Raw genomic sequence first — 72,089 nt, 5'->3', positions numbered from 1 at the left:
AGTAAATGATTCAGGACCCCCATTACGAGCAACTTCTAGAGTGGCGATAGCTAAGGTTTACAATGCGTTTTCAGTTTACAAAGGGCTTTTATGCTCATCACCCACGTTAGTCCCTGCAACAACCTCGAAAGGAATACGTACAGCACAGACAGGGCAAGGGAAGCCAAGGGATTGTTAGGTAATCCATCCAAGGTTACTGCGGGGAAGTGCAGAACTGAGATTAAAAGCTGGGTTTGCTGACCTCCAATCCCATGCCCCTTCCTCAACAGGAACCCTAATGAGGCATTCAGGAATCCAGCCTCTCCAACACCTACCCAGGGCCCCGAAGTGCTGGGTATGCTGAACTCCTCCATCTGATTTCTCTAGATTTTCTGCCCACATTCTTATTGTCAGGATATCATGAAAGCAATTGCCTTGTGGAAATCAAGAGGGTCTCGTGACCAACAACCCAGTGAAAACATGAAGTCAAGTCTAACAAGTCATGACTGATCCACCACTGCTGAATCCTCGTGATCAGCCCCATTCCTAAATGCTCACTGTCTACCTATTCCATCATCTGCAAAATTCCACAGAATTCCACCAGAATTTGTCCACAAAATCCCATTCAGAATTCTGTGAAGGAGTCAAGTCAGAAGAATTCTAAGTTCACTTTTTCCAGGATCTCCTGTTTTCCTCCTTTTTGAAAACTGGGCCAGTTAGTGACCTCCATTCTTATTTCACTATTAGATCCCCAACGCCTGGTACATGGCAGGTATGGAACAAACTATACTTGGGGTATTACCCCATCTCCACGGTTTCTCAAAAGTAACTAACTGTTGCTGTGCCAATAAGGTCTCCCCGCTTTCTCTTCCTTCAAAATATTAGGAAATAATTTTTCCAGTCTGAAAATCTAAACACATTTCATGTGCCTGGGTACCCTCATACATCTTGGGATTTCTACACTCCCTTCCGAGTTTCAAGGGACTGGACTGTATCTCTAAGGTTCTCTCCAGATTTCCAGGATACCTGATTAAGCTGGATGCCAAGGACTGTCTTTTGCCCTGTGTTTGTTAACACGACACCACGTTCCAGAAGTCGTGGACACTTGGCTCCCTTTCTGTAAAACGGTGACCGAGTTCTATGAGCCCCACACTGGGGTGGGCTTGTTCTCATACACTTTCATTTAATTCTCATAACCCTGTGAGGTTGGGATGTCATCTCCTTGTTATGTATGAAGAACTGAAGTCCAAAGAGAAGGTCATTCAAGGTTACAGGTCTAGGAATTGGCAGAGCTGGGATTTAACCCAAGACTTTGGATTCCAGGTCCAAGACACTAAAGTTGCCTCACATAACTATTGTATACTTGCTATTTGATTTACAGCGGTGTTTTTAAGTTTGGTCGAAAGAACTGCGGCATTGGACACCCCTGGGCAGCTTGTTGAAAGTGATGATTCCTGGACCTACCCCAGGCTGATATAATACTAATTGCTGAGAGCGAGCCCAGGTATTGCATTTTATAGAAGCCCCGGTGTTTCTGATGCAGGCTGAAAGCTGAGACCACCGCTTTCTTCTTTCCTGTGTGCTCTTCCACTTGATTCCACTCTACCCTCACACAAACCCTGAGAAGCAGGCAGCACAAATCACTAGCATCCCCTTGTTACAAATGAGGAAATGACTGCAAGGCAGCTTGTTCATCTTCTTATTCTGGATGCAGCTTAAGTACAGAAATGTTTGGTGGTTGACATTCTGTACAGCCTTGGCTCACTGGGGACTTCCACCCTCCTGGCGCTGTTCTTACTCACATGTAACACACAGTGGCTGCCTCTGTCTTTTCCTCACTGACACCGCAGTGTTGCTCAAGGTACAGTGGGAAAAGGTGACTCCAGAATATAGGGTCTTCTCATGAAAAGGCAGCCTTTGGAACTGAAACAAGTTAACAAAACAAAACGCAAGGGCTGACAAAAACAAAAACAGCCGGTGCTGCTGCAAGAGTCAGTGCTACTGATGGGAGTGGAGTGGGGCACCCCCTGTTCTAACCAGGATCACCACCAGGCCGCCTCAGCGAGGCAGGACCAGAAGGTGACTGACACGTAGAAGAAAACCACCCTAATTCAAACCTGGCTTGAGGTACTGGGAGGTTTTCCCTGGTAATAGGGAGGAGTGTGGAGACAGAGAGCTTGTTAGCACCCTTCCAGCACTGCCCAAGCGAGGAGGGATTCTAGCCCTTGCGGGAAAACTACAAGGCAAATTAGCACAGTGGGCTGGTCAGTGCATAAGGCATGCCATCCCTCAAGGCTGCAGCATTGCTGGTTTTAGACTCCAGAATGACATTTATAGACAGAGGTCTTATTCTATGCCCCCATTTCAGAAGAAGAGCTCTTGCCTGAGAGGATACTGCAGAACAAAGATATGGGGATGATGTGCACTGGAAGGGCTTTATCCAAGTGTCAAAAGAGAAAGATGGTTGTTCGATAAAAACATGATTCGCCCAACAAGCACTGAGTGCCCGCTGCGTTCTTGGCACTCTGCCGAGCTCTGGGAAACAAAGATGAACTGGATGTGGCTCCGGACTCAGAGAATTTCATACTCCGAGTGTGATGTTAGACGTGTAAACAGATACTGACAGGGCCACGACTGAGGTTATACAAGGAGAGTAACAAAGAGAGAGAAAAAGGCTCCTCTGATTGGTGGGGAGGAGTGTGGGTGTATTTGGGGAGGCTCCTCCACAGAGGACTGGCTGCATCGGCTGAGTCTAACAGGCTGATCGCCAGGCAGACAAGAGGCATTCCACCTGAAGGAACAACATGTGCAAAAGCACTGAGGCGGAACAGGGGAAGGTCCATCCACCGCAGCCCAGGGTGCATGTGAAGAGCGAGCAGAGAGGAGGCTGGGATGGGGGAAGAGGGCACGGCAGACCACCAAGAGCCAGGTCACCCACAGGTGGTGAGGAGTTATCAGAGGTATTTAAGCAAGCAGAGGCTCCCAATGAAGAAAACACAAAGTCTGAAACACCAAAGAGAGCACTGGTCCTTAGCTGCCAGTTCCTCTCCCTGAACAGACATTTGTCTCAAGTCCACAGCTGGCTGTGTGTACGTCCACTGAAGCCTGCTGGCCAACCAGTGTTCACTAACAGCAGACCACGGCTTCATCCTCAGGCCACGTCTCCACCGAGGTGGTCCTTTTAACACCTGAGATTTGCCTGCATGAGGTGTAAAAGAACAGGGTCGCAACGCCTTGTAGATAATTATCCACTGTTGCTCTGTAACACTAATATTAGAAAACTGAATGTTTAACATTCAGTGTCAAATGCTGTGTTTACACATTCTTCCCCTGACTGCGCGGGGAAAGAGTGTTTTCGATACCTTGACAAATCTCTGGGAAATGTCTGGCAGAGAAGACCTGAAAATCTAACCTGGCTGACAACAAACTTGCTGTGTGATCTAAGGCAAGCCATTAAACATCTCTGGGCTTCCATTTCTTCCTCTGTAGGAGGAGGAGGGAGTTAGAGGTGAGCAAAGAGGAAGGAGTTAGGTGAGCAAGGAGTTAGGTGAGCAAAACATTCTACACCAGTAGGTCAATGCTGAAGGGCTGTGGTCAGAGAAATGCTGACTGGCTGAACACCCAGAGACCTCTCCAAGGCTAGGGTCACCTTGGTGAATCCAGGACCCTAATTCAGGCCTCATTTTTGACCTTTTAGGTCCCGGAACAGGACTTCATAGTATCCAGAGAGGTGCAGACATTCTAGGATGTTTCTATCCTAACCATTTATTAACCTCTGTCCATTTATGAATTGGCACTTGAAATCAGAACATCACATCCCCTGCACAGGTGCTGCTCCCTGATCATTCCTGTCATCAAGAATCCCAGGAAGCTGAGTTAGGCATCAGAAGGCTGCACTGTGAGCATGGACTTAAAATACAGGGAAATGAGGAGCCATGGAGAGAAATTTCGTTCTGGCAGCCATGAGCTAGCCAAACCAGCCCCGCCTACAACAAAGAACGTCCTTCTGGTGACTAAACCCAGATTCAGTATCTCTATGTGGACATACTTCTAGTTTTGCATACTTCTAGTTTTGCCTGACTTTTCACTTACTGTTTCACTGTTGGCCACTCATTATTCTACTGGTTTTTAAACTAATTTTTAATTGAAAAAAAAATCATTACTTCTTTAGATATGTAACAATCACCAATTCATGTACTACTCAGCCCTGGCAGACACTGGGCTCCCTGGGAGCTACTAACAAATGGCTAACAGTCATGGGCACTCACTCTGCAAGCCCTGGTCCCACCAGGGCCACGCATGGCTTCACTCACTCACCCTTCACAATAACATGACGAGGCAGGCACTAGGCTACTTTCTCCATTTCATAGATGAGGAAACAAAGCACAGAAAGGGTAAGTAACCTGCCCAAGGTGCACAGCTAATAAACGGCAGGACCAGGATTCTAACCCAAGCAATCTGCTTCTAGAGTCTTTCTTAACTACCACAGAATACTGCTCTTGTTACACACAGATCCAACTAGTTTAACTCCCAGAGGACAAACTTCATTTCCAAGTTCTTGGGGAATCACCAAACCATCCACCGCCTCCCTGCCATAAATCACCCACAAGTAACAGATACTTTTTTTCCCCCACTTTATACTCAATGGGCATCTTTAGCTAATGCCATCCTTCAAAGATTTCTAAAAATTTGAAAAACAAATAAATTTAAAAACTTGGGATTATAATTGGGATTTGTCAGATTTCAGGACAGTTCATAACTAGTTTGGGCCATAGTTGAACATTTCTCTTTCTCCAGGGCTTGCTCCTGTCTGGACTGTACCTACAGAGTACAGCTCAAGACCTGCTGCTGGACAGGAGGACCCCTGGGTCAGCCTCTTTGGCTCCTTTGGGGGCAGAAGACAAATCTTTCACTTTTCACTCGACACTTGTAGGCAATTGTCCCAAATAACCCAATGTCCGGAACCAATTTCTCCCTGCCATTTACAGTAACTGCAGCCACGGTGGCTGCTAAAGGGAAGGATGTGGGGAAGGGGAAGGGCAGGGAAAGGCCTCACTTTCATCACATCTCTTGGCCACCCCAGGCAATTCATTCAACAAATATGCCTCCCATGCCAACATGTGCTCAGTGGTGACACATAAGGGGCAAAAAACCCTGTGGTCCCTGACCAAGTTATGCTAGCATATTAGAGACCTCAGGATGTCACTAAGGAGATGAGCAAATGAATAAATGTGAGATTAAACCCACAAAAAAAGCTTCAAGGGAAGGTCTATGAAAGCATAAAACAGGGGCCACAACCTATTCTGTAACCATTTCCCTGAGACATCATTTCCTCATTCAGGTAAAGACCTGAAGGATGAGCAGGTGTTAACTAGGCGAAAGGAGGGTGAGAGAGCATTCCAGGCAGAGGCAGCAGGATCAAAGGCCTTGTCAAAAGGAAGAAGGGCGAGTTTTGGACCTGTGAAGAGCAGCAAGGCTGAAGTAGAGGAAACAGGAGGCTATGGGGTGAGGTCAGACCATGGGGAACTCTACAGGCCACAGAAAGGACTTTGGCCTTTATCCAAGAATGCTGGAGAGTCGTTGAAGTGTATGAGGACAGAGAGATGACAGAGTGGTCAGATTTTTTTTTTTTTTTTTTTTGTGGTACGCGGGCCTCTCACTGTTGTGGCCTCTCCCGTTGTGGAGCACAGGCTCCGGACACGCAGGCTCAGTGGCCATGGCTCATGGGCCCAGCCACTCCGCGGCATGTGGGATCTTCCCAGACCCGGACACAAAACCGTGCCCCCTGCATCGGCAGGCGGACTCTCAACCACTGCGCCACCAGGGAAGCCCAGATTTTTTTTCTTTTTAAAGATCACTCACTCTGGCAGCTCTGTGGAGAATGTATTGGGTGTCCAGAGTGACCATGGACAGTTAGAAGGCTACTGTGGTCATCAGGTGAGGGATGATGGTAACCTGGAACATGGTGGTGATAGGAGAAATGGAAAGACGTGGACGCATTCAAAGTATAATCTGGAGATAAAACTGACAGGCTTGGATATAAGGATGAGAAAGAAGAGGTATCGTGAAGGACACCTGGGTTCTGGCTTGGGCAGCGGGTGGATGGTGACGCCATTCAACGGGACAGGTTACAATGGAAAAGGAGCCAGTTCTGGGGGGAAGACTGAAGGCCCAGCTGGGTCTGAGATGCCTGCAAGACCTCCGAATGGACATGTGAAGTTGACAGCAGGATAGCTAGTCTAGAACTCAGTGGAGAGGTCTGGATTGCACACCGATTCCATCAGTATGTGGAGTACGTGGTCATCAGCGTGTGGAGGACAGGAGCCATGGGGGTGGGTAAGACTGCCCAGGGAGGGAACAGTGAGCCCACCTGGAGGAATGGCAATGTTTCAGAGCTGGATAGAGGGGGGTAAGCAAATTGGAATGACCAGAGAAGTGGGAGGAAACGAGGGGGGCATGGAATGTCAGGGAAGCCAAGGGAAGGGAACGTTTCAAGAGTGACCGAGGGCTTCCCTGGTGGCGCAGTGGTTGAGAGTCCGCCTGCTGATGCAGGGGACGTGGGTTCGTGCCCCGGTCTGGGAAGATCCCACATGCCGCGGAGCGGCTGGGCCTGTGAGCCATGGCCGCTGGGCCTGCGAGCCATGGCCGCTGGGCCTGAGTGTCCGGAGCCTGTGCTCCGCAACGGGAGAGGCCACAACAGTGAGAGGCCCGCGTAACGCAAAAAAAAAAGAAAGAGTGACCGAGACACTAATAATAAACGCTAACATACATTAAGTCTTAATTACGGCCAGGCACTCTGCTGAGGGCTTCGAATACATGTTCAAATTTAGTCTGCACAACAACCTTTTGAGGTGGGAACCATTTCACTCTTTTATAGATGAGGAAACTGTGGCAAAGAAAGTTTAAGGCGGTGACTCATGAGGAGCTGGGATGGAAACTCAAGCAGCCTGACTGCAAATTCTGATTCACCTGACTACCTCCAGGGCAGCTCAGGAGGCCATACAAGATGAGGACTGAAGAGTGGCCAGTGGACGGACCGCTGAGTCTATCCTCTGGGACACCCCCAAGGGAATGTTCCAAGGGAGAGACAGAATGGAAGCCAGACTACAGCCCATTATTAGGAACGCTCCAAGTTTTGACCTGTTTTTCAGCTGTCTGAGGGAGCCAACTGGGAGATATGACCAGTAGGTCCAATCTGTGTCCCCGACAGCAGCTAACTGGGTGCTTTAAAACAGTAGATGATGCTCAAAATGAAATGAGAACGGCTCAGGAGCACAGTGTTGCTACGTGCTGCTGCTGACCCTTTACATCACCCCATCCTAATGTTTTCAGAGTGCTCTCTGATCTGTTACCTCTGTGATCCTCACAACGACTTCATGAGGTGGGTTACTTTCACCACATCTTACAGATAGGAAACTGAGGCTCATCACAGCTAAGGAACTTACCCACAGTTACACAGCTGGCCTGGCTCAGCTAAGGCTCAAATCCAGGTCTTCTGACTCCAGGTCTATTGTTCTTTCGTGGGAGTCACAGTGGAAAGAAGACCCTTCTTTGGAGCCAGAGAGACCTACTTCGAGTGTCAGCTCTGTGTGACCCTGGGCAAGTTACTCTACCTTTCTGGGCCTTCCTGTATAAAATGGGGTTGTAGGGTTACCATGAGGGTTGAATCAGATAATCTAAGTGAAATTCCCAATACAATGCTTAGTAAATTATCAGTCGTCCATCCCTGGCCTCACCCCCACGCCCTCCATCTCTGCCCTGGACAGCCAATGTGGGGCTTCTACGGGGTCTTAGTTTTCTTTTTCCAAAGAACAGAGCAGGATTAAGGCACATTGAAGGCCACAAGCTGCTGCTACATATTAGAAGTCCCACTCTGTTCATGCTGGAGTCCCTTGTGGGGGCAGAAGAAGGCCCAGGTGTTTGTCCTTCCCCTTCTCTGAGGGGCAGGCCCCAGGACCCAGGCCCCTGTCCAGAAGCCAGCCTTAATGACCTGCTGGCTGGCTGTTTCCTTAGAGATAAACTAGACAAACTAGAATCAAAGGCTTTTGGGTCAATAAATGGGACAGCAACACCAACAGTACAACAGCAGAGGGCAGGGTTGCTCCACTGACTCCCACGCCAGGAGCCAGAGACCCAGGAGAAATTTAACAGCACTTTTATTGACACTAGAGAGTTCATGAAGCCTTTGAACCAATGTCCTTCAGTGCTATCTGATACCACCAGTGTGTGGAGGGTGATTTCTTTTCACCCTGAAGGTACAGAAGAGGAAACCGAGCCTCAGGGAGGGTAAATGACTGCCCTAGTCAGGAATGAAAAGACCCTGGTAAGCAAGGAGTCAGGACGCCTGGGTTCAAATCCCAACTATGCCAGTTACTAGCTCTGTGACTGTAGCAAGTAACCTCCATCTCCCTATATTTGTAAAATAAGTAAGACCAGTACCACCATTATTAGGTTGTTGTAGGAATTAAATGAGATAATGTACATGACATATGCTTAGGACAGTGTCTGGTGCAGAGTAAGCACTCAATAAATGGTACCTGTTACTGTAATTATCATTTTACTGAGCTTGTTTGGATGGGGGTGTGGATGAGAAAATGAGCACAGCTTTCAGCACCGCAGAAAACACTGTCGTCAGCCAGCCCATTATACCACAGTCTCGGTCGCTACGTGTGTGATTTCTTCACCGGCCTTTCCTGGAGTCACAAATTTAGAGGAAATGGTCTGTAGCTTGATGAAGTGACAACAGCTTTCTATCTGCATCATCCCTTTTCCAGAGCATCGCCATTAGGAAACACTTCTCCAAAGAGAAAGCTGTTCGCGATCCTGAGAAAGGAGGCCCTGAAAGTTCCCAGGAGCCTTAAGAATGGTGGAGTTTCCCCTGTGATAATGCTGTCAGGAATTGGGTCAAACAACAGAGTTCCAGGTAGGGGCCATGAAGACTAATAGAGGCAGTTTTTCCCTCCTCCCACAATCTCTCCTCCTTGGCCAAACACCTCTGACTAGGGGGAAAGGACAATCAAGGACAGTCGTCAGAAAACTCATCAAGTTTCCCTGGTTTGCCAACATGCCAAGGGACCAGGTCACCATTCATAGCTTCTCATTTTAACCTCAACTACAAACAATGTGCAGTCCGGCTGCTTTCCTGGCCTCCCCCAGAGAGAGGGAGCCAGTTCCTGAGAGCTTCAGAGAGAATGGCCCCAGCTCTAGAACCAATGGCACTGATCAAGAAGGAAGGTCAGAGGTACGGAGTCCAAACAGGCCCGCTGCGAAGGCTGAGGAGAGGAAGCGGGAGGGCTGGTCAGCCAAGCATCCAGAGATCAGAGAGATCCTGGCTGGGCGCCCAACTGCACTAGCACAATTACGGACTTCCAGGAGGTACGTTAGCTGGCCTCCAAAGTACAGCCCCAGGTCCCAGCCTTAAGTGGCTTCCTATTGTCTGGGCACCTGAGAATCTGGCGGAAGGCTATCGGAGGCAAGAGGCAAGATTACGGATGTGGCTGCAGACAGGGGATGGGCTAGTGTAAGGAGAAGGCGAGGGGAGGAGTTTGAGCCAAACCCCAGCAACTTCTCCATTCAATATCCAGCCCCACCCTGTGACTAGGAAAACAAAGGTATGGGGGAAGGGGAGAAGAAAAGTCATTTCCTTTATTGTAACTGGAGCCCAGCTGGGTAAGAGCGAGGCTGGAATGGAGTCAGGAAGAATGAATTACTTTGGGTAGCACAGAAGGAGGGTCCTGCTTCTAGCAGGCCTGCACCCAGACACTCTGAATTCATCAGAGAGTCACAGATAAGCTGGGGTGGAAGAGACCTTAAAAGACTATTCAGGCTAATGCCTCAGGCTCCTCAGAACCCAGGTCGTTTCTGAGGCCAGACAAGTACAATACTTCCCAGCCCTGAAGATATTCCTCCAATTTGGGAAAAAGTCAAATTGGCTCCAAAGCAGCCAGCCTCCCCAGGGCAAATCACCAGGCTCCATCCGAGGGCTCCATGCCATCCAGTTTTCATGGGAAAGCTCAGGAGTCAGGAGATGCATCCTTTCAGTAGAGCTGGATCAGAAAAACTCCATCCTTGAGGCAAAGCTGCAAATAAGAGACTGAACCGAGATGCTCTGCTTCCCCCACAGGCATGATCTTTGATTTAACTGTGCCAGGGTGGTTCAAAGTTAACCTTAATCCCCAAGGCTCCACATCAGATGACCAATGAGTGTGGTAAGAGAAATACACGTATGCGTGTAGGTGTATGTAGACACACATTCACAATATAACATAAAGTGACAACTGCTTATTATTAAAGGTTTTCTATGTGTCAGATGCTATGCTAGGGACTTTACATAGGTTATCACATTTAATCCTCCTGAACAACCTTGTGGGATGAGTACTATTCTTATCCCTATTTTACAGATGAGGTACCTGAAGTTCAGGGAAGTCACCTACGGTCAGTTAATAAACTGCAAAGGCAGGATTTGAAACCAGTCTCTTCCATAGCCTGAACTCTTTCCCACCAGGATAACGTGCCTTACTTCTTTATGAGCATGTATTTGTGTGTCTGTCTCTTTTATACACACACACAGTGCACTCTAAGAAGCTAGCATCTTCAGTTCTAGGGCCAGCTCTTTTCATCCACGGCCTAACTTTTTGACTTTTTGGTTTCAGGCCTCGCATCTGTGATGTGAAGGAGTTGTATCATAGAGTAGGCGGTTCTTCTAGTTATAGGAGAATCCAGAAATCCCAAAGATTAGCTTGTTCTACCCATTCCTGCTTATTTTGGTTAGAAAATATTCATACCAATGGGAAAACGGCAGGAACAAATACGACCGTACGGGTTGGAGGCCAAGGAGAGCCTCAGTCTGGGAACTCTTTGGGTTCTGATGCTGCTCGTTTGCCTCAGTTGTGAAATGAAAAGACTAGCCAGAGGCCCCTGCAGCTCTGACACTCTGCTCCTATCTTACTAAAAGGCAAAGTAAAAGTAGAATCAAATTCCCTGAGGGTAACCAAGGAGGAGTAACCAAAGCAATCAGATCCACAGAGAAGACTGGAGAGCTCTGAGTTAGAGCTGAAAGGGCAGAAAAATGCTCCAACTCTTCCAGAGGCCAGAGCTCTCCAGGCCAACCCCCCACGTAATTCCCTGGGTGGAGACAAGTGCTTAAAGGTCAATTAAATTTCTTGATATCAGCACAGGGGATGCTTTCCAACGTGAGCTGTGTGTGGGAGCTGGAGTTTACAGCACATGGTGCCCATCTACAGTCTGTCTCATTCTCAGATCTCAGCACAGCCCTGCCACTTCAGACCACGGGGGGCCACAAATGCCCACCCAGCCTCCGACAAGGAATGACTGCAGACCAGGCGCTGTGTTATGCTCTAGAGAATACAAAGACAAGCTCCCACTCTCAAGGATTCCAACCATTCAGTGGGTGCCTACCATGAGCTGGACCCTTGGCATATATAACTTCATTCAATTTCAACAAGTCTGTGACAGAGATGATTAACACCTTTATTTTCCTGATGAGGAAACAGAGTCTCAGAGAAGAGGAACAAATCTGACATTAAAGTCTGTGTTATTTTCAAGAAACCGAGCTGCCTCCAAACAATAATCTAAGAGCTATAATAAAGTTAATAACAAAAAGCAGGAAACTAGGGAGGCATCCCGTGGTGAAGAGGAGCTGGCTCTGCCAGCTGCACTACAAACAACCCTTGAGGCAACTGCGTAATCAGCAGTGCAGGCGTGGGAAAGTCGCTCTTTCTCGGCCTCAGTCTCCTCACCTATAAAGTGAGGGTGCTGGGACATCCCGGAAAGGTCTCCTCCCATCCCAAACCCCCCACCTCTAGCTGCACCTGGCCTGTGTGTGGCTCTTCTACTTCCACCTGGTGTTTGCTCACGTGCTCTTCCTGGGCATATCCCTTTGCTCCCTGAGCTCCCCCAAAATGGAAACTCTCTAGTAGGAAGCTCGTTTTTTATTTTCCAGAAGATGAAATAGTGACTGGCCCGCAGTGCACTGGCAAAGACAGGGGTGTGGACCCACTTACCGGAAGCAGGAGCTGTGCCAGGCTTCGCTGACAGTCCTGTACAACCTCTGGTTCAGAGCGACATGGTCTCCACAGCCCCGACACCTCCAGGCATCTTCACCTGCACACAAAACCAAGGGGGGTTCAGAGGCCGAAGCAGCAGGGGTGCAGGGATGGGATTCCTACCATGTAGAAGAAGACCAAGTTAACAGGACTCTCATACTGAAAGGGCTGGGCGATGCTCTGCTGGATGCACAGTGCCCTCCTCCACAAGATCCCTGGTGAGCGCTCATCCAGCTGTTCATCTCCCCACCACAGGGAATTCCTGGCCTCAAAAGTAGCCTCATTTTTTAAAATGAGACTTCTTAAAAAACGGTTCTGGTTGTTCCTTTTTCTACTGAAACAAAACCTGCCTTTTCCTTTCCTTCAGCCCTTGCTTATAGGTCTGAGTAGATGAAATGAACAAAGTCTTTCTTTTCAGGTCAGCCTTTCCTACAATGGTCCCCAGCCAGCACCCAGAAATTTCTCCTCTCTAGGTCACACGTGTTGCTGCCTTTCCCTACTCTTCAAAAGCCCTGGTTGTGCAGATTTTCCATCACCCCAATGGGTCCATCATTCATTCAACCAACATCATGGGTCCTCTTGTTGGACCCATGGGTCCAAGCTCTACATTGGAGGCTGTTGGATAAATTACCCCTGCTCCTCAAAGAGGAAATCCACTGGAAAAGAAACATTCTTCCATATTGTACTTTTTCACTGAGATGTTATTTCAGGGGTAGAAGCAAAGTGCTATCTTAGTTCAGAGAAAGAAATTACAAGGGTAGAAGGGAAAGAACAAACATTTAATCCCTCCTATATGCCAAGAACTGTGCTAGATGCTTTCACAGACCCAATCTCATTTAATTCTCAAAACAATCCTGTGAGACAGGTATTATTATATTCATTTAACGGCTGAGGGAACTGAAGCTTGGGGCCGGGGGTGAAAGGCCAAGTGGCAGAGTTAGCATCCCAACTCAGGTCTGCCCCATTCTAAAGCCTGTGCTCTTTCTAGTTCCTGCTCATTCCACTCAGGGGAGCCAGGAAAGTCTTTGCAGGGAAAGCTGAGCCTTGAAAGATGGACAAGATTTACTACAGGCTGAAAAAGGATGGGGAAGAGCTGTGTAGGCTGAGAGATTAGCATGGGCAGTAGCACAGAGTCAGTCCACATCCCTCCAAAAGGGACAGAGCACAATACTCCTGGTGTGGCTCAGATGTTAACTTGTTGAAATGAAAGGGCAGCTGAGATCAAGTTGTGGTACCTGACTCAGCCCTAGAAAGCGGGACAAGGTTGTTACAAGACTCCCTTGTGCGCCCCGTGTGTGCGGCTTTGTTCTCTCTGGGTAACTCCAGACTGCCACAGGCACAGTGACAGTCACCGGACCCTGTTTTACAGGCACAGGGGCCATGAATAGACAATGCACGGCTTCGGGCACTTCAGGATTGCTTGGCGGCATTCTGGGGCAGCCAGGACACAGACAGCTGTCCTCATAGCCCAGCGGAGAGTTAAATGAGCTGGCAGAAGGCTTTAAAGCCCGACCCACCCGCTCCTCTCCCATACATGTATCACCTCCTGTATCTAAACTTCCTAGACTCTCAAGAGGGAGGGGCCTTTGTGGTTTTTGGGTGGTAGTGGTCGGACAGTGCACCATCAACCTCACAAACTCCAAGGCAGAAAAGTCTGAGACACTCATTCAAACTGGGTTATGGGTGAGACAGTGAATTAGTGAGGTTTTCTTTTTTATATTATTATTTTTACATCTTTATTGGAGTATAATTGTTTTACAATGTTGTGTTAGTTTCTGCTGTATAACAAAGTGAATCAGCTACACATATACATATATCCCCATATCCCCTCCCTCTTGCGCCTCCCTCCCACCCTCCCTATCCCACCCCTCTAGGTGGTCACAAAGCACGGAGCTGATCTCCCTGTGCTATGCAGCTACTTCCCACTAGCTATCTATTTTACATTTGGTAGTGTACATATGTGAATGTTACTCTCTCACTTCATCCCAGCTTACCCTCCCACACCCCGTGTCCTCAAGTCCATTCTCTATGTCTGCATCTTTATTCCTGTCCTGCCCCTAGGTTCATCAGAACCATTTTTTTAGATTCCATATATGTGTGTTAGCATGCGGTATTTGTTTCTCTTTCTGACTTACTTCACTATGTTTGACAGACTCTAGGTCCATCCACCTCACTACAAATAACTCAAATTCGTTTCTTTTTATGGCTGAGTAATATTCCACTGTATGTATGTGCCACACCTACTTTATCCATTCACCTGTTGATGGACACTTAGGTTGCTTTCATGTCCTGGCTATTGTAAATAGTACTGCAGTGACCACTATGGTACATGTCTCTTTTTGAATTATGGTTTTCTCAGGGTATATGCCCAGTAGTGGGATTGCTGGGTCATACGGTAGTTCTGTTTTTAGTTTTTTAAAGGAACCTCCATACTGTTTTCCATAGTGTCTGTATCAATTTACATTCCCACCAACAGTGCAAGAGGGTTCCCTTAAGTGAGAGGGTTTTTAATGAACACAGATACCCAAATGAATCTTCCAAATTCTGGAAGTACCAGAGTTTGGGAACTCGTACATGAAAGGGCTTTCAGGCTGCCACCAGCAAATCTCATTATTTTAAGCCACATCTTGTTTCTTGCTTTTACTTTTTAACCGGCAAGGAATAGTCTCTGACCTGACCACCCACTTACTCAACAATTCAACAACTTGGCTCTGAGTGACCTCTGGTTGTTTCCAAAATTCAAAAAGAATCAGGACTTTCCACTGTGAAGATATTTGAGATAACTTGTTATGGCCACACCCTCCAGAGCCTGTCCTGCCCTCCAGTCTTTTTTTTTTTAATATAAATTTATTTATTTTATTTATTTATTTTTGGCTGCGTTGGGTCTTTGTTGATGCGCACAGGCTTTCGCTAGTTGCGGTGAGTGGGGGCTACTCTTCATTGTGGTGCACGGGCTTCTCATTGGAGTGGCTTCTCTCCTTTTTTTTTTTTTTTTTGCGGTATGCGGGCCTCTCACTGTTGTGGCCTCTCCCAGGCCTAGCCGCTCCGTGGCATGTGGGATCTTCCCGGACCGGGGCACGAACCCGTGTCCCCTGCATCGTCAGGTGGACTCTCAACCACTGTGCCACCAGGGAAGCCCGGAGTGGCTTATCTTGTTGCAGAGCACAGGCTCTGGGCGCCCGTGTGCCAGTAGTTGTGGCACGTGGGCTCAGTAGTTGTGGCTTTTTGGCCCTAGAGCACAGGCTCAGTAGTTGTGGCACACAGGCTTAGTTGCTCCGTGGCATGTGGGATCTTCCCGGACCAGGGCTCGAACCCATGTCCCCTGCATTGGCAGGCGGATTCTTAACCACTGCGCCACCAGATAAGTCCCCCTCTAGTCTTGAGGGACTCAACACCATTCAACACTTATGTAACTTATGTGCTCTGTGCTAGGCACTAGGGGCACAAAAATCAAGACCCTCTACTCCCTCCTCTCATAGCCACCTGGTTCCACCTTTGAAATGTCCCTCCAATCCTTCTCTGTCCTTCAGCACAGCCCGAGTTCAGTTGTTTGGCTTCTTTTCCTGGTGTGCTGCACAGTCTTAGCTGGCTCACCCAGACTCCCTAATGTCTACAGAACTCAACTGTTGACTCCACCCCATCCCACCTCTCAGAAGACAGTCTCCACCACCACTCCCTTCTCCACTGGCTCCTTCCAACTGTCATTTAAATAAATTCAAGTCTTTCCCATTAAAAAAAAAAAAACCTGGACCCCACTTTCTCCTCTAGCTACCACCCTTGCTTCCCCACATCACAGCCACACATATTAAAAAGTTGTCTAATAGGGAATTCCCTGGTGGTCCAGTGGTTAGGACTCCGCACTTTGCCTGCAAGGATGCGAGTTCAATCCCTGGTCGGGGAACTAAGACCCCGCAAGACACGTGGCGCAGCAAAAAAAAAAAAAAAAAAAAAGTTGTCTAATAAAAAACAAACGTATGGTTACCAAAGGAGAAAAGGCAGGGAGGGATAAATTAGGAGTTTGGGATTAACAGATACACACTACTATATATAAAACAGATAAACAACAGGAGCTACTGTACAGCATGGGGAACTATATTCAATATCCTGTAATAAAACATAACGGAAAAGAATATGAAGAAGAATATACATATATGTGTATATATATAACTGAATCACTTTGTTGTATACCAGAAACTGATACATTGTAAATCAACTATACTTCAATTAAAAAAAAAAAAGTTGTCTACACATCACTGCCTTCGCTTCCTCACTTCCTATTTACTGCCCAATCCACTGCAGTTTGACTTCCACCCCCACCATTTCTCTGAAACTGTCTCACCAAGGTCAACAGTGACCACTTATTGCTAAATTCAATGGACACGCTTCAGTCATTCTTTTAGCAAGTATTTATTGCATGCCAACTATGTGTCTAACACCATGCTCGGGAAAGAGCAGCAAACAAGAGAGATTAAACATAGAGCAGATATTAAACAATAACATAATTATTTTCATTATAATTGGGGCAAGTGGTAGGAAGAAGATATCCAGTTCATAACTAAGTAAATGGGGTTGGGTAGGGCAAACAAGAACATATTCCTTAAGGAAGTAATTTCCAAGCTGAGCTCTAAAGGATGAATAGAAATTAACCAGGCAAAAGGAGGAGGAAAGGGTAACACTGGAGACTGGGATGGCAGGGAGATCTGTGTAAAGGTCCTGAGGCAGGAATACAAACTCCTCACTCATCATTAAAGCTGGCTCTTGTTAGCTCCTAAGGACTAAGGAACTAAGACCAGTCCCTGGCCTACTACAGTCCCTCAAGAAACATTTATTGAAAGAAGGGATGGCCCTCCACAAGGTGGCCCCAAAGAACCTTTATCTTTCAACCTGCTGTACAAACGAATGCTCTAGTCATATCTTGATTTATTTTTTATTCCTGCCACACAAATTCACGGTCTTGTATCCTAACATTCACACCTATAGCTACTCTGTGTGTTTAGGATATTTATTTACCCACCTTTTCCTCCCTTAATCAGACTTCCATCCTTCCTTGACGGTCCCCCAAAGGCAGGAAGTGTTTGTTTCACTTGGTGTATTACCTGTTTTATATCATTTGTTTTATAACTACAGTTCATTATGTTTCTGTCTCCTTTATTCCCTTCCTCTCTGCACCATCGCCCCCAGCTCTAAGGGGCAAAGACTACATTTTGATCATCTTCAAATCTCCAGGGCCTAGCATGAAGTCTGGTGCAGAACTGACACTTCTTTGTGTGGCAAATCCAACTGAAAAACTGGACCCAACTGCCAGCTATAAAGGTAATTTCCAAAGATAAGCTCCAATGGTCAGCAGCGATGATTCACCTGGAATGTGTCCTGGCTCCCCCGTGACTACCTCCAGGTAAAGTCACGTGTAGACGCACATGCCTCAGTCTGTCACATTGTACCCGAGCGAGGCTATTCACCCAGAGCCTTCAGCCTCCCAAACCCAGACTTTCTTCAAACTCTTGGCCTCTTCAGCTCCCTTACACAGCCCTAAAAGTCAATGATCCTAACTCTCTTACAACCTTCATTCTAGGAAATGTAAGAGAAATGTAATAATACAAAGTCTTGGAGATTTCTGTGAGGCCTAGTGGAATACCAATCTAGGGTCCAGTCTGGCTGGGAAAGTCTTCCTCTGGGAAAATACCTCATTGTACCAGGCTGTTCACCTCTCCCTCGACTGTGTTTACCTCTCCTATTTGCAGACTTATCAACAGTGGCTACTGATTGTCAGAGTCTAGAAAGGGAGCTTGACTAGGTAAATGTCCCCAGCAGCTTCAAACAATACGGAGCCCTAGTCAGGTGTTTCATAATCAGAAAACCATGCCTTCATGGTTATTATTGGGATTTGTTGCTTTTAAGAAGTGCTAAGTGTGCGATGCAAACAAGGTGAGAATTGTAACAAATGGTTCATTACAAAGTTTCTCACCTTCAGGATCTTTTGAATGCTGGTATAAAATATATTCAGCTTCTATACCTTTCTCTCTCCCAACTTAATAATTGGTGACATGAGCCTCAAACAATCTGTGACTCTACTGGGGTAGGCACTAGGGTAGCAGGATGGTAAGGCTGGAAGGGGCTTTAAAAATTATCTACTCAAACCTAAGCCTTTCATTTTTCTGAAAGAAAAATGGGCTTGGAGAAGAATTGAGTTGTCTAACCATCAGAAAGCTGGTCCAGGAGGGGCTCAAACCCAAGTTCTGAGACTACCAGACCTGTTGCATTTTTATGACCCTAGGCAGCCTCAGACAAGTTGAGATTTGGAAGGGCTCAGCCTGGTACCCCAGCTCAGGGCCAGTGAGTTTCCCACAAGACACTACATTCACCTTAATCTTGGTCTAAGAACTGGGTTTCTGCAAACTAGTCCTTTTCAGCTTCAAAGTGGTGAGAAATCCCCAAGCACTGAGAGCTCGTGAGACCATAAAGCCTGGCCTGAACCAACATGCACAGATCCTATCCTTTCACTTGAGAAAAAAAATCGTTGGTGCTTCTCATGTTCCACTAGACTATGAGAACCTGGAACAAAACCCAGCCAATTCAGTGCAGCACAAAACAAGTACAGTAACTGTTGTGCCCCCTGGGAGCTGGCAGGTCAGGTATATAAATCCAACTTGTTCCAGGATAAAGCAGGAAGCAGAGGGGCAGGGCAGCAACTGGTATGGAACAACCAAGAGAGAAGAGATCACATTTGAATGAAGTGACTGTCAACAAGATTAACAGTAATGATTAACATTCCTCTAGATATTCTCCCCTGTATCCCAAAGAGTTTTCCTCCTCACTAGCTCACCAAATATTACCAAAGGGAGTGTCTAAGGAAGAAAGATTAGATGATTTTTAAAGGCGCTCCTGGACTTCTCTGGAACTTAGATTCTTCCTTCATAAAAGGAGGGATCAAATTACTCCTAACTCTGAGAGTCTGTGACACTAAAACAGGGGCCTCTCATTTTTCAGGTCAAGGCACAGACATAGGCATCTCAGAGGTTTTATTCTTGCTGTTGTTCTCTTCTGCCACTCCTTAGTTTATTAGGAAAAATTTGTGAGGGTCAAGCAGAAGAACCAGAGTTAGATCTGGGTTTGAAACCTGGCTCTGTGTCCTTGTGCAAATTATTTAACCTCTCTGAGCCTGACTCTTAATCTTTTTTTTTTTAAGAAAGTAAACAAATAACTTTCTCCCCCAGTTCCTATCAGTAATTTTTAATAATTGAAATATAGTTGACATACATTATGTTAGTTTCAGGTGTACTGCATAATGATTTGATGTTTACATACATTATAAAATGATCACCACAAAAAGTCTAGTAACCACCTGTCCCCATACAAAGTTATTACAATATTACTGACCTTATTCCTTACGCTGTATATTATATCCCTGTGGCTTATTTATAACTGGAGGTTTGTACCTCTTAATCCCCTTTACCTATTTCACCCCCTTGTCTCTTAATCTTTAAAAAGAGGATATCACCCACCTTACAGCATTACCAAGAGGATTAAGAGAAATAACATAATATTACCTGAAAATACCTCCCACAGTGCCTGGCACTTAGTTGGCAACTGAATTGTGAGTAGCTTTCTTCTTTCTTTCATGTATATCTAGGGGACTGGCTGGGGAAAACGCTGAGCTATTAAATACATTAGCCTCTAAAATCTGATGGGAATGTTTTCAAAACAAATTCAGCAAATGTCTTCTACGTGTCCAGGTGCAAGACAGAGACTAGGCCACGAACTTATGGGGCCCTCGGCGAGTGCTCATGGGTATGAGGGGCAAGGATACGTAAAAAAATAACACACGTCAGAGAGGGACAAACCAGGTACTGGGGGCAGGGCAAGCTTGGTAGAGTAATAAGACACTTGGTAGAGAAACAAACAAGACAGATGGTTCTTGCCACTTTCGGCTTTCGGGCACTCAGGTTCTCACTTCCAACCATAAGTTTACTTAGCTGTGAATGAGCAGGCATTTTCTAATCTAGGGGAAGGCCTACAAAGAATCTCTTTATCAGAGAACTGGTTAACCAATTCATAATTCTCAGATGGCAGTTCTAAACCCATTGTCAATGGCAGGAAAAAACTACTTTGAGTCCTTATTATATGCCAGGCAGTGTCCTAAGCACTAGGCAAGCATAAACTAATTGAATATAAAGATTCCATGAAATAAGGACTAGTATCAAAGGACTATTATTGTTCCCATTTTAATGAAAAGGAAACTGAGCTGCTCAACTAACAAGTGTTAGAGCTGGGATTAGACCACAGGTCTGCTTACTCCAAAGTCTGTCTTCCACTACATTTTAGACTTTCTTTACTGGAAAAATAAATTACAAGTAGAGAGGTCTGACAAAATAGAATCCCAGGATGGACGCTCAAGTTGTACTTTAATAGAACCAAGCAATGGTTTCGTGTTTTAGCTACTGTTGGATGTGAATTAATAGGTAAGAGTCTAATTCTTGCTACTGTATAAAGGAAGGTCAGGAGTGGGAAAGAATATAGACTTGTAAGAGACTGCTACAGCTCCACGCCCTCTCACTGAAATGCCGAAATGATACCTGGGGGTGGGCTCCACCCCTCCCTAGTATGCCTGAGCCCAAGCCCCCAACCCCAGGTTGCACTGATCAGAGGCCAGTCCTGGGCTGGAAATCAGCATAGCCTCCAGAAGAGGCAGACAACCCACCAGGAATGTGGAAAGCCTAATACTGCCTCTTGAACATGATGGGTTTCTATGCAGCTTTAAAACCTTGTGGTCTTCTTGGACCCTACCTTGCTCCCTCCATCCCATATCCAGAGCCATTCAAGTCACACAACCCTGCCCATGACATGAGGCATTTTCCTCTGGTCAGTGCCTCCTTCTCCATTCCTATCACTAACAACCTCAGCTCAGGGTCCGTTGTATGCACCCACCTCCAGACTGGTGCTCTTCCTCACCCTTGTCCAATCCATCCTGCCCACCAAAGCCAGATTGATAGTATAAACACAAAATGCCCACATCATGACTCTCCCTGCCTCTAAACCTATGGTCTCTGCTGCAGATCAGAAAAGTCTACAAGCCTGGCATTAAACTCTCTGCAGTCTGGCTTCACCCACCCTCTCAGCCTTATCTTCCACTTCCCACACCTCCCAATCTTTGCCTCCACCACACATATTAATTCACCACCCCTTGTGAAGATCTTGAAACTCACCTGCCTTTGCAATCCTACTCCCACAGTTTTCTTCCTTACCCCTTAAACCCCCCTGCCCTTTTTTTTTTAACCTACCTGAGACCTCTCAAATCTTACCTCCCTCAAGCATTCCCTGACCAAATCTGGTAGCCACCCTGGACACCTTGCTGTTCTTCAAACATGCCAAGCACATTCCTGGCTCAGGGTCTTTGCTCATTCTCTTTTATTCCTTGTCCAGAATGTTCTACCCCCAGATATGCAAATGGCTCACTCCCTTGCTTCATTTCTCTGCTCAGATGTCATCAGCCAGAGAGGCTCCCCTGACCTCCCACTGCACCTATGCCCTTATCATACTTCATCTCTCTTCAGAGCATTTATCCCTGACATATGATATTCATGTATTTACTTATTGTCTGTTTCTCGCCACCAGAACATACACTCCAGGAGGGAAGGGATTTGATCTATTTTGCTCCCTGTTGTATCCCCCAGGGCCTAGAAGTGCTTGACACACAGTAGGAACTCAATATATATTTGTGGGATAAATGTATGAATAAAGTTCTCCCTCATCTTTGAAATTTCCTAATGTTATCACCTATAGGCCTTATAATAGCTTGCCTTGATTTGTTCATTTTTTCCTCAATTACTCTAAATAGTGAATTTCTCAAAGGCACAAACCACATATTATTCATTTCCACAAATACTGTGTGCCAGACCCTGTATGCCTCAAGGACCCTGGAATATTGGAAAGAGCACTGGACAAGTCCTAGGTTAGTCCTGGCTCTACCACTAGCTGAGTAACCCTAGACAAATCCATTTTCCTCCCTAGTCCTCAGTTTCTTAACATGTAAAATGAGGAGAGTTACATTATCTCTAGCATCTGTTAAAATTTATAACAGGTAACACTTGGCCCAGCCCAGTGCCTAAGACATCACCGGTACTCAGCAAATATTTGATTTCTTTGTTGATTCTCCTGTTACACAGGAATCTGAGTTGTCTCACAACACAGCTCTGACTGTGTTCAAGAACAAGTAAAAGTTTAAGTCCCGCTTCCTTCTCTGACTCCATGGGCAACCTCATTCTGGTGTTTGTGATTCAGAGAGGATGATGCACCAAATTTGAAGCTAGAAAATATGAACTCTGACCACTGCTATTTTTTTGGCTATGGAACCCTGAACAAGTAATTTCTGAACCTTAGTCTCCTCATCCATAAAAAAGCCGTATTGGCTTTCTCTCAGTCTTCAAAGGCACCACATGCCTTTCTGCCTCAGGGCTTTTTTATGTTCCCTCGGCCTGAAAAGTTCTTCACCCTTTCTTAGCTGGACTAGCTTCTACTTATCCTCAGGGCTCAGCATAAACTTGCTTTATAAAGGAATGTGTTTCCTATCCACTTCCCTTGCCCCTGGTGCAATCTTACGGCACATATCTCAACTGCTTATCTCAGTTATTATGGCATTTATCTCAACTGTCACCTCAATTATTTACTGTACATCGCTAGGGCTGTAAGCACCACAAAGGCCAAGAATTGTGTCGTTTTGCTCATCATTATACTCCTCAGCGTTTGGCTTAGTGTGTGGCCCAGAAGTATCCAACACATATTCTTATGGAAGAATGTACAAACGAATGCATCTAGAGGCACTGCCTCTAGACAGCTTTTTGGTTCACTCAGAGAAAGATCTAATAAACACTATTGCACTCTAAGATCTTTAGCAAGTTTCTGAGAACCAAGGTTCAAGACAGGGAACCTGTGTTACTCAAAGGTTAGAAAAAATCAGAAATCATTTGAGACAAAGAATTCTGGAAACTAAAAAAAAAAAAAGTAAAATAGGAAGGGACGGAGAATGTCTACCCCTAGCCCTTTTTCTCTAAAAGCCTATTATTAAGAATGAGGAGAAAATCCCATGCTCCCATGGTGAGGAAGTGACCCACTGGTGGCCTGCTCCTTTTATTCAGGATGGAGGAAGTGACTGTCCACAGGCTGAAAGCCAGGAAGCGGGGGCAGATATCCAGGACAGCCTCCCTCCTCCACTATTCCCTCCTGCCAGCTCTAGAAAGCTTCTGGACGCTGACCCTGGTCGACCTAGAGGCTGGGCCACCCACACAGGTGGGTGTTTCCCACAACTTTCTGGAAAACAGAAAGTTCCTGGTACTGGGGGACAGGCAAGGAGGGCAGGAAGCTGCAGGGTGGTGTGAGATGACTGGGAGGGGACCGCAGGCCCAGCCAACCTAACCCTGAAGCTACCCTTCACCCTTAGACACTCTTCCTTCCAGGTGTCTGGTCACATTCCTTTCTGGTCTCAGAGGGGCCATGGGAGGGCCCAGAGCCCCAGGGGGCGTACCTGCCTCAGGAAGAAACTCCAATCTCTCCCTACCCCCAGTCGTGTCCTAAACCCCAAGGGAGCCCACAATGCCCTACTTCCTGCAAAGAACCCCAAGACCCAGGAGACCGCAGGCACCAAGATACCCTCCAGAAGCCTTGGATCCTGTGGGAAACTCAGACTCTCCTCAATTTCCCACAGAAAATCCAGAACACGGGGTAACTCTCCATACCCTCAGAACCTACCCAAACTCTGAGGATGCCGTACTCCCCATATTCCCCCAAACTGTGACTCCAAAGGAAACCGGTCCCCTCAGCTTCCTTAGAAAGAGTTTTAATTTGAGGACCTGCAGTCTCCAGGTCCACAAAAAAAGGTGCCCCCCAGCATCTCTTCCTCCCAAGGACCTCAACTCGCGGGAAGCCGCCAACCCCGCCTGCCCGCCCTCCCCGCGAGCCCTCTATCCCCGCTCCCCACAACCTCCGAGTCTTCGGGGAGCGCTGTGCTCACTCCCCAAATTCTCCCTCTAAGGAGCCGGTACCCACGGGGGTCCACTCAGCCCGAAACCCCCGAGAGGCCGCCAACTCCCCTCAGGCGCCCCGGGTCCGGGACAGGACGGCGCAGCCCTTCCTTACCCGCCTGCTCGGCCATGGTCCCAGAGGCGCGGAAATGGGGAATAGGAGGCCGCTACAGCGGCGGCGGCTCCGCTCAGTTCCTGCCGCCGCCTCAGGCGCGCGAGGACCTCTGCCCGGTGCGCGAGCGAGATGCGCCGCCTACGGCGCCCGGGGAGGACCAAACCGCACCTGGCACGGGGGCCCGCCCGCCGACGCCCCGCCCAGCCGACGCAAGGCCCCGCCCCCTGTGCCTAGCCCCGCCCCCTGGTTCGGGCTCTGCGGCGGCCCTGGTGCCCCCTAGCCTCTGCGCCCTCTGTGGGTGCCCGAACTGGTGAAGGTGATTCTGCGCAGGCTGGAGATCTCAACAGAGGACCCTCTGCCCATTTTACCGATGGGGACAGCTGAGGACCAGAGGGGACAAGTTCGAACCGCAAAATGGCTCAGCTCATTAGGAGCTGAGCTGGGATGGGAACACAGGCTCTTAATCCCCAGTCGAAAGCTCTTTCAGTAGAGTGTCTGGAATCAAGAATATGAATATGGAGAAACCAGGTTTACCCACAAATAGCTTTGGGGGGGGGGGGTTGAGGGTGGGCTTTTCTTAGAAGCTTCCAGCTCAGAGAAGCCACTTGTCTGTGCCACTATAAGCAAGCTGACACTCAGTGGCAGATCCTTAGCAGGCCAAGTAGGTACATAAATGAACCCCAAACACCAGATCTTCCAATTTTTCAAGATAAGCCAAAAATCCAGGTATTTAGGTGAAATTTCCCTCTTTTAAAAATGTTGGTAACATTCAAATTCTAAAAATGCCATGTAGGTCAAAGGAAATGTACCAGTGGTCTGGATTTGCCCTTCGGACTCTTCTTTGTAGAGAAGAGCCCTGGACCAGGATTTAGGACAGCAGATTGGTTTCTCGCAGCCGCTAGGTGGCTGAGGGGCCTTGAGAGAACCACTTCCCCTCACTTGGTTTGGGAGGGGATTGGGGTCCTCTGTGTGACTAAGGTTCGGCCACATCAGCTGGTCCCTGAGGTCCCTCCCATCTGATTCTCTTGTGCTGGGTCTTTGGCAACTGTTATTTCCTTAGATCAGATATAGGTCATGAGAAAAGTGTACAAATGACCAGGAAGGGACAGGGATGGGGCCCAAGGAAATGGATCACGACACTCCCACCAAGGACGAAGTTCAACCCAGCACTCAAGTACACAAAGGTGAGCACAATCCTCTTCCTTCCTGCTCTGACCATGTACTCCAAACCAGATGCAGGTCAGATTTTTCTCCTCTGGGTGTGGCAGGTGGTCCCTGAAGTCCTGAGTGTGAAGAAAGTGCTGAGGGGCAGTGTGGGTGATGTGCCTGACTTCTGTTCATTCCTGGGAACCTTCTTCAGCAGTCGGCTTTACTTTCTGAGGAAATCTCTGCTCTGATTACAGTAAAGACAGAACTGTGTATTGAATTAAAGTGATGGTGATCCAGGGGACTCTCCTGACAAGCCACCTCATGGCTAGCAAAAAGGGGTGAGGCTTTTATTTGCCCTGCACATGGAAGGAGGTTACACTGTATTTTCCCAGACACCCAGGCACTGGCAGCCTTGGAACCAAAGCCCCTGGGAGTCTTCCCTCTCCCTCTGCCCCACAGCAAGGCACCCAGGTCTGTCTCTTCTCCCTCCTCACTCTCTCTCATTACACTTCTTTTCCACCTCCAGCCTCATGGTCTTCACCAGCAGGGAGCGGGAGGATAAACAACTCCCCCGCAGGTTGCTCCCAGGGAAGTTCAGGTAACTTTGAGAAATTAAAGTTGAAATGTAAAGGAAGAGAACAGCAGTCTATAGAAATGATAAAACCCAGAGATACCTTTTCTACATGGACACAAAGAACATTCCAAAATCACTTGTGAACTCAAGGGGAGTTCTGGAGGGCAGAAAAGGCCTGCGCAGGGAGAAAGCCTCCTGGGTTTCTAGTACCAGGTCACCTGTCTGCAGTTTGATTACCTGACCATGGCTTGGTCAGTCCTTGAGGCCAGATCCTGCTGACTGACTCACAATCAACTCTCTGGGCCTTCAGAAATGAGGACCTGGGCCCTGACAAACACCTTAAGGTCTGGCTCTGCCATCCTGAGGGAACTGGTCTACTGGTCCACAGCCAGACACTCCCAGTGTCACTTCCATGTGCCTCAGACCAAGCCAGTCTTGGACCTCTAATTTCTCCTCTCCCTGAATCATCCTACCTAAAATGGACTGATTAATGTTCCAAAATTATGTTTCTGTCACCTCTGTGCTCAAAAACCTACAATAGCTCCCTATTGCCTACAAAATAACAGCCAAACCTGGCCCTCAAGAACTAACCACATCTCACCCTACAGCCTTCTCTCCCTACTCCCTTCGCTCCAGGACTCTGCTTTTTCCTGAATACCTTCTGCCCTTGTAACATTCTGCCATTCCTACAACCACCAGCTGTCCCCCACAACCCCACTGCTCCCCATGTTCTCTGTAATTTTGTTTTCCCATTCCGCCAGAAGTGCAGTATTTTTTCTAAACTCTTAACACATTGTTATTTTCAATTATATCATTTTGCAACCCCTGTGAACTAATCTAAATCTGCACAGTCCAATATGGTAGCCACTAGCCATACGTGGCTATTTAAATTAAAATGAGATAAAACAAAAAATTCAGTTCTTCAGTACTAGCCACATTTCAGGTGCTTGATAGCCACATGTGGCTAGTGGTTACTGTGTTGCACAGTGCAGACAGAGAACATCTCCATGACTGCAGAAAATTCTATTGGACAGTGCTGTTCTCAACAATGATCAGTAAGGGCTGCTAACATCACAAAGAGGGACTACCAGACATTATGTGTCTCCTGATATGATGCAACAAGTATACACTACCAGTCATGACATAGTCTTACCAAAACAAACAAAAAAAAATCAAGCCTGAATCTGGCCAAGCCTCTAGATTTAACAACCAATTTACAGGAAATACAAGAGTGAGAAGAGTTTGTTAATACCACAGTGATGCAAATAGCAAAAGTGAAGTTGTAGGAAACTGAACAGGACAAACTAACTGCAAGGGAAAGAAAAGAGACGGAAGAGGATCCTATAGATGTAACAGAGACTTAAGAGACATCCAATAGCAAAGTATGGATCTAATCTGGATCTCAACTCAAACTGTACAAGAGTTATGAGACAACTAGGAAAATTTGAACAATGATTGGATACATGATATTAAGGAATTACCATCAATTTTTAAAGGTACATAAAAGAGTATCTTGGTTATATTTTTAAAAATCCTTGAGATGCATATTGAAATACTTAATAGGTGAGATATGACTAGAATTTGCTTCAACACAGTGCAGGTACAGGAGAGGAACAGTGTCAGGGTAGGGATGAAACAAGACTGGACCTGAGTTGATGGCTATTGGGGTTGAACGACTGGTACATGGAGGCCTTATTGTTCTATTCTACTTCTGTGTCTTGTTTCCTTTTCTTACTGGGCTTATGAATTCCTGGAGTTCCCTTACCTTTGCATTTCCTACTATGTCTTGGCACTATTCAATTTGATAACTGTTAGGTCAAAGTTTAAGAGGGAGAAAAGAGCTCCATTCAGAGGGATGACCTGTAGCTCTGATGTGCTGGGGAGCCCGAGGCTGGGCCAGGTTTGTAATATCACCATCTTCCATCTCATTCTGCTGAGAACCTCACGGAACCTTACAGAGCAGCATGCCCCCTGTTCCAGGTAGAGGGGCTTGGCTGGAGGCCAGCTTGCCTTGTCAAAGAACATGGGGAGAGATGCTGACACGGAACAACCTGATTGTCCTCAAGGCTCTTTCTGGCCACAAGCTAAGCTCCAGGGTGGCAGCCCACAACCTTCAGAATTCCATACACTTATGAGGACTGGGTCTGCCTGCCAGACAGGTCACACCTTGGGTGGGGCTGTGTATGAAGCCAGGCCTCCAGCCTATGCTTCTCATTTCTAATTATCCATGGGTGTTTAAAGACTTTCATCCTCAATCTTCCCGGAGGCCAGACCAGTCCTCAACCCATTCCCCCCAACTCCCCTGACACATAAGTCCACAGCTCACAGTTATGTAAAACCATTTGTTTAATTCTAAATCAAATCACTTTTACAACAGTGAAAATTAGTGACTGGTCAAGGTGTACATGGTATTATTTTCTGACTGTGGTTGGGACCTGGTCCTAATCCACAAAGGTGGCAGGAGGGGTTGGGGGCCAAGAACATAGAAAACACACACAAAGAAAGGAAAAATGCCTCAGCAGAGGGGTGAGGTGGTGAGCCTGCAGGGGCATTGGGAAGGGGCCTCCCTGTCGGGGCTGGGCCAGCAGTCCCAAGTCGGCTCTCCTGCCCCAGCTCCTGGCAGAGCGTGAGTGGGGACCTGCAAGGTTCAAAATCAAAGGGCACATGGCCAACCTGGCTTTGCTAACAGGTTCCTTGGGTGCCTTTGCTGGTGGAGCTCTCCTGGGCTCACTCCTCTTCGTTAAAGGGTCAAAGTTATTTGTCTTCCTACCTACAACCCTTCTTTTTTTAACCTTTCTTCTGGAAACCCATTTCTGTTCAGTCCATCTGACTGAAGTCCTCTCTCCCATCGCTAGGTGGGGCCATTGCACTGAGAAACCAGGGCCTGTCAGACCTGGGATTTCCAGAAGGTGATAAAATGAGCACTCTTGAGTGGGTGCCCAGAGAGTCTTTAAAATCCATCAGGCACACCGTAAAGCAGGTGGCTTATTCCTACCAAATTGATTCGGTAAATGAACCACCTATTCAATACTTGTATTTTGTCTGCTTAAACACTGAACTCTGGCACTGAAAGGTAAGAGGGTAAGGGGTGGGGGGGTGCAGTGGAGAGAGGAGAAGGGCTTCCCTCATCTTCCTCAAGGTCTTGGTTTCCACACGCTATGCAGAACCGTATCTGGAACAAACACTAGGTGGGGCTTTCAACCACTTGTTGGCTATTGCTGGGGGTAAACTCAGGAGCAGTGTGGACTGGTGAAGTGACAGAGAGGCCCTCAGAGTAAGTCCATCTCCCCCTACCCTAAGGGTCTCCTGGAAGAGCCTGGATTTCTAGGAAGATGCCAGACTGGCAAAGCGAGAACCATTCCACCAGGTGAACTGTTCTCCTGCTGGCAACACACTCCCTCAGTCAAATTCAGAAGAAGCAGCTTGTGAAGTTGAAAAACAAATCAAGAGCTTGGGAAGAATGACTTCCCTGAAAGTTTCCAGGGGAAGACTTCCACAGGCAGACCACATCCTATCTTTGTGCTGAGGCTCCCTGGGCTCTGCGCCCGGCTTTACAAACCACCAGGGGTTGCCTGCTCTGGAGTAGCGTGCTTCTCTGGTTTTAGCACACACACAGGAGGTCTTCACATCATACCAAAATCAGAGTCACATGCTGGGTCTCCCCTTTCCCTGCCTCTTCTTTAAGGACAATTTGGCTTCTGAGGAGGGTGGTCTTCAACATGCAGCTGGGATGACTCAACAAGCCTCCCAGTTTCCTTTGTGGGGTCTGGGAAAGGATGCACCTGGAGCTTCTGCGGCCTTAGGGACAAGGCTGCTTGTTCAGTCGTTCCTGCACCTGAGCTCCGAATCCCACCTGAGTCCCGACTGCAGGTCTTTCCTAACACGCAGTCCGTCCTGGCTTCAACAGTAATCTAGGCTGGGTGCCCTCTGGCAGGGAGGCAGATGTGCATAGTTTTGGGGGAAAACTGATGGGAAACCACATGTCTCTGGGGATAATCTACGCCAGGAAACCAGGTCATTCAAGCCACTCTGGAGCCAAAGACACTGAGCACAGCCCAGAGGCAATAGATCTTTGGATCCCTGGTGAATTCATGAATCGACTCCAGCTCCAGCTGCTACAATTATGATCTTAATAGGACAGCAATTTCTTGCATCTCTGCTGAAGAGGAAATAGGACAGAATAGCACTGCGATCTGGAAGGGGAACCTCTCTGTATGAGGAGTCCCACTGACTTCAGAGGCCACTTACCAAGGGGTATTTATTTAGAGATGAAAAGAAGTTTCCATATTTGGTTCGTCCCTTTGTTTTTGTAATATTAAATTCAGGTGAAATTGTACTGACAATTCCTCTTCTCCTGCCTCTTCCCTGTGCAGAGTCAGGACCTGCTGAGCTGGCTGGAACAGGATTTCACGGTGTAACCCATGAGAGATGACTCAATGCCAAGGCCTGAGGTGTTTACAGCAGTGGCTACACTCCAGGGTCCTCAACAACTGGTCTTGAGTCCCAAAGCTCTGATGGAGAAGCAAAACTCCTTCATGTGTCACTGACCCCACTGATTCCAGAGGTCAGGATTAGCCAGGAAGCCAAACATCAAGAGTGGGCGTAGCATGTCACCGGTCCAGAGGCCCTGCATGGATGTAGGCCGGGAGCCCAGCATTAGGCAATCAATAGCCAGAACATGATCACCAGGGCCACAAACAGGAACAGGCGTGACAGGAACTGCTCGTCCACATACTGGGGCGTTCCGGGGACAGCTGGAGGGACAGGAGGGAGGAGGGAGGCTGTGAGAATGCTGCAGCTGCACACACTGCCCACTGGAGTCAGAAGTCGAGAGCATCAACCTTCATCTCTTTACAACAGAATCCTGCACACTAAAAATATTTCCAAACCCCAAATAATATTAGGCAAAACAAAATTCAAATTATAAAAACATGTGGAATCATATAACAATAAGGACAAAGTCTCCAATTCGTCCTAAGAGGATTTTGTCTCCAGGTACAAATAAACCAGGAAAGTCTTGGAGGGAAAAATAAAAGCTACTATTTGTTAAGCATCTTGTGTGTGCTGTTGTGTATACTCATTATTGCCTGTTGAGCATTATTATCCCATTCTGTGTAAGAAGAAACTGAAGCACAGGTATGAGGTGACCTGCCTAAGATCTCAGGGTTCATGAGCTGGCAGAGAGCCCACAGCTGTGCTCTCAGCCTCTCCACACACTGCCTCTCGAGTCATGGAGTCTCTAGATTCCGGCACTGATGAGTCAGGAGGGGTCTCAGGGAGCCCTGCATGAGGTGCCTTCCTTTTTCAGAGATGAGAACTAGAGCCCAGACAGGCAAAACGACCTGTCTCCCTCAATCCATAGCAAACTAGGGGCAGAAGTGGGCTGAGAACCTGGGTCTCCACTCCTCTCTGCTTTGAGAAAAGCTACTCCGTAGAGCTCCTTCTCCTGACTGTGGGGCAAGGAGAGTTAAGAGAAACTATATCCCAGATGGGCAAACTGTACCAAACACACACAAGGGAAAACTGTCTGACTGTGCCAAGGGGATAAAGAGAGTTCACAGCCTGGCTGTGAACTCTCTTTACCTGGGGAACCTGGGTGAGCCCTGGACCAGGATGGGTGGAAATAAACTAGCAGGCAGGTGCGTGCTCCTTCCACAGGGCCCTGTCCCTCCTTCAGAGCAGAGCACACCTGGCCCTTTGGGGTCTCCTTCCTCTGATAAAACAGCATGTGAACAGAGGAGAAACTTTTGAGGTAGATGAGGTAAGGAAGGGCACTCCCAAGATCGCTTGGTGCTATATATTACGCCACAGTTAGGCATGCTGATGGAATCAAGCAGGCCGGCAGTCAACAAAACTTACCGATTGTCTGCTATGTGCCAAGCACCCGGGTGGGAAGGCAGGGGACAAATGGATGGCTCAGGAGAGGTTACTGTCCCCAGAGCCTAAGCTCCTGGCCAGGAGCCACGCACTGGTCCCTTCTGTACCTCACACTGTCCCAGCACACGAGGCCCCACTGAGTGCAAGCAGAGCTCAACCGCCCTCAGCAGCTCTGCAGCTCCATGGTCAGGATCTGGGCCTGGGCGTCAGATTGCGATAGAGCCCAGGGCACCTACCTCGCTGCCCTGCCCTACACCATCTGCAGCCAGCACTCTCAAGCTGGCTGGAGGGAGAAAGGTAGAAGCAGGTGGCAGACATAGGCATGGTTCCCAAAGGGCTGGGGCTTAGGACCAGCCCTATGTGTGTCCTGAGGGAAGCTGGCCAGAGATGCCAGAGAATAGGGAGAACCAGACTCCTTGCAGTCTCCTGGCCCCTCCCCACCCCCAATGGTCAAAGTCGGGGGTATATGCCCAGGACTAGGCTTTTACTCAGCTGGGTAGAGTATATACTTTTTCATTTTATGGGCATGGGTTATATCTTGGAAAACATTACTGAGCATTTTCTGAATTGTAAAATGGAGTTAATTGCACATCTGTCCCACAGGCTCATCGTGGGGATCCCAGGTTTATAATGGAAAGCACTCTGAACGTGCCTGTGCCTAATACTTGGTAAGTGAGCAATATCATTACCATGACTACCAGTAATCAGAAAAGAGTTTAGCACATTTTGAAAAGGCTGATTATCCTACATATTGCTGAATTCCTAGGAGTCTTCAAGCAAAATCACCAAGAGAATAGAGTATTACCTGGAGGAGGCCGCCCATCGTTTATGTTAAATGCTGTGGCAAATATGCCAAAGGGAAATGCCCCAATTCCAAAAGACATCTGGAAGCCACCATCTCCAAATCCAAACCCTTGAAATCCCTGTGTAGAAGAAATGCAATTCAGAACAGGAAGGTTTCTCCTCACCTGTCACACGTCACTTTACGTGTGGCACCTGCCTTTCTTCCCCACCCTCTTTTCCTCCCATCTAGATCTCAAGGCAGAGGAACCCTGGTGGCCCCTCCGCCCTCCTGGTCCTCCAGGGGTCCCAGGAGCTATGAATGCCAGAAAGGACTGGCTATGACCCAAAGTAAAACTCTCTGCTGATGCAAGTAAGCGTTCTCAGAGCTCCAGGTTCCTTCCCAGAGTCCCACACTAGCCAATAAAACTTTCTACATGCTTTATAACAGCCAAAGTGTCAACAACTCCTATACCCAATTACAAGGGAACATAGAACAGGCTACACATTATCTGTAAGAGCAAAAAAAGTGGAACTCTAATTGGCCAACAATGGAGGTCATGATCAAAATTTCGATACATTTCGCTGACTATGCAGCAACACAGAAAAACTCTTTATGACCAAGCTTTCAGACAAAACTGTCTGAACACCATGGTCACAAGTATGTGACAATACGTATGTAGGCGGAAAAGATATGGATAAGTATTCTCCCTAAGATTTTTCTTTTAATATTGTTACTGAGAATTTTAAAGATTCAAAACACTTTTTTTCTTGATTACAAAAGTAATATATGCTTGCTATGAGAAATTAACACATTACAGGAATAAATAACACAGAAAATCAGAGGTCTCATTGTTCACCCTCCACTTCATAACCCCTCCCTCCAATGACCACTGTCAGCAGTTTGGTATCATCCTCGGCTTTTTTTCCCTATAATGTTGGGTTGGCCAAAAAGTTCATTCAGATTTTCCCATAAGGTGGTGGAAACGAACTTTTTGGCCAGCCCAATATGTTCTACACTGCATCATCTTTCACATGAAAAGATTCGGAAGGAATCATAATATTGTAAGTAGGTTAACTCCTATTTTCTAAGTGCCAACTCTGTGCTGGGCACCGTGCTAAGCACTAGTACACTCAAATCGCATTTAATTCTTACATTAGGATCACCCACATTTACAGATGACCAAACCAAGGCTCAGAGAGGTGAAGTAACTTGACCAAGGTCACACAGCTGGTAAGGGGTAGAGTTTAGATCTGGAACTAGATCAGTATGGTCCGAAAACCCATGCTCTTAATTACTGTGAACATCTTAAAAAAAAATTCCTCTCCTTCTCTGCATCCTTGGGTAGATCTTTAGAACAAATGATTAAAAAATAATTAGAGAAAAGAAAATTTATTGGGCTAACTGCTCTCCACAAAGAGCTGATCGGCCTTCATTTGTGAGTCTTTTGCAAGTCATGCAAGTGGCTGCTCCCTATCCCTACTGAGCATAGCCTGGCACCCAGCTCCAAACTTCTTGACGGGCAGCACTACCTATAAAGCCTAACAGCAGATTTATTAAGAGGGCAGACCTACAGGGAAGGAAAACTGGTTTCCATCTCCTCAGTGCAGAAAAGCCTCCAACTAAGGGCCAGCCTGGTTGAGTCTGAGGGCTCCTGGGATCAAGGCTGCCTTACCCAGGAAGGTGCAACTGTTTCATCAGGAACCACCACTTCATTCAGTGCAAATCCGAGGACTGGCCTTCCGGCCTCCCTTCCAGCAACACCTGTACAATCCCACAAGTCCTCACATTTGGTAGGTTTATGTTCCTGGGGCAGAGTGGGCAAAAAACATCACCGGTGGCTGTGGGTGCTTTTAAACGCCAGAGATGTGCACTGGCATGCACATCTGATGTGCAGTCTTCACAGTCAGGGCCTCTGGCTTCCTGGGGCCTCGGATTCCTGGGTTAGGAGCTAATGCTCCATGGGAACCAGAGCCTGGGAAGTACACAGTCTTATCCACTGGACCACTAGGGAAGTCCTCAACAAAGTATTTATTAAAGTATGCACTTTTTTTTTAGACATAATGCTATTTATTGCTAATTTAATAGACTACAGTGTAAACATAACTTTTTTTTTTTTTTTTTTTGCGGTACGCGGGCCTCTCACTGCTGTGGCCTCTCCCGCTGCAGAGCACAGGCTCCGGACGCGCAGGCTCAGCGGCCATGGCTCACGGGCCCAGCCGCTCCACGGCACGTGGGATCTTCCCGGACCGGGGCATGAACCCGTGTCCCCCGCATCAGCAGGCGGACTCCCAACCACTGTGCCACCAGGGAAGCCCTAAATATAACTTTTATATGCACTCGGAAACCAAAAAAATTGTGTGACTTGCTTTACTGTGATATTCGCTTTATTGTGGTGGTCTGGAACTAAACCTGAAGCATCTCCAAGGTCTGCCTGTGAACTCCATAAGGGCAGGGATCTTTACTATGTTCACTGATATATTACCAGTGCCTAGAATGAGGCCCAGCACACAGAGGGCACTAAATATAGAAAGAATAAAATTTTAAAAGACAGTTACAAAACAGGAGCCAAATATTGTAAAAATAAAAATATATGTATACACACATCTATCTATAAAACATACACACACAAATAGATCTATAAAATTTGTTTGTGTGTGTATAGATAATCATAGAAAAATAGAAAAGAAAATAGACCAATGTGTTTCCATTGGTTATCTCTGGATGGTGTAATTATAAGTTATTTTCTCCCCTCTTTTCCTTTCTGTATTTTGCAAATTTTCCTTTACTTTTATAATCAAGGAGAAAAAATGTAGAGGGAAACTTCCAAAGCCATAGGCTCATTTCTAGAAGCCTTCTCCTAGAATTTTCCTCACCCCTCTGTTCTCCGGTTCTGGCCTCTGTCCTTGAGGACGGGGAGGAGTCTTCTCTCTGAAATAGAAACGGTGTAAAATAAGTCTATTACGAAATGCTTTGACCTGTTCCCTGAGTGGGGGAGCTCTTCACCAACAGGGTCAGGGCCATGGCCCCCTTTCATGCCCGGCACATGAACTTATGCCAAATTAAACCAAATACTAACTCTGTTCTACATGCAATTGCTTTTCCCTAGTGTGTAGAAAACTAGGGAGAAAATCTGTTTGTTACAAGATGCTCATCAGACTGCACTCAGCTTACTCCTCTCACAGAGAGCCATACCCAGATTGGTTACAACTGTCAGCCAGGCACCTTCCTGGACCTGGGTCACGGATGTCAAAAACCCCAAATCCAAATTCAAACAGAAGGTGGCCTGTCAGCAGAGAGGGCTGAGATTCAGGGTCTCTCTGCTCTGCCCCATTACCTTCAGCTTTACCTCCCACTACTCTTGAGCAAGTACTTTACACTGTTCTTTCTCTCTAGGACCTGTGGGCCCTAGCCCCTTCCATCACTCATCACACAAATACTGGACCGAGGGCTTGTTATCCATCAGGCACTAGGCAGGATGCTACCAAGACTGAAGATAGATCCTACTCTTGAGGTGCTCGTGGTTTAAAGGGGGTACAACCAATCACACTACAGTGTGGAAGGGACTTCTTTAAAAGAGGTGCCAACTAAATGGAGTGGGGGCATGGGTGAAAGCAACTAATGTGGGGAAGAAAGGCCACTTTAAGGAGGAGGTAACTTTAGGGCTGCTCATAAAAGACGGCAGAAGTTAGAAAAGGAGAAGGGGGTTGAGCAGGACTGGAGAGGGCAAAAGAGGCAAATGGACAACAAATACAAAGGCTCATGAAGGTGAAAGCATAAGTAAGTCCCTTTAAGAGAAGTCCAATATGTCTGGGTACAGGGTATGCTGGAGTCGGGAGTTTGGGAAAAGTGTGCGTGGGTGTGTATGTGCACACTCAAGCACCACACCATGAAGGCCCTCAACAGAATGCCAGACCCACCCACGCCTCCATTTCCAAAAATCTCAAACTCCACAAAGCCTCCCAGACCCCCATTTCCTACCCCCAGACTTTAGACATCACTGCTACAGCACACACCTCCCACCTCCCACCCTGCAGACTCTCCTGCTGGACACCCTGCTTCCCAGGCTCCTTCACAGCACTCTGTATACTTGCAATGGTGGTGTCTTGTGCACTGCCTAGCATAGTGCCTGCCCGTCATTGGCAGATGCTCACAGCACATCTGTATCACAGCCCCGCAAATAGCAACCTGGTTCCCCTCCCCTCCTGGCTGACTCCCATCTGGATGCCAAGTGCCTTGAAACGGAGGGTCTGTTAAGCACTAACTAAAGGGTGGGGTGAGGAGGTGCTGAATAGAAGTGAATTCGTGTCCAAGGGGAGAAGTGTGTGTGAGAGGGGCCCCATGGCCTCACCTGGGGTCCTGCTGCCCAGTGCTGCCCCTGCCGTAGAGGGGGATCACCTTGTCGCGGCTGATGCCAGCTTTGCAAACTGGACACACCTGTCTGTTAGGTCTCGTCTCCAACCACTGCAAGCAGGAGAGAAAACCATGTGAATGGCACAAGCCCACCAGGGTGGTCAGTCAGAGCCAGTAGGAGAACTACAGGGACCAGCGCCCTCAAACTGCAAACACCAGCACCAGCAGGGAACACCTCAAGGAACCCAACTCTCTGATTCTTGCTCCTGGCACTCAATAAATATTTACTAGTGGTGAAATCAAAATTGCCTTTAGATGCCATCATAATTAAACAGGCTTCTTAATGCTTCGTTCTCTCGGGGGCTTGCCAGCAATACAGCAGGAAGGAACTGCAGGCCTGCAGCTGTGTCAAGAGGTCTGACAGATCCAGTCACAGGTCAGGCTGCAGGTAGAACAAACTTTAAATCTTCATCTTCCCTGATGGATCAATTGTATGACCCTGGCAGTCAGATTTTTCTTTCTGTGTTTCTCATTTTTACAGCATTTCCTCAACAACTATGTGTCTTAGACATCAGCCATCTGGAGATAAACTGATCATTTTCTGGTGATTTACTATGTGCTAAAGGATAGATTTTTCTTATTATCTAAATTTGCTTAGTGTTTTATATGTACTTTCAATGATTTTTGCATTCAACTATTTCTTTCAAAATTAAAAACAACAGTCCTGTTTTGGGTTTTTCAGGCCCTTTCACTGGTTGTATTAAAATCATTTCGCTTGACCTTCTTAAAAACAAATTTAAAATGATAAAAACATATTACCTTAGTGTCCTTGTAGACATTAAATAAATATTTTATACACAGACACACACACACACACACACTCAACATTTATCTTAGAGCATAAATCATATCTTTAGACCCAGTGATATGTAGTTTATCATATAAATGTGAATCTAGGACTTCAGGGCCAAGGAGAAGGCAGCATTTAATGATTTTTATATCCTATTTCCTTTATCTTTCTGTCAAAAGCTCGAAAACTTAAGTATTATGTGCTCTCTACAGATTTAGAACAGACATGTTCTAGAGGTTCCACTGGGGTCAGAATGCACCGCCCTGAAATGTAGTGGAAACCCCTCTCACTTTCTCTGCTTCTTTCTCCCATCAAGATTCTGAGGCTCTAGCAGCCTGGAACTTTTGTCCTCCCCTCCACATTTCCAAGCCACCTACAAGTGTGGGGCTCCACTGACAACAACCATGGTGACAGCTGGCAGCGATTATTAACAGCCAGTTGTCAGTGCCAGACTCAGCTCTGTCCCACCAAGCAGGCACCTAGGTCTTGGAGAAAACTTACTAACTAGTTTTCATAATAATCAGAAGCTGGAAAAACAGACTTTTTCCCTCTCATAAAAGCTCTCTGTTGAGACCAAAAAAGTTTCCCCCTTCCTAACATTTTCAAGACCTTTAAGGGTAGGGGGGATTGTTGATATGATGGGAGGTGCTTTTTATAGAGGCACAGTCTCAACAATAAAAACCTAACATACGATCACATCCAACCCAATTTACAAATGAGGAAGTGAGACCCAGAGAGGTGTAGCTTGCCAAGGCCACAAAGGCCATCAACAGCAGAGTCAGGAGCATCCCTCCTGGGTACAACACTGACCTCTTGTTTCATCAACTGCCTATCAGTGGGCAGGTGTATAAAGAGGGCTGGGGGGAAAGCAAGCAAATGAGTCCACAAGAGGGAAGATTGCAGCTTCTGACAGTAGTCTCCTGAGACTAGGGGTGTCTTGTGCAACCACAGCTGATGAAAGACAAAGTAAAATGAAATGCATCTTACCTGATGTAAACACGGCCAACTGCCAGAGTCCCCAAGGCAACCAGTCATCAAGGAGAAAGAGAAAGGGGGAAAGGAAGAAAAATTATTTCATTAACAGAAACACTGGGTAAGGTAGGAGGAGAAAAATGGGAAAACAGGATTGAACTGTGGAGCACTGCAACCCCACTGAGGGTCTATGGGGATCACTGGTATCAGAAATTAGAAAAGACTGAGCTAAAAGCACAGGAAAAATGAAGCAATGGAGACAAGACACCAGTCTCCACCTCCAGGATCCCACTACTTGTGAAGACCCCCAGGTCCCAGACCATCCCAGACCCAGCTTCTCTACAACTTGACCTTTGAGGGGTTATGGCCTCTGAAGGAATCCAATAAGAGTTAAGGATCCTCTGTGCAGAGAAATTCACAGGGGCATCCTCATGCACACATGCACATGCACACACGCACTATTTTAGACTCAACTTCAGTGGGTTCACAGCCTCCTCAGGCTCACAGGGAAGGTGTGGATCTAGATCCAGTTTTACAAAATCTTCAGGCTGTCCTCAGCCCTGAGAGCTCTGCTGGCAGGAAGCAGCTTAAAAGTTCAAGTCTACTGTAAAAACATCTTTAGGTAATGGAAAGATGGGGAAGCTGCTTGGCAGAAAGGGCTACCTCCAGCTTAGTGACTTACACTGCAGAGACTGCTGCCCAATTTCTCATTTTACAAATGAGGAAACCAAACTCAGAAACATCAAGTGACTTGCCTGCAGCACCAGGACTAAAACAGAAGTCTTCTGACTTCCATTTTACTGTCCCTCTATCACCCAGCACTGGGTGCAAAAAATGACATTTACAGAATTGAAGGAAAAGTTACTCTAACTCCAGATTTAAATTTTTTCTTTCTCTCTACATTCATTCATTCAACTAACAAATATCTACTGCACGCCTACCAAATGCCAGGACAGTGGAAAATGCAGACATGGCTTCTGACGCTCACATAATGTATCCTCTCAACCTGAGTAAAATTTGGACTCAGAGGATAATTCCTTTCCCAATTACTGAACCACAGTTTAGCCTCACAATCCAGACACACAATCTCCTTGGACATAACAGACACCTGACGCCGACACTAACCTTGCAACTCCATTCTAAACTGAGCAGAGGTCACTCCAAATCACGGCAGCTCTCCAGTGGCAACTTCCCTCAAAAGCTATGGGGGAGAAGTGGGGGTGCTTTTCCTCGGGGAAAAGTTCCGGATTATAACAATGATGACAGTTACTCCCATTCATTAAACAACGACTGTGTGCTGTGCTGAGCTGTGGCTAAATAGCTTTTCATTTGTCAATGTCACGGAATGGTCATCACACTAACCTTTGAGCGAGTGCAGCTATCTCTGTTTCATAGATAAGGAAACTGGGGTACAGAGAGGAGAGTAGATTTGCTTAAGGACAAACCACTCAGATTGGAAGCATCTCTTTCATTTTAGAACCTGTGTTCTTTACAATGGTACCCTGACTGAATTCTTCATTCTTTCAAATCCTGGTTTTATGATACCTCCACAAAATTAGAGTATTTCCAATTTCTAGGAGAGGGTTGATGACAACAGTTTTTGTTTATTTTTATTTTTTATTTTTGGCTGCACCTCGCGGCACGTGGAACTTCGCCGATCAGGGATCAAACCCGCGCCCCCTACAATGGAAGCACAGAGTCTTAACCACTGGACCACCAGGGAAGTCCTGATGACAACAGTTTTTGCATAAAACTTCAAAATTAGGGCAAGAGCCTCCAGAAAAAAAAAAATCTCTGCCCCATTCTACTCATTCACCAATAAATTTATCTTTTTCACTGTTGCCAATTTAAACTCCCTGAGATATTATTTAAATGACCCTTTCTTCACACCGCTTCCCTGCTCAAAAACATTCAAGAGCTCCATGTTCTACTCAGTTAAATCTGGGTTTGATAATCTGGCCCAATCCTCCTTTAACAATCTTGTCTCCTAATACTCTTCAGCCCATAATACCCATCCAGAGTGCTGTCAGAGGGATACAGCAGCTTCAGGTCTCAGATGAACCCAGCAGCACATCTGCCTGTCCCTAGAAATTGCCTGCCTTGGGGTGGCACACACTCTTCACCTCACCTAGCTGGCATTCTCATCCCTCTAGTTACCCCAATTTGCCCTTCAAGGTCCAACTCAAAATCAAGAGGGAAAAAAAAAATCTCAACATTCACCCAGGTTTTCAAAGCCAGAAGGGGCTTCTGTAACCATAACGGCTGGAATGGACACTGACTCTGCCACTTCATTTTGATATATATAAAATATGGTAACAAATATTAGGATCATAGCTCATGTAACATTTACTGTGCGCTACGTGCTCTTCTAAGTCTTTTACATATCCTGAGTCATTTAATGCTCCCAAACAACCCTAAAAAATGAAGCACTGTGTGTGGAAGCACCTTGCCCAAGGTTATCCAGCAGGGAAGTGGCAGAATCAGGATTCAGAGCAAGGCAGTCTGGAGCCACAGTCCTTGCTCAAAACCATCGTGCTGTAACTGCCTCTTGGCTCAGCGCAACAAGTGGCATAGAGTAGTGCTCACTAAATGGTGAGTATTGTCACTTTAGAGATGGGGATAGGGAGCCCAAGGTGGGGACAGGATCTGCCCAAGTTCACTCAGCTTATCAGCAGCAGAGCTGGGATGAGAACCCAGGTCTCCTGCCTTTGTGCCTGAGTGTACCAGGACTCAAAATAGGTGGAAAACCTGCTCCAAAGCTGTCCAGGGCCACAAGCTTTCTAAACATGGCATGTGTCCTCTGGGGCAGCGGAAGGGGTACTGACCAGAAGAGGTGGCCACACAGGCTGATGACGGCATCCTTGGCTGTGTCCAGGCAGATGTTGCACTCGAAGGTGCTGTCCTGACCTCCGCTCTCACCAGCGCCATTGCTGCTGCCGCTGGGTCCCCCTGCACTAGAGTTCTCAGGAGATGCAGAGGCCGAGGGCCCTTTGCTTGCCATCCTTGGCTGTCAGCAAGCTCTGAGTGAAGATCCTCCCCAGGGAAATCCTGAAAGGCAGAGAGCCCATGACTGCCCATTTCTGCAGGCCACGCCCCGCAGTCTCCATGCCAATACCCCCATATTCTCTCAGGTCTGGAAGTTCAAACTATGACTGAACCCCTGAGTAGACTTCCCAGAGGCTGCAGAGGATGACAGTTGTGGGGCACTGCCCAGAGAGAAATGACTCAGAAACTTCCCATGAACATGGCCCAGAATGGACCACACAAATAACGAACCGCACTAATAGAGAGCAGCCTCCATGGAACAGCTCTCCACAGGAACTAGGACCCTGTCTCACTGTCCTTCCATTCTCCCAGGATAACCGCCCAGGTGATAAATAAATACATGCTCAATCAGAATGAAAGTTCACAGGCTGTCTTCTAACTTTGGACGGCCTCTATGTTGGTGACCGAGTCTGCTCAGGCCAGAAAGTCGTGACCAGTGCACGCCAGAATACAAAGAAAACCCTGTAACCCTGAAAGCTTCCCAGGAAGCTAGGAAGGACCAGAAAGGTCATCTGGTCCAACGTCTTCCACACTGCAATCTTTTGCATTTCCCCTTCTGCCAGGTTAGAATACTACAACCTGATTTTGTCTAAATCTATCAACATTTAAGAGGAGGCTTATATCACTGCTGAAAACAGAAAACCAGTAGTACCTACCATAAGTGAAAGATAAATACAAACATAATGAAGGAAGAGCTTTTATCCCTTAGGAAACTGCAGCCCGAGACCTCTCGGCTTACTAATGAATGTGGAGCTGAGGCTGGGACTCGTGACACAGTTTGTATTTAAACCACCATTGTACCACCACAGACCAAGCTGGTCACCAAATACTGAAACAGACCACTGTTCGCTATCACCTCCAGGTCAAAGAACCCACCAGGAGTTGAACAAGAATGAGCACGAGAACACCACCAAAGGATACTCAGAAATTCTGGGTGCAGAGTAAGAATCTATCAAGTGCCTGATCTGGCCACCCTCACCACCTCAGAGATTCCAAATGGGAAATGCTAGGTGGCTACCAGTCAAGAGAATCGGAGTCTTGGATGCTGGTCACAGTTGAGCCTCCAGCTTGCTAGCTGGTCTTGGAAACCTCCCCTCTCCTCTCTGGCCACAGTTTCCTCATCTGTAAACTGAGGCACTGGACTCCATGGTCTCCAGGTGCCCCCTTCCAGCTCTGCGGCTGCACCAGGTCATCTCACCCGCTCTCTTCAAAGCAGGCAGCCCCGCCACAAGTCTAGGACTCACCAATGGAGAACCAGAAGACCACCCTGATTTCAGCTTCCAAAGTACCAGGAGATAAGGACCAAAAAGCCACAGTCCTTTTAGACCCAGAAGCCTCTCTACACAACAGACTCAGAACTCTAGATTCATGAGCATCCCTCACCACGACAGCAGCTCAGTGACATGAGCAGGGAGAGGAGGCCAGCTCACCACCACTTTTTCACTCAGTTACATCATTTTACATAGTGTCCCAGAAGAGCAGCTGGCTGCCAGCAGCACTGTGCCTTGTTGGCCTCAGTTCCAAGATCTTCCCCATGATCCAGTGCTTCATCCTCTCCATATACATCTGGTCTCTTCTTCATAGGGTGGAGCCTGCTTGTGAGGGCCACATTATGGCTTTTGTCATTCCAGTTCAAGCACCCTACATGTTTCTTTAAAAAAAATTAATTTTTTAAAAAAATTAAGGACTATGTGTATAGATGTGGAAAGACAACCATAAGTCAGGTTCACTGATGGATCTTAATGACAGTCCCCTGATATGATTTGGAAGCATACAGCACCAACAACAAAGCATCCTCACCCTAAAACGTAGCTCTAATCAAGTCTCTAAAACAAATTACCCAGTTACAGAAAATATGGGCATAGATCCATGTGTTAAACAACTCCAGGAAGATGCATTCAGCAAATCCAGAATGTGGGACTTTCTACGGGACAAATAATCAAAATTCTCCAAAAAATAAACAGCATGGGTGGGGTATGGAGTTACAAATTGAGACTTGAGACATACCAGCCACTGGCAGTATGTGGACCTCACTGGAACCAGATTCACACAATCCAACTGGAAAAGACATTTGTGAGATGAATGACAAAAATTGATTTAGCCTGGGTATGAGTTTATATTAAAGAATTACTGTTAGATTTATTGGGTATGATAGTGGCATATTTAAAATTTTTTCATCTGCTATATACGTATGCTTAAGTATTTAGGAAGGAATAAGATGTTTGGGATCTGCTTTAAAATACCCCAGGGGGAAAAGTGAAAGTAGAGAGAAAAGAAACAAGAACAAGGAAGTTGATGGTTGTTGGAGCTGGATGATGAATGGAGGTGCATTCCATCAGTTTATTTTTGTGTGCTTGAAAATCTTCCATTATAAAAGATACTTTTTAAACAGGTCAGGTTGCAGAAGAGTATGTGTATGAATTTATTTAGGTGAGAATAAAGTACACAAATGAGTACATATTTTGCAAAGAAAATGTCTACAAGGCACACACTAAACTATCAACAGTTATTTCTGGGATTAGGAGGGCTGGGGAACTTTGAATTTTATATTCCTATCCTGTTTCAGTGTTTTATGACAAGCAGACATTACTTTTACAATAACATTTTTGAAAAAGTAAACTGTAAAATGTATGTACAATATTATATTTGTTACAACAATAATGAATATAAATATTAGAAAATGTCTTTAAAAATGTGGAAGAAGGGCTTCCCTGGTGGCGCAGTAGTTGAGAGTCCGCCTGCCGATGCAGGGGACACGGGTTCGTGCCCCGGTCCGGGAGGATCCCACATTCCGCGAAGCCGCTGGGCCTGTGAGCCATGGCCGCTGAGCCTGCGCGTCCGGAGCCTGTGCTCCGCAACGGGAGAGGTCACAACAGTGAGAGGCCCGCGTACCACAAAAAAAAAAAAAAAAAAGTGGAAGAACATACCAAACTATTAATAGTGATTATCTCTGTACTGGTAGGGGCTCAGAGGTCCTCCGTGTTTATAAAACTGACATTTTTACCTGTATTAATTCTAAAATCAGACAAAAGAATAACAGTACATTTAAAAACTTCTTTTCCCTGATGTTCTAGTTCTCCCCAGTCCTGAAAGGCTCTGTATTGAAGTCCTGGCTCCACCACTGACTAGCCATGTAGCTCTGGGAAATCCCTTAATGGCCCGAGTATCTTTTCTCATCTGAAAAATGAGAATGTCATACCTCCTACAGGGCTGCTAAGGTGGCCACATACGATAACACAGTGACCTGGAGGACCCACCAAGGGAGGAGGGGGCCACTGCTGCAGGGGAGATGCACATACATGCACTTAACCTGGTTCACTGCCCTCTCTACTCACTGGCCCAACAAGGCTCTGCACAGTGCATTTTCCTACACACAGGCCTAAGGGGACAATCAGGGTCATGGTAGGTGTCAGGGTAGGAATGGCCAGGGGACAGTAATAGGTCAACTCAGAGTTTGCAGGGAATAGCAGTCATGCATCAGGCCAGGCACTGGGACAGGCCTGCATGTCCCAACTCTAGGCAGACCATATCACTCTCATTCTAATTCTTAGCCGACTGACCACGTGGTCCCTACCCGAGCTCTAGAGCTTCATCCTGGTAGGCACGCAAATATTTTCTGAGTGAGTGGGTGCAGGCATGTGTGACTGGTTTTGGTCAACTCCCAGGCCGGCTGCTCACATAACCTCTCTTTTACATATCCTGGGCCCTGTCACTGGAGCCTCCTCTCCTCACCTCCTACCTTCCCTCACACACGGGAACCTCACCACGCCAGGGCAGCAAGGCAGAAATGAGCAGCCTTCCCTGGGGACTGTCCACTGAGCACCTGCAGAACAACAAAATGTGGACACAGCCTCATGGGCCCAGTAGGACTGGGACACTGCCCTAGAGAACAGAGGGCCCTAGTCAGCTCAGAAACTGGACAGAGTAGAAAGGAAGCTGGGCTCAGCCTATCTGAGCTGCCATCCTGTTAAAAGCTCTCCTGCTCCCTGTAGGGCCTATGGATTTGGACCTGACCACACAGTAGCTTTCTTGGGGCGGGTTCTGTGCCCCTGTCCCTACCCTGACCATCCTTCACTCCTGAGCTGAATTCACTTTCTAGTTTTCAAAGCACATTCACACCTACTACCACTTCTGACCCTCACTCCATTTTACGGAGGACATCAGGCCAGGGATGTTAGAGGACTTACCCAAGGCCAGGCCATCATACATGTAATTCTGTGCCCAATTCAGACTTTCCAACACATCAGCACTCTTTTCACTCTTACCTGTTACCCCTTTAACATGCAGCTTTACAAAATTAAATACCTGGTCTTTGTTTTCCCTCAAATTCACGGTGCAATGCTCTTAACTTCTGTGTTCTTTGAAGTGAGTGCAAAGCAAACTCACCACTCATCCATTTATGCGTGAAACCAAAGGATCTCTAGTACCAACTACAATCGAGGCCTGGTGCTACCAACTGGGGTGAAGGGGGTAAAAAAGAGCAAGACCACATTGAACCCCTGGAGTCTAGAATAGGAGCTAATTGTAAGAATTCTTAACAAGGAGCTCCATCAAACTTGCCTGTTTTTCCTAAACAAGGCACCCTCCCAGAGATCTGGTTCCTAGACCCCCTCGGTGATTTAAATAGGACCTGGAACTGGCTACAGCCCAAGAATCTATATTTTAAAATAAGTGTCCCACCTTCCACTCCAAAAGATCCTCTGATGAAGAGTTTTGGAAAATCAGCTCTTAAGGGGAGACTCTACCAAAAGCACAAAGCAATACAGCACAGCAGAGTTTGGGAGGGACAGTAACCATAGGGCTTGTCCTTCAGAATACCCAACCCCCAACTACAGCCCACAGGGACTATGAAGAGGTCAGATAAGCTTGGGGGTGGGGGACAAGTCTGCTGAGATCTCAGACCACCCAGCACCTGGTCCATCTGGGACAAAGCTGATTATTTAAGAAACAAGTTCACAGCTTGTTTTGAAAAACATCCTTAAAGTTGAGATGTCCAAGGCAGCACATTTGGTGCTGGAACGAAGGCAGATTTGTGATAGTTAATGATCCCTTAGGAACGCAGAGCCTGGCAGCTGAAGTTGCTTGATCCAGCATCCTCACTCCTATTACCTTCCCAGAGCTAGCCTGGCCCACCTCACAGGAACTGAGCAAGGGAGAGAAAATGAGAGTTGCATATCCCTCAAGGAATCACCAGGGAACGTGACCTCACGAGGAAATCTCTTTGTAGTATCCTTGTGTTCAGTTCTCAGATTCTAGAGAACCGCAGGTATTCATAATCTGCCTTCTCTGCCCCTTCAGCTCTAAGAATTCCTGGACCAGGGTGTATAGAGGCACCTGGAAATGGTGATTCTAATTATGAAGATTACAGATTTGGATGATAAATAACTGGCATGATGTGAGAGGTGACCCAGCAGAAGTCTTGTTCCTGTGGGCACATGCGTGTTCATACGGAAGCTTTCTGCCCGAACGGTGGCGAGCCCCAGCCTGTCTTCACTGCTCATTAGGCTGCTGCAGGATCACACGTAGGCAGAGATGGGACTTGCATTCTGAGAACGTCTACATCACACTCACAGAAGGTTAGAGTGGGAGGAAATCTGAGTAAGTTGATTGGAACTTGGAACACACAGAACAGGCTCTAAAATTTTGGAGTCTAAATGGAGTTTCGGTCCCTAGGCTATAGCTCACAGAGGCCTGGCCCTCAAGTATAGGACCAAGGACCTGAACAGCCTTTCAGGTCCAGAAGGACAGAAGAGGCTGAGCAAAGGGCCTCTTTTCCTTAGGGCTGCACTGGTCTTTTTCTCTGGTATCCTCTAACCTCCCTATCTGTACAACTAACCCCACACCTACCTTCAAAGATTTATTAATGATCCTATTTGCCAGGCATTCAAGACACAAATATAAAGGGTTTCAGTCTAAAGGGGGATATAGAGGTAAGTAAACCAACAAGGCAGCCCAGTGTGCTGCGTGCTGACAGTGGTGTGTACAGAGTGCCTGAGGGCAGGGCTTGCTGGGGAGGACGGAGACACAGCACACAGGACAAGTGGATAACTCAATTTGCCAAGTTCAGTGTGGCTGGAGCCCAGAGAACATGTTGGGGTGGTAGGGCAGCAAGGGCTGCAGTTGAGGCAGGAAGAAAGGCCTGGAAATCCTCATGCCTTCAGCCCCTGCCTGTCGGGCTCACATTGTCTGCTGAGCCACCTAACCCAGACCCGCCTAACCTTCCAAATGGTTCCATGATTCCAGTGTCTCTTTCTCTCCCCATCCAGTTCCCATCCCCTGCTAAGTGAACTGGTAAATTCACATGACAGATTACAAGACCACTAAAAATTATGCTTCCATAAGGATTTTGCCTATATGGGAATTTTAATTATATAAAATAATGTTAGATGAAAATAGGATAGAAAACTGTATACCAAATTGAACATACTGTATGATATTAACAGGTTAAAAGATACAGAAAAAAATTGGAAGGGGCCCAAATATTAACTGTAGTGGTCTTTGGATAACGGAATCATGGGCACATTTTTAAAGCTTTTTTCACACTTAACTGTACTTTCCACTTTTTCCATAGTAAGTACTACGTTATTAAGACTCAGAAAAAATATGGGAAGATGTTAAAGGTCCCAGATCGTCAGATCTCAGTAGGGGACAAAAAGGAAAGCAATCTGATTAAAGAAATCTACACTAAGGTGTGATGAGCCTTAGTATAATAATTCTCTCAGAAATTTTCACATTTTTAAATTTTATTGAGTTATATTTTTAATAAGTAACACATTCACATAGCTCAATTCAAGAGGTACAAAAGGATATAGACTGAAAAGTCTCTCTTTCCCATCCCTGGAACCTAGTCATCCTGCTCCCTGCCCTGGAGACCAATGGTACTAGACTATATCTTTAGGACACATTCCAGAAGTAGAACTACTGGGTCAAAGGGTATCTGTATTTGTAATTCTGTATCAAGCACCCTCCAAAAAGGATGTGCCAATTTTTAGTCCCATGAAAAATACATAAGCGTGCTTGTTACCCCCATCTTTGCCAATGATATGTATGTTTTCAAAAGAGAATGCATAAGTAGCATGAGAAACAGGGTAATTTTGGCAGTTTGGGAAGATATTTTAAATTCACGAATTCACTCGCTAATTAGTTATTAAAATCCATTATGTTCCACGCACTATGCTAGGCCCTAGAGATGATAATTTCCAAACGTAACACGTATCTGAGTGGGAATTCTAGGCTCAGCTGTTCCTACTTCTTCGCATTGTCTTCCATTATTTCTTTTTTCTTCTCTGTGTGTGTGTGTGTGTGTGTGTGTGCGTGCGTGCGCACGCGCGCGGCATACAGGATCTTACTTCCTCAACCAGGGATCGAACCCGAGCCCCTTGCAGTGGAAGTGCGGAATCTCAACAACTGGACCACCAGGGAAGTCCCATTTTCCATTATTTCTAAATCAAAAGTGTTTTTGTTTGTTTTGTTTTAAGCTTCAATTATTTTTCTTAAAGTTTACCAGGTTTCATAAGTAAAGGTGAAGTAGGATTCGGATTACCCCAGCACAAACTTTCGAGGGTCATCCAAGAAGCTGCCTTCTGTCATTCCTTGTATCACTGTCTTAAAATGTTCCTTAACCTTTTATGGACTTTTGTCCCTAAAAATTATCATGGCACAGGGACTTCCCTGGTGACACAGTGGATAAGACTCCACACTTCCAATGCAGGGGCCCTGTGTTCGATCCCTGATCAGGGAACTAGATCCCACATGCGTGCTGCAACCAAGAGTTTGCATGCCACAACTAAGGAGCCCGTGTGCCGCAAATAAGGAGCCAGGGAGCCACAACTAAGGAATCTTGGAGCCGCAACTAAGGAGCCTGCCTGCCGCAACTAAGACCTGGCGCAACCAAAATAAGCAAACAAATAAATATTTTTTAAAAATTATCATGGCACAGGGACTTCCCTGGTGGCACAGTGGTTAAGAATCTGCCTGACAATGCAGGGGACACAGGTTTGATCCCTGGCCCGGGAAGATCCCACGTGCCGTGGAGCAACTAAGCCTGTGTACCACAACTACTGAGCCTGCACTCTAGAGCCCGCAAGCCACAACTACTGAAGCCTACATGCCTAGAGCCCATGCTCCGCAACAACAGAAGTCACTGCAACGAGAAGCACGTGCACCGCAATGAAGAGTAGCCCCTGCTCGCCGCAACTAGAGAGAGCCCGCGCGCAGCAATGAAGATCCAACGCAGCCAAAAATAAATTAATTAATTAACTTAAAAAAAATTATCATGGCACAGAGCAATATGATGGCTCTGGGTTCAAATCTCAGCTCCACTACTTACTCTGTGACTTCAGTCATTATTTTCTCTCCAAGCCCTTTTTTTACTCATCTGTTAAATGGGGCAATTACCTTCCTCACAAGATAGTTGTAGAGATTAAAGAGGTAAAACAGTAAGGGACTAGCACAGTGCCTGGCACATAGTTAAGTGTTCAAGAAATCTTAATCGCTCCTCCACTGTGAGGTCTCAGAGAGTACAATGAAGGTGTTAACTGCTTCTTTATACTCCCCACGGAGCTATGCAATCAGCAGGTATTTGGTTAACTTGCTGAATGAATGAGTCACAACTTCCCTTTCTGAATGAGCATCGCTTCTTGAAGGCATTGTAGGTGAGACATCAGAACTGTGTATGAGGAAATCCAGAATAGGACAGTTTGATCTGGGCAAAATCAGATTTTCCCCAAAAGTGTCAAAATCAGGAGGCACTTGTTGTATCTATTATCACTATAAATAACATCAGCTAACACTCTGCTCAGCCCTTTACATGAATCATCTCATTTAATCGTTACAACCTGCCTTTGAGGTAAACACTGCTTACCATCTTCAGCATCCCCTGGGATGTTAGATTAAGGCACAGAGTAGTTAGGTCACTTGCCCATGGTCACAGAGCCAGTCAGAGGCAAAGTTTTCAACTCTTAAGCCAATGTGCTTAAGTACCTCAGTGATCTGTTTGTGTGTCTATCTCCTCAAGCCCAGACCCAGCTTCCAGGTGCCTTGCTCAGCACAGGGCTAGACACCTCAAGAACACCTCATAGGGCTTCCCTGGTGGCTCAGTGGTTGGGAGTCTGCCTGCCGGTGCAGGGGACACGGGTTTGTGCCCCGGTCCGGGAGGATCTTGCATGCCGCGGAGCAGCTGGGCTCCTGGGCCATGGCCGCTGGGCCTGCGCGTCCGGAGCCTGTGCTCCGTGGCGGGGGGCCCGCGTGCCGCAAAAAAAAAAAAAAAAGAACACCTCATAAATGTGCATGGGCTGATGGCTCTGATGCCCAGGAGTGCTTAGAAGTGCACAACTCAAGATGAGTCAATGTAGCCAACTAAAGTTGTAGAAAATCAGTGTCCTAAAAGAACAAGACATTCTTCAGTGATGTTTTTCAGAACTGGAAATGTTACATGCCTGTTTCAGAGTAATTTTTTCTTAAGTATTGTTTGTCCAAAACTCTTAAACAAATGAAAAAAAAAAGATCAGGGATATGCAACCAGAAGAAGTTCAGGTTTCCCCAAATTAGTACTGACCTGTATTAGAGATTATGCTACTCACACAGAGGATTAATTATTTTTTTTTATTTATTTATTTATTTTTTTTGGTACGCGGGCCTCTCACTGTTGTGGCCTCTCCCGTTGCGGAGCACAAGCTCCAGACGCGCAGGCTCAGCGGTCATGGCTCACGGGCCCAGCCGCTCCGCGGCATGTGGGATCCTCCCGGACCGGGACACGAACCCGTGTCCCCTGCATCAGCAGGCGGACTCTCAACCACTGCGCCACCAGGGAAGCCCAGGATTAATTATTCACTGAACTGTCTTGCTCACTCTAGTTAGACACCTCCTGGAGTCACATGCACAGTGCCTGACACAGAGTACATGTTCAATAAATGTATGTCAAAAAATGATAGGAATTTGCCAATTTCAATTCAAACCAATATAACTGGATAAAATATTGTATTAAAGGAAGCTCTTCAGACTGGACAGATCCTAGTTAAGGGCTGTAAATTTCGAGTATAATACAGTGAGAGGACAAACCTGGAGCCAGAGGACCTAGTCTGATGCTCAGCTCTGCCACTCAACTATGCCAGGGTCCTCACCTGCAAATGGGGTAATTGTGTCTGTCCTTCGTCCTCAGAGAAATTTTCAAAGTGAGAGTTTTGCTTTTGTTTTCACGCAGTCAGTAAATTCTTATTAAATTCAGATTCTATAAAATCTTATTAATTCAAATTTTATTTGCGGCTGAGCTGAAGGCCTCTGAAATACTCTAAAGGTAGAATACCAAGAAAATGAATAAGGTCGACAAGGTTTAACCAACTAAGGAGAAAACTTTCTAAGAGTTTTAATAACATCAGCATATACTTGACAAAAACAATGATCTCACTTCTCCTTTCAATAGGAGGTCCCAAGGAGGACCATCAGGAGAGCGTTTATAAGATAGACCAGCGGAGTTCCCTGGTGGTCTAGTGGTTAGGATTTGGCGCTTTCACTGCTGTGACCCGGGTTCAATCCCTGATTAGGGAACTGAGATCCTGCAAGCCTCACAGCCAAAAAAAAGACATTATGAACAGAGTAAGAAGGCAACTCACAGAATGGGAGAAAATATCTGCCAATCATATATCAGAGGGATCAATATCCTGAATACATAGAGAACTCCTAAAACTCAACAATTAAAAAATGAACAATCCAATTCAAAAATGGGCAAAGGACTTGAATAGACGTTTCCCCAAAGAACATATACAAATGGCCAATAACAACATGAAAAGATGCTCAACATCACTAATTATTAGGGAAATGCAAATCAAAACTGTGAGATACCATCTCATACCCATTAGGATGGCTACTATTAAAAAAAAAAACCAAACAAACCAGAAAACAAGTGTTGGTGAGGAGGTGGAAAAATCAGAACCCTTGTGCACTTCTGGTGGGAATGTAAAATGATTCAGCTGCTGCAGAAAATTCTAGGGCAGTTCCTGTATTTTCCAAAATGTCTAATATGAGCACATATTACTTTCACAATTAGAATTACTGGGGTATGTGTGTCTGAGTGTGTGTGTTTTCAAGACAGTCTAGTTAGAGCCAAATGCTCTGGGGTCAAGAGAAGCGTGGGTGCACTGGTAGCTTTGCCACCTCAGGCAGCTGCCCAAGGCCATCACCAGTCCCGAGCGTTTCCAACTACCACTGACTCCTCGACTCCCTGCCTGTGACCAGACAAACACAAGAGTAGCTCCCAAATTACAGGATCTCCTAGTGGTCTTATCACATCTGGGATGATGCTGTAGTACCCTTTTCACTTGACATGGCCCCCCCCAGCTCTGCATGGTCAGCAGTGGTTGGGGTTGAACCAACCTCTGAGTGGTCAGCAGTTTCAGACGTACAACTCACTCTGCACTTCAACATGTCCAAATCCAACTGCCATCAGGTCACGGAGTTACTGGCACTGCCTCCGATTTTGCAGTTCAGCTCTCAATGAATTACTTCAAGGGGCTTCAGGGGATCTGCAAACTCTGAATATTTACATGTAAAATTATACATGATGACAAGTAACTCAATTACAAAAGAGCAAAGGATTTGAATAGACATTTCTCCAAAGAAGAAATGACCAATGTGCACGTGAAAAGCTGTTCAACACCATCTAGCCTTAGGGAAATGCAAATAAAACTACAATGAGATGCCACTTCACACCCACTAGGGTGGAAAAAAATAATAATAATAAAGGACAATAACAAATGTTGAAGAGGGTGTGGAGAAAATGGAATCCTCATTTATTGCTAATGAAAATGTAAAATGGTGGACTTCCCTGGTGGCGCAGTAAGAATCCGCCTGCCAATGCAGGGGACATGGGTTCAATCCCGGGTCCCACATGCTGTGGAGCAACTAAGCCTGTGTGCCACAACTACTGAAGCCCGCATGCCTAGAACCAGTGCTCTGCAACAAAGACCCAACACAGCCATAAATAAATAAATTTTTTTTTTTTTTAAAAGAAAATGTAAAATGGTGAGCTGCTGTGGAAAACAGTTCGGCAGGCAAAAAGTTAAAAATAGAGTTGCCATATGACCCAGCAAGTTCACTCCTAGGTAAACACTTTTAAGAGAACTGAAAATATGTTCAAACAAAAATTTGTACATGAATGTTCAGAGCAGCATGTCGTAACAACTAAAAGACAGAAACAACTTAAATGTCAATCAACTGACAAATGGATAAACAAAACACAGTATATCCCTACAGTGGAATATTATTCAGCCATAAAAAGGACTGAAGTACTGAAACATGCTATGACATGGATGAACCCCAAAAACATTATGCTTAATCAAAGAAGCCAGACATAAAAGGCCACATACATGTGATTCCAAATTAGTGGTTGCCAGGGGATGGGAAGAGGGGAGACTAGGGAGAAACTGCTAACATGTACAGGGCTTCTTCGGAAGATGAAAATGTTCTGGAATTAAGACAGTGGTGATGGTTGCATAACTTTGTGAACATTCACACTTTAAAATGGTGAATTTTATGATACGTGAATTCTACCTCAAAAAAATAAATTTGAGAGACAGTGTACAAAATAATTGGCCAGTTCTCTTCAAAAGTTTAGTCATGAAAGACAAAAAAGGCTGAGGAACTGTCTCAGATTTAAGAGACTAAGGAGACTTGATACTAAATGCAATGTGGGAAACTGGATTGGATCCTGGAGCAGAAGAAGGACATTAGTGGGACAAATGGCAAAACTTAAATAAAGCCTATAGCTTAGTTAGTAGTATTTATGCTAAATTTATTAGACAATGTTATTATGGTTATGTAAATGTTAACATTAGGGAAAGTTGGGTAAAGAGTATACAGGAAGTTTGTGTATTTTTCTGGAAGTCTAAAATTATTTCAAAATAGAAAGTAAAAAAGAAAGTACATGGAGCAGGTCAGGGGGGTTGGCAATTTTTTTTCTGAAAAGCACTGTACATTAGACTTAGACTTTGCGGACCATATGGTCTTTGGGGCAACTCTGCTGCCAAAAACAGTATGTAAATTAAAGGGTGTGGCTGTGTTCCAATAAAACCTTATTTATAGAAACTTGGTTCGATTTTCCTAAAATGCTGATTTAGGTACTTTTTTAAGAGGAAAATTTCAGATTGAGAAGTTTTAAAGACACCACTAAATTACAATCATTTTACTCAACACCTGGATAATATCTGAATAAGCATTTCACAACTTTTTTTACATCCTAGGCAACACAAACAAAAAAGGGAGGAAGATAAACACAGGCAGGAAGTCTTGGTTCAAACCCAACCTTTTTTTGGCAGGGGCATTCCAGCAGGGTTGGGTCAATATTGAACCTCTGTTCTATAGGGCAACGTAAGCATTCTAACAGGTTTCTAAAAAGTGATCTGCTTGGAGTTTTGTAAATCACAAAATAAGGAGCTCTGATGTTTAATTAGAAAACTAAAGATATGCTAGAAGCACTATGTGCAGATTACATGTGAGGATGAACTGGCAAGTCAAGTACATCACAGGACTGGTTTTAAATGTTGATGAAGTTAGCCAACAGATTGCAAAAACTCTCTCGGTAGACACAACATCTATAACAACACACTGCTGGAGAGAGGATTAAAGAGGGATTTATGTCCTGGAGCTGGGGGAGGCTGGCTTGAACAGCCTCCTTCCAACCCATGCTCTACAGCTCTGAGTCCAAAGAGTTCACTGGCTTCTCCTCATCAAAGTCTTCAGATTCATTTCCAAGTTATTCTAAGAAAATAAGCTACAAACTGATGGGGTGGGGACCCTGCTTAGTTATTCATTCAACAAACATTTAAGGAGCCCTTATCAGATAGGCCATTCCAAAGTCCTTGAAAAGAAGGATGGTACACAGGACAAGGAAGAGATGACATAAGTTCAAACCCACTGGCCTCACTTCTAGAGATGTAGGCTGGGGGGATGGAGATGTCAAGAAAAGAGGTCAGAAAAAGAGAAGGCAGCACCAGAAAGACTCAAAGTAACTACTCAGAATTAGACACTCTCAAGTTGGAAGGGACCTCCATCTAATAACTCCTTTGACAGGGAGTTCACTACCTCTGGAGGCAATCCATTCCATTGCTGGTCACCTGTGGCCAGCATTAAGTTCTTCTATTAAATCAAAATTTTGTCTTCCTGTAGAATCCACCTATTGATCCTAGTTTCTGCCTCTTTCAACCGCAAAGATGAAGTGGAAGCCCTCTTCGCCATAACAATCTTTTCTGTTTTTGATGAGATTTCTTTGTTTTGTTTTCCCTTCCATTGCTCGCTTTTCTGGGCTAAACATTCTCGCCAGCCACCCCCTCGCCCCCCAAAGATCCTGAACAAGTTCCAGCTGCCTCAAGGCAAAGAATGCATATCCAGAACTCACAGCAAGAAAGCACTTAGGATCAGTGGGCTTCAAACACCGGTATGCAGAGGACCCCCGAGGAGCATGTTCAAAATGTAGTTTCCCTGGTTCCGACCCAGATTCTAAATCAGAGTCTTATTTGAGTCCTGCACTGTGAAGTATGCACCGTAGGGTATTTCAAAGCAGAGGCTGTGAGAACCATATTTAGAGATACATTGCCCTGTTTTACAAATGAGGAAACTGAGGCCCGACACAGGGAAAGGATTTGGCCCATAAAGCACAACTGGCTGTCAGCGACGAAGTCTCAAAGTCGGGTCTCTTACTCCCAAGCCCAACTCTATTCAGCGCGCTTCCGGGCCTCGGCCTCTCCACTCGGGGCAAACTCATTAAAAGCACCTCCACATGAGAGAGGCGGCCTCGACTGGAAGTCAGAGTTAGAGTGAGTCCCTGCCTGGAAAGGAGAGCTTGTGGGGGCCTTTTCCCTACTTGGGGCCTCAGTTTCCCCAAACTGTAATCACTGGACGAAAGACCACAATACAAGCCTGACCTCCCTTCTGGGGCGAATGGCCCGGGCCAGAGCTGGACTTGTTGTCTCTGTGCTCCTGGGCTCAGGTGTCGCAGCCCGTGGGCCTGCTGAAAGGCGGAACCCGGTCCCCGCCCGCGTCCCTCAACCTGGACGGCCCCCACCTGCCGCCCCAACCCCTCATGTACCTGCCTCTGCTCAGCTAACGCCGCCGAGGCCGCCCCAGCCTGTCTGTCCGTCGGCCGCCCAGCCAGCCTCTTGGCTAGGTCAGTCCGGCCGGCCGGACTTCAGATTCCTCCTACGCGGACCCTGGTCAGCTGACTCACAGCCGCCGCTCTCCGGGGACTTCCGGCCACAACCGGAAAAGGTTGGTCCGCGCCCCAGTGCTTCGGCCCCAGATACTGGGCTCTAAGGTTCCGCCTGCTGGCAGGAAGCGGAAAAACACAGGGACCGTTTGGCAGCTTTTTAAAAAGCCTAAGTCCGGGCATGGAAAGCCCCAGACGTGCTTGGAACATTTTTGTTGGAACAGAGTGTAAGGATGATGGGAATCAGAATGATGGGAATATGTCATAGGACACAGGAGCTAACTTGAAGGAGATCCCACTGGCCAAATCTGGGCAATTTGAGCAAAATACATAATGATAGTAACAGAATATAACTGAATAAAATTATAACCCAATGACTCTTTACTGATATAAATAAAGAAATGATTAAATAAATGGGGGAGAAGGGGAAATTCTTCCTTTTAGTAGAATGACAACTAACAGATATGACGGAGTTAGAAAATCAGTAATGGACGGTAAAGCTAGAGGAACAGGATGGTTACACAGTAAAGCGTCTCCCATAAATTACTTGTTGATTGCAAAGGGAAAATAGGAATTTCACAGAGGTGTAACCTCGCAGAACAAGTGAATCAAAATGATCGGAGGTAACATCACCAGTTATAGGTCAAGTAAAGATTATGTGCCTCCTGGAAGGGACGAAATTTGAATATGGATCGTGGTTTAGGGGTTGGGTATCAATGTTAAAATTTCTACATTTGATCATTGTATTGTGGTTATGTTAAGAGAACACCCTTGTTCTTAGGAAATATTCACTGAAGTATTTAGGGGTAAAAGGGCACAATGTCTCCAACTTAATTTCAAATGATTCAGAAAAAAATTCAGGTGTATAAAAAGTAAGAGCATGATTTAAGCAAATGAGGCAAAATGTAAGCAAGTGGTGAATCTAGGTGAAAGGTATATGGGAGTTCCTTACATAATTTTTGCAACTTTTCTTTAAGTTTCAGATGCCAACTAAAGAAGGTCTCTTGACACCCGGTTCTACAAGGATTGAGTCATTAGCCACCGTAGTCTCTGAACTTCAACACACAATGAAAGGAGTTCAGGGGCGAAGATCAGGAATGAGGCACTCTGTGCTCTGGGAAAACTGGCAGAACAGGTCTTCAGATGGTTAGATATTTTCAGGAGAAAATTTTAGGAGCCCAATTTCTTGCATATTTTCATACCTAGAAAGACGCTAATGTCATTAACTGAGATATGTGTTCCTCGTGACTCACAGCAACCTTCTACTGAGGTGTGTGCTTGATTGCACATACCCCTTCTCCAAAATCACATATAAACCAACCTTGCCCACCTCTTTGGAGCAGTTCCTCAAAGCTATCTAAGAGGCTGTCTCCCCCTGGGCTATAGTCGTCAGTAAGTCCCCAAATAAAACTGAAACAGCTCTCACATTGTGCATTTTTATTTCAGTGGACAATGATATAAAAATTAAAATTTACCCCCAGAATGAGGGGAGTGCCTTGGTTCTAGCCAATTTACTTATTTACCTATCAAACATTAATTTATGTGCTGAGCACTGGTGATGCAGTAGGAAACAAGACAAGATCTTGGCTTTCATGCCTAGCAGGGAAAATATCAAACATACAATCACAAAACTAATGGGCTACTTGGCTTGAAAATATTAATAGCTAACACTTACCGAGCTTACCTAAGCACACACCACACAATGGTTCATTTGATCCTCACAGCAGCCCTGCAAATGGTTTTGGTGATTACCTCTGCTTTACAAATGGGTAAAGGAAAACTTTTAAAAGTTTATGAAATTTTATCCTTTAATTAACAGTTTGCAGATGGCATACTGATAGGTGACAGAGCTGCAATTTGCACCCAGACATTGTTCTCTGGAGTTCTTTTTTTTTTTTTTTTAATTTATTTTTGGCTGTGTCTTTGTTGCTGCACGTAGGCTTTCCCTAGTTGGGTGAGCGGGAGCTACCCTTCATTGCGGTGCACGGGCTTCTTATTGCAGTGGCTTCTCTTGCTGCGGAGCACGGGATCTAGGTGCACGGGCTTCAGTAGTTGTGGCTCGTGGGCTCTAGAGTGCAGGCTCAGTAGTTGTGGTGCACGGGCTTGATTGTTCCGCAGCATGTGAGATCTTCCCCAACCAGGGATCGAACCCATGTCCCCTGCACTGGCAGGCAGATTCTTAACCACTGCGCCACCGGGGAAGTCCCGTTCTCTGGAGTGCTTAACACCCATCTTCATTGTTTCATGAATTCAGCAAGCATTTATTAAGTGCCTGCAATTATCCCAGGGACTGTCTTAGGGGTTGGATCTGAGTAGGGGGTGAAGGTAGTAGATGAAATAAACTCATAGATGAAATTCCTCATCTGCCAGACTTCTCTTCAAGTTCCTGTGGACACAGGGATGTTTCTAGTCACATGAACCTGGATTTGAGTCCAGGCCCTGAGAAACAGAAAAGCAGCCCCTGGAGTCCGCCTGCCAATGCAGGGGACACGGGTTTGTGCCCCGGTCCAGGAAGATCCCACATGCCACGGAGCGGCTGGGCCCGTGAGCCATGGCCGCTGAGCCTGCACGTCCGGAGCCTGTGCTCCACAATGGGAGAGGCCACAACAGTGAGAGGCCCGCGTACTGCAAAAAAAAATTTTTTTTAAATAAAGAAACTAGAACTTTCTTATATTGCTGATAGAAGTGTAAAATTGCACATGAACTCTGGAAAACTGTCTGTAATAAAAGTTAAACATACATCTAAAAAAAAAAAAAAAAGAAAAGAAAAGAAAAGCAGCCCCTGATACCCAAGAGTTAGCCTGGCACTTACAGGAAGGCCTTGGTGTTCTCCTGTTGAGCATAAAAACAAAACACAGAACATCAACATCAGACAAGGCTGCTCTGTGACTGTGATGGATCAGGACAATATAAAGACCTCTCCATAATCATGTATGAACTAGACAAAGCAAGAGCATTGTCCAAAGCACAAAAATGACCAAGTATTTCCCTAACCTAGCTCATATAGAGATTGCTGCTTCTTCACCAATTACAGCTTTAGTCTCAGTCTAGTCTTCCCTCATTCTAGATAAGATTTACCAAGGTACCCCGTCATAGACAGCATCTGATCCAGATAAAACCCGGCTTCCTTATTTATTTAACTATAGTTGACTTACCATATTGTGTTAGTTTCAAATGTACAGTTTCAGATTCTTTTCTTTTCTTTTCTTTTTTTTTTTTTTTTTTTGTGGTACGCGGGCCTCTCACTGCTGCGGCCTCTCCCGTCGCGGAGCACAGGCTCCGGACGTGCAGCCTCCGTGGCCATGGCTCACGGGCCCAGCCGCTCCGCGGCATGCGGGATCTTCCCGGACCGGGGCACGAACCCATGTCCCCTGCATCGGCAGGCGGACCCTCAACCACTGCGCCACCAGAGAAGCCCTCTTTTCTTTTTTTTAAAATTTATTTATTTTTAGATTCTTTTCCATTATAGGTTATTACAAGGTATTGAATATAGTTCCATGTGCTATACAGTAAATCTTTTTTGTTTATTTTATTTTATTTTTAAAATCTTTAGAATTTATTTATTTTTTTGGCCACACTGCGAGGCTTGTGGGATCTTAGTTCCTCAACCAGGAATCAAACCCGGGCCCTCAGCAGTGAGAGCGCGGAGTCCTAACCACTGGACCACCAGGGAATTCCCTATCTATTTTATATATAGTGGTGTGTATCTATTAATCCCATACTCCTAATTTATCCCTCACCCTCCCCTTTCCTCTTTGGTAACCATAAGTTTATTTTCTTTGTCTGTAAGTCTTTCCATTTTGTCAAGTTGATCTGTATTATTTATTTGGATTCCATATATAAGTGACAGCATATAATATTTGTCTTTCTCTGCCTGACTTACTTCACTTAATATAATAATCTCTAGGTCCATCCATGTTGCTGCAAATGGCAATATTTCATTCTTTTTAATGTCTGAGTAATATTCCATTGTGCGTGTATATATATATATATATATATATATATATATATATATATATACACCACATCTTTATCCATTCATCTGTTGATGGACATTTAGGTTGCTTCCATATCTTGGCTATTGTGAATAGTGCTGCCATGAACACTGAGGTGCATATACCTTTTCAATTAGAGTTTTTATCTTTTCCACATATATGCTCAGGAGTGAGATTTCTGGATTATATGGTAACTCTATTTTTAGGTTTTTGAGGAACCTCCAAACTGTCTTCCATAGTGGCTTCACCAACTTACATTCTCACCAACAGTGTAGGAGGGTTCCCTTTTCTGCACACCCTCCCCAGCATGTATTATCTGTAGACTTTTTAATGATGGCCATTCTAACTGATGTGAGATGATACCTCATTGTAGTTTTGATTGGCATTTCTCTAATAATTAGCGATGTGGAGCATCTTTTCATGTGCCTATTGCCCATCTGTATGTCTTCTTTGGAGAAATGTCTATTTAGGTCTTCTGCCCATTTCTTAATTGGAAACACTGCTTCCTTAAGCCCTCCCCCAAATTACCACACACAAGTCCAAATCCTAAATGTCCTTCCTAAGACTTTGTTACTGAGATGCCCTATCATTCCTCATAGTTCACATCCCCCACTTTGCTGTAACAAATAATAAACCCAACTTGTTCAACCACGAGTGTGTTTCTGGTGGTCTCTGATTGGAGAGCATTCAAAGATCCCTTGCTCACTAGCTATGTGACTTCAGACATCAGTTTCACCTACAGAAGCCCCCATTTCCTCACCTGTTGAAATGCAAAGATTTATTCCTACCTCAGAAGATTGTTGTGAGGATATGGAACAGGCTTAGCACTGAGAGCTCTCAGTGTACTTTAAAAAATTCCTGCTTGAGATGCAAACTATTATATATAGGACAGATAAACAACAAGGTCCTACTATATAGCACAGGGAACTGTATTCAATACCCTGTTCTAAATTATAACGGAAAAGAATATGAAAAATAATATATATGTATAACTGAATCACTTTGCTGTACAGCAGAAATTAACTCAACATTGTAAATCTACTATACTACAATAAAAATAAAATAAAATAAAATTCCTGCTTGAGCTGCTACCTCCTTTGAAAAGTCACAGCACCATCGTTATGAAAAGATATTGAAGCCAACAGCTCCAATTAAGACAACGCGCTGATTGTATTCCCCTTTGTTCTTCTCTTGGGTTCATGAGGCAGACTAAAGGCGAGAGTTCAACTTTTCCTTTGTCAGAAATGAGGTCATTCTCATGGTCTCTTCTGGAAACTTTCCTGAAACTTTAACATAAGGGAACCAGCACTGTTTGTTTCTTCATGTTCTTACTATTAAAAATGTTCCCAAGACATAACAGAATTGGAACTACCAAACTTGGAAGCACTTCAGCTTCAAAAATATATCAAGGGGCTTCCCTGGTGGCGCAGTGGTTGAGAATCTGCCTGCCAATGCAGGGGACACAGGTTCGAGCCCTGGTCTGGGAAGATACCACATGCCGCGGAGCAACTAGGCCCGTGAGCCACAACTACTGAGCCTGTGCGTCTGGGGCCTGTGCTCCTCAACAAGAGAGGCCGCGACAGTGAGAGGCCCGTGCACCGCAATGAAGAGTGGCCCCCGCTTACCACAACTAGAGAAAGCCCTCGCACAGACACGAAGACCCAACACAGCCAAAAATAAATAAATTTATTTAAAATATATATATATACACATATATATATATGTGTGTATATATATATATATATATATATATATATATATCTCAAGTAATATCTTCTCTGCTTAGCACATTAAGGTACTTACAGACCCCAGAAGCCCTGTTGGTGATGTTTGCATTTATGCTGCTAGGACTCAGCATGGATTTAGTAGTATTTGATGCCTACAGCAAACTGTGCTAAATAAAAAATATTCATTCCTGTGGGGAAGAATAAAATAAATAGAAATGTTCTGATGTCTTCCTCTGCTTGCTCTGAGCATCCCAAGGGTTCTCATGTTAATAGCCCTAACCTTCCCCCGCCCCCTCACCTCCTCTTCAGTTATTCCTCCAAGACTAATAATAACACACATACTAATAATGGCAGCTAATATTTATTGAATGTTTATTAACGTGTCACAGTGCTAAGGGCTTTATGCAGTTTAATCCTTACCCCCAAATTGTGAAACAACTATTATTACACAAGAGGAGCTAGAGGCCCAGAGAAGTTAAGCAGCATATCCAAGGCCACACAGCTGGTAAGAATCAGGTTCATTTGGAATCTGACAACAAACCTCCTCCTGTTAAAATGCTGCCTTGCCACCCTAGGCCAGAGAGTAGGGTCTATGAAGCGACAGAGGGAGGGATGGGGCTGGAAAGAAAGAAAGGGCAGGGGCAAGGGGGAGCGGGGGTCCATGCAGAGGCAATCAGATCTTCTCCAGAGTGCAGAGGGAAGGGGTGGAGATTAGGAGCACAAGACAAGTAGGAGGCCATTGCAGAGCCTCAGAGGGAGCGGGGACTTGTGTCAAGGGTTTTGGGGGGCCAGGAAAGTTGAATAGTGGGAAAGGGCAAGTTATTGTGAAGGAGAAAAGTGTGATTAAGGACCTGAGGCCTCACAGGTGTATAACTGCCGGGTGAGGAGAGGCAAGGATTCTAGGGGACCTTCTGACCTGTGTGATCTGTTAAGGCTCACAGATCCCTGCCCTTCTCTGGGCCTCAGTGTTTTCCTCTGTTCAATGCAGGGAGAGAAGATTCCAGGATCCCAGGAACCAGTCCAGCTTGGGTAGGTGGTGAGGAGATGGCATCACTTTTTCCTTTGGTCTCCTCACCTGACATGGGAGAGAAGGTTCCCTGAGCCTGGCCCATCCCCATCCAAACCACAGGCTTGGGTTAGTCTCCCCCCATGGGTCCAGGAAGCTCAGAGAGAAAGACCATGTATGCAAACAGAATGGAGAATAAGCCAGAGAAATCACCCCCAGTCCTCAACTCGAACTGTTCCTCGGAGGAGGTGGGCCTGTTAGAAGCGTGGCCTCATTGGTTACCCAACCCAGAGCAAATGTGCAAATCCTTGCTGTGTACCTTCAGGCATGTCACCTAACCTTGAGCCTCAGGCTCCTCTCATTCTCCGTTCATGGGTTCTAAGGTTGGGCTGAAGTCCACTGCACCCCTGCCATCAATCCTTCTGCCCCAGGACAGCTCACAGTCCGTTTCTTCTGCTTTCTGCCAAGGCCTGGCCTAGGGCTCTGCAACATGGCAGCCCTGCTGGCCGAGGACAGTGTCTCACTTGGGTCGAGGGCAGAGTGAACCAGCCTGACTTCTCAGGTTCAGGTCTGGATGGTATTATTTGTTTAGGGACATGGCCACTAGATGGTATCAGGGCTATATTCTGGAATCTTCTGAGAACTGGGCAAGGAGGACCCTATTCCTGGGAGTTAGGCTCTTCCCAGAGGATTCTGTAATATTCCCAACACAAATGAGGCTTGGTAAACCAAGGAAGGTTTCCTAGTGAAAGAGAGGAAAATCAAGAAGGCACCAAGAAATCATGGGGTCCAAACCCTGGGCAGTGTGGGGAGGGAGGGAGGGTACTCATCCGGCAGCCCATCTCTGCCCTGCACCTCTAGGAGCCCAGGAAGGAAGGGAGGAATATTCACTCAGGGTGTACCATGTGCCAGGCATTATGGGGAGATTTTTTTTCTTACATTTTTATCAGTGAGTCCTGTTTGTTTGTTTGTTTGTTTGTTTGTTTGTTTTGGCTGTGCCACGTGGTTTGTGGGATCTTAGTTCCCCAACCAGGGATCGAACCCCAGGTCCCCAGCAGTGAAAGCACCGAGTCCTAACCACTAGACAGCCAGGGAATTCCCATCTCAGTGAGTCCTCTTAATAGTTCATTGAAGAAAGAATTATCGGCCATTTTACAGAGGAGGAAACTGAAGGAATATGACGAATGTCACACAGCAATGTAGAACTGTATTTTGTGCTTCCAAGTCCTGGAGGATGAGCTAGAAGTTGGGTGACCAAATAAAATACAGGATGCTCAGTTAAATCTGAATTTTACATAAACAAAGAATGGTACATATTTATACTAAAAATTATTTGTCATTTATCTGAAATTCAAATTTAACATGGTGACTTTTATTTTTTGCTAATCAAGCAATCCTAGATACAAGGGTTGCCCATGGCCACGACTGTGAGGTCTAGGAGAGAAGTTTGAGTGACACCATGACCCCCTCAGGTGTGGGGAGGAGGCCCAGGCACCAAGGTCAACAATTGCCTGCCACCTGCTACCTGGCCACCAGGGGGCAGCCGAAGTTTGCACAGCTCCTGGTTGGGTCACTGGAAACTTTCCCAGGGCCCGGGAGCAACAAAGACCTAAAGGGACCAAGATCCTCAGACTCTCATTTTCCCCCACCCTGCACCCCATCTGTCACCTTGGCTCCCACACCCCAGGAAATCTCCCCGCCCTTTGTCCACCCACGATCAGGCCAGAAACCTGGGAATTTTTTTTTCCTCAAGACTAGATATAATTTGCATACAAAAAAGGTCAAAGTCTTAAGTGTTTAGCTGCACGAATATTTACATATGAACACACCTGCATAACCACCACACAGATCAAGACAGAGCCGTGCTGTCCAATTCAGAGCCCTCTAGCCTAATGTGGCTACTGAGCGCTTGAAATGTGGAATCCAAATTTAGATGCTCTGTAAGTATAAAATACACACTGATTTCAAAGACTTGGTATGAACAAAGAATGTAAAATAGTTCGTTAATAATTTAAAAGTATTGATTACATGCTGAAATAATATTTTGCACATGGATTACATAAAATGTATCATTAAACTTAAGCTCACCTGTTTCTTTTATTTTTTTAAACTGTGGCTAGAAAATTTTAAATTACATTTGTTGCTTGCATTAGAGTTTTATTGTTCAGCACTGGTGTAGAAAGATCTGACTTATTCACCTGTAAAATTGGGACTCAGGGAATTCCCTGATGGTCTAGTGGTTAGGACTCCATGCTTCCACTGCAGGGAGCCCGGGGTTCAATCCCTGTTCGGGGAACGAAGATTCTGCAAGCTGCATGGCATGGCCAAAAAACAAAATGCAACTCTTGGAGACTTACCTGGCTGTCCAGTGGTGTGCAGTGCAGCTTGGCCAATAAATAAATAAGATAAAACAAAATAAAATTGGGATTTGGAGAGGTGGAATCATTGGCTGATGTTTACACTGCCCAACCATGGCAGATTGGGATGGGAAATCAGGTCAGTTTGAACCCTGAGCCCGTAGCTTCCATAGTGCCTGCCCCCCCAGTCCCCTGTCCTGAATGGGGATGCTGCTGTGGGGTGTTGAGCAGTGTTTGGGTGCCCCAGACTCCAGCAGCATACCCCCTCCCTGCCGTGAGCCCATCCTGGGTTGCGGGAGTCAAGGAGGACGGCTTCCTGGAGGAGGTGATTAAACCAACACTTGAAAGATGAGTAGGAACAAGCCCAGGTGAAGAAGAGGGAAGTATTTTAGGTAAAGGGAACAGCATGTGCAAAGGCCCTAAGAAGGCCTGGTGATTGAAGAAATGAAAGTAGTTCTGTGTGGCTGGAGCAGAGAAGTGGGGATCTGGTGAGGTCAGCCAGGCCCAGATTCTGCAGGTCATGAAAAGCTTCAACCTGAAGGCCAGAGAGGGTCAGGGGACTGACCTGGCCAGGCTTGTGTGTGGTTGTGTGTGGTTTTTTTTTTTTTTTTGGCCGTGCCCTTTCGGGATCTAAGTTCCCCAACTAGGGATTGAACCCGGGCCTGGGCAGTGAAAGCTCCAAGTCCTAACTAATGGAGACACCCCCCAACCCCCTGCCTGGGGAATTCCAGTCTTGTGTTTTAGAAAGATTAGGCCTGCTGCCATTTGGAGAACCCTTATTCTAAGAGAGAAAATGAAAACCAGAGAGGCAAAGGGCTTTTCAGCGTCACACAGTGAGTGTGACCAGGCAGGTACCAGAAGGGACGGGAAAGGCAAAAAGACAGCCTTCCTTGTTGAGGAGTTTCCCTAGGAGGCGCTGGCTTTAGATGCCCACTAGGTGACAGCAGAGGAGGGACCAAAATCAGGGGGCTTCTGGGAGGTCCCTCCCTGCTGTCCCACAGGCCTTTCTGCTCCCATCTCTCTGGTCTGGGAGTGAGAGGGCTCCTCCCTGGGACCTCTCGTCCAGATCCCAGACCAACAAGGAGAGCCTGGGTGTCAAGAAGCTCAGGGTCTGGTCCTAGCTCTAACTCCCCTCTGCTGCTGTCTTTGGGCAAATTCACATATAAAACAGTGCTTGAGGGCTTCCCTGGTGGCGCAGTGGTTGGAAACCCGCCTGCCAATGCAGGGCACACGGGTTCGAGTCCTGGTCCGGGAGGATCCCACATGCTGCGAAGCAACTAAGCCCATGAGCCACAAGTACTGAGCCTGCACTCTAGAGCCCGCGAGTCACAACTACTGAGCCCGCGTGCCACAACTGCTGAAGCCCACGTGCATAGAGCCCGTGCTCTGCAACAAGAGAAGCCACCACAATGAGAAGCCCACGCACCTCAACAAAGAGCAGCCCCCGCTCACCGCAGCTAGAGAAAGCCCACATGCAGCAACAGAGACTCAACACAGCCAAAAATTTTAAGTAAATAAATAAATAAATAAATAAAACAGTGCTTGAGAACTTGGGTTCTTGGCTGGAGAAATGGAGATTTATTACTTAGTCTACCAGGGGCCAAATTCTTCTGTCAGACCTCCCTCTGGGCCTCTTGACCTGCCCTCTTCATCTTGTTGAGTGAGTTAGACTCCCAGGGCCTCCCCAGGCCCCAAGGCCCAGGCCAGTCCCAAAACGGAAGGAGGGGATGTGAGCTAAGTTCTCTGAGTTACAGCCAACAAACAACCCAGGCTTCAACCTCAGCCAAAGAGCCCTGGGTGGGATGGGTAATCAGCAGAGCCTCCTTGTGTCTCCAGTGTGAAGTGGGGTGAAGAGTTGCTGCCCTGCTTCTCCTCACCCCACTGCTGGGTACGGTTACCAGGTATAGTGAGTAAAAACACAAGACACCCAGTTAAATTAGAATGTCAGATAACCAAAAAAAATAACTGCAGTGTTTGGGGCACATACTTACACTAAAAATGATTCCCTGATTTCTGAAATTCATATTTAACTGGGCATCTACATTTTATTAGGCAATTCTACCACTTGGGCTTGGTGAGAATGTAAATGTCAAGTGCCTTCTGAACGGGATGGGTGTGAATCTTGCACTCAGCATCATTCTCTCATACCCCAAGGCCTGTTGTGGTCTCCATGTCTAGCTAGACAGGGCTTTCAGGGCCCATTCTGCCCCCTTGTTGTTGTTGGGTTTCCCTACAGTTCTGGAGATGGGGTCTCATGCTGCATGAAGGACTCATTTGGGCTATTTGCACCCTATTGTGAGGTTTTCCCCTCAGTGAGCTCCTTTTCCATTCTCTGATCCTCACCACACCCCCTGAGAAGTAAGAAAGGTGAGTAAGTAGGGATGCATGAGCATTCCAATCAGTAGATGATGTCATGGGTATTCAGCCAAGGTAAGTGATTTGCCCAAAGCTGCCCAGTGAGGGGACGTGGAGCCAGGGGTTGAACCCAGGGTGTGGATAAGGATCTGCTGAGGTTCTTAGGACCTACTAACAGGCTGGATCAGTTGGGGGAATGGAAAGAACCCACATTCTGCAGCTTAAGAACTGGGCATCAAATCAATCACATTGCAATTCTGCCTGGCTCCTGCCTTCAAATGCCCTCCTAAGTGGAGGTCTCACTTGTCAAAGGCTATTATATGTCAGTCCCTAAACACTTTATATACACTCACATTAATCCTCATGGCATAGGTACTATTCTTATCTCCATTTTACCAATGAGGCCAAAAGAGGCAAAAGGACTTACCCAAGATGACAGAGAAAGTAAGGGAAAAGCTAGGACTCCAATCTGGGTCTGGCTTGGGCTTATTATATTCCACTACACTGCTTTCCCCAGGTATTGGATACACCTGGAATTTCTAGGTAGAAAAATCAATCTACAAACAATGACAGTTTTGTTTCTTCCTTTCCAAACTTGACAATTTGTATTTCTTTTTCTTGTGTTATTGCATTGGCTGGGACTTTCAGTAGCATTAATAGTAGTCACTCATGGCATGTTCCTGAGTGCTTCTGTGTTAGTTATGTATTGCTGTAATAAATATCCCCAAAATTAGTGTCTCAAAACAACAAATATTTATTATCTCACATAATTTCTGAAGGTTAGAAATTCAAGAGTAGCTTATTAATTGAGTGGTTCTGGCTCAGGGTCTCACCAGGTTACAGCAAAAATATCTGCCAATTTCTTCAAAGAAAATATGCAAATGGCCAATAAGCACATGAAAAGATGTTCAACATCATTAGCCATCAGGGAAATGCAAACAAAAACTGCAATGTGGTACCACTTCACACCCACTAGGATGGCAAGGACGTGGAGAAATCAGAATTCTCATACCCTGCTGGTGAGAATGTGAAATGGTGCAGCCACTTTGGAAACAGTCTGGCAGTTCCTCAAATGGTTAGAGTCATCACATGACCCAGCAATTCCACTCCTAGGTATGTGCCCAAGAGAAATGAAAACATATGTCCACAGAAAAACTTTTACATGAATGTTTATAGAAGCATTATTCATCATAGCTAAAAAGTGGAAACAATACAAATGTCCATCAGCTTGAACAGTGGATAAACAAAATGTGGTCTATCCATACAATGGAATATTATCCAGTCATAAAAAGGAATGAAGTGCTGATACATGCTACAACACAGATGAACCTTGAAAACATTATGCTAAGAGAAAGAAGCTAGTCACAAACAACCATATATTGCATGATCCCATTTATATGAAATGTACAGAATAGACAACTCTATAGAGACATAGAGTAGATGAGTGGCTACTTGGGGCTGGGGGAGGGAGGAAGATGGAATGACTGTAACTGGTTATAGGATCTCTTTTTGGAATGATCAAAATGTTTGGAATTAGGTAGTGGTGATGGTTGTACAACTATGAATGTATTTAAAGCCATTAAATTGTATGCTTTAAATGGGTGGATTACATGGCATGTGAATTATATCTCAATAAACTGCTACCAAAAAAAAAAAAAGGTCAGGTGGGGGTGTACTCATCCTAAGGCTTAACTAGGGCTTAAGGATCTGCTTCCAAGTGATTCGCTCATATGGCTATTGACAAGAGGCCTCAGTTCCTCACCATGTAGGCCTCTTCATTAATGTCCTCATGATATGTCACCCACTTCCCCAGAGAGAGTGGTCCAGGAGAGAGCAAGGAGGGAGCCATAATGCCTTTTGTGACTTAGTCTAGGAAGTAGTGTCACTTCTGCCACATTTTGTTAGAGGCAAGTGACTAGGTACAGCTCACACTGGAGGGGTGGGGTGGTAGGCTCCACCATGTGAAGGGAAGAGTATCAAAGAAACTGTGCACATCTTCAAACCACCACAGATTCTAATGTTGCTCAACATAGGTAGAATGGCTTCCATAGTGTCTCTGAGTCCCCATCTCTCCCCTCTCTCTTTTATTCATATTTTACTAAGTTTTTGATTAAAAAACTAAAAATAGAGTTGCCATAAGATCCAGCAATTCCACTCCTGGGCTTATATCTGGAGGGAACTCTAACTCAAAAAGATACATGTACCCCAATGTTCATAGCAGCAATATTTACAATAGCCAAGACATGGAAGCAACCTAAATGTCCATGGACATAAATCCCTTGCACTTCTAACTCCGTCATGGTGGCAGCTTCCTAGAGGACACAACCGACACCCAGGCCCTGGTTCCTCCGAACTGCCAGACCCCTTACCCCCAGGGATGCCTTCCATCTCCATCCCGTGACACTAGCATCCTCTGTGCCCCCTCCCCTCCTCTCTCTGACCAGGGTCTTGCCCTGTGTCTGGCACATAGTAGACTCTCAGTTACTATTTGTTTTTGAATGAATACGAATGCTCTGGAGCTAGGCACTGCCTGCACCATTCTCCTGGCACAGAGAGCTGCAGAGAGCCCTCCAGGTGGGGCCAGGAGGCTAGCTCCACTGGGCAGAGGGAGGGTGCCCTCCAGGCAGTGGGGAGGAAGGCCCTGAGGCGGAGAGGCTCTTGTAGAGCTGGGAATCTCCCAGAGCCAGGGGAGGCCCTCCCCACAGGCTAGGGGACATCTGACCTGGCTTCTCCCCAATCCACTGTGTGACTATCGACAAGTCACCTCTCTTCTGGGGCTTCACTCCATCCATCTCGACAATGGGATGAGAAGCCCTGCCCTGCCTGTCTCCCCAGGGAGGGGCAGGGGTTGTGAGCATCACATGAGATTATGGCTGGGAAAATGTGAACAGGAAAGAGTGGGATTTGCTGGGTCCTGGGCCTGGGGTCAGGATGTGGAGGGGGAGAGGGACAGAGAAGGGAGGAAGAGAAAAGATTAGGAGAGAGGGAGACACACGCATGCACGTGCACACACACACACACACAGGGGAACAAAGAACAGAAAAATGCAAGAGACAGAGAAAGAGGGAATGAGTGAGAGAGAGAGAGAGAGACGATAAAAGGGAGGCTTCAGTGAAAAACTGTGAAGAGAGACAGGAGAGAAAGACAGAGAAAGAAATGGAGAGAGAAAATAAGATGGGGAGTTAGAGACAGAGAGAAAGATGGAAGCGGGGGATGGAGGAGACAGAAAGAAATTATGAGAATCAGAGTCAGAGAGGGAAAGCGACTAACAGCCAGAGAGGGATGGGTGAGGAGCCAGGAGACAAAGGGTTATGGGGATGGATGGAGACAGACAGGGAGAAACAGTCTGACAGGGAGGGCGGGAGGAGGGAACGCCTTCTCCCACGGACCCCCACCCTGCACTCCCCACTGTCACCCACTGTGCACCCTGCCGCACCCCAGACAGGTGGGGACCCAGAGAAAAGCCCCGGCCCCTCTGTCATTAGGGCTCAGCTGGCCCTGTCCTGTCCTGCTGGTTTGGCTCCCAACATCCTCCGTTCCCAGGCCGCTGAGGGGCACCCCACTGGGAGGCAGGGCTCTGGAGCCTGTCCTTTAGGCTCACTGACGTGGCCACTGGTTAATCTGAAGGGAAAACCCAGTGACACCCTCCCCTGAGGCCCAGGCAGGCCCCAGCCTGCCT

The 72,089-nt window shown here is 46.2% G+C and overlaps 1 protein-coding gene across 1 annotated transcript; it reads right to left on the bottom strand.

Annotated features, from left to right (window-relative positions):
* Window positions 1-30,147: 30,147 nt before the first annotated feature.
* On the bottom strand, window positions 30,148-41,748 carry RNF185 (ring finger protein 185). Its single transcript, XM_079717430.1, has 6 exons — window positions 41,555-41,748; window positions 38,745-38,763; window positions 36,906-37,018; window positions 35,431-35,485; window positions 32,579-32,696; window positions 30,148-30,650 (listed from the first exon to the last, which is right to left on the bottom strand). The coding sequence occupies exons 1-6, from the start codon at window positions 41,728-41,730 to the stop codon at window positions 30,553-30,555; spliced, it is 579 nt and encodes a 192-aa protein (XP_079573556.1). The 5' UTR covers window positions 41,731-41,748; the 3' UTR covers window positions 30,148-30,552.
* Window positions 41,749-72,089: the final 30,341 nt, after the last annotated feature.

This window comes from Hyperoodon ampullatus, assembly GCF_949752795.1.
Source record: "Hyperoodon ampullatus genome assembly, chromosome: 13".
Classification (NCBI taxonomy): domain Eukaryota; kingdom Metazoa; phylum Chordata; class Mammalia; order Artiodactyla; family Ziphiidae; genus Hyperoodon; species Hyperoodon ampullatus.
Note: the sequence above shows the minus strand (reverse complement) of the source record. Positions and strands in the feature narration are given on the sequence as shown.

What these genes read in the sequence shown, in the direction of transcription:
- RNF185 (XM_079717430.1), bottom strand. Translation starts at nt 41,730, where the DNA reads ATGGCAAGCAAAGGGCCCTCGGCCTCTGCATCTCCTGAGAACTCTAGT. An exon ending in ACTGGGCAGCAGGACCCCAG is followed by an intron (nt 35,486 to 36,905) that starts GTGAGGCCATGG and finishes TTTCTATTTCAG; the next exon opens with AGAGAAGACTCCTCCCCGTC. An exon ending in CAGAACCGGAGAACAGAGGG is followed by an intron (nt 32,697 to 35,430) that starts GTGAGGAAAATT and finishes TCTTCTACACAG; the next exon opens with GGATTTCAAGGGTTTGGATT.